Below are 71,809 nucleotides of genomic sequence, written 5' to 3'. Positions count from 1 at the left end.
TGGGTCACCACATATCTCCCTCTTTATTTTAGGACCAATTCTTCGGCCCTTGTTGATACCCTGCTCCCGTCTATCTACCCATTTCCCTTCTCACACATTTGGGAATCCAGTTTCAAGGAAAAGGGGGCAAAGACCACTCCGGCTTCTTCAGGCTGAACAGAGGCGCCATGGGGCTCTGGGTTCCCTTTGCCTACTCTGTCACGGAGCATTTATGGAGGGAGATGAGAGTCCATGGAATGATAAGGTGACTTGTTTCAGCATTGTCTAGGTGTTGGTCAGGGAATATTCTTGTAGGACCACTTGGAAACTTGTGGTATTTTAGAAAAAACAAACTGTACAAGAAAGTTAAAGGTACATGGGCCAAAGATGAAGAGAAGTACAAAAGCTGCTCAGGGGCTAGCCAGGAAAACCAGGACTGGACATTGGTTCGTGACGTTAGTGTTTCTCTAGGTACGAGAAGAAGCCAGAATTGGGGCTGATAAAATCTTTACCTGAAAACATCTCACTCTTGGAAGGCCAGTTCTGGGTTTTTCCCAGAGCAGAGTGGCTTATTTCTGATCTCTACTCTGAACTCCTTTTGCAGGGTGTTGAAAATCAGGAGCTTACAGTAATCATGAAGTCATCTTTGTAGAGACAGCTGGCAGAGTCCAGTCAGCAGGGTCCCTTCATGGCCACATATTTGACCATGTTCTGGGGGCATTTCTTGGCCATTGTGTCCTGCGGCACTGGGAAGGCTGATTCCCAGGTCTAGGGAAGGATCCTTTGATAGGCCACTCAATGTGCTGTTTCTAGAGCAGGCCTTGTGAGTAGCAAAATCTCTGGACCATACCTCTCTAACAAGCCTCTTGAACTAGGAAAATATTCCCTTTTCTCCCTTCTTCCCATATCTAGAGTTACATTATTACAATCATTGATAGCATGTGGAGCTGCATATCAGCATTTTATCACAGGCTCAGCCACACATCGAGTAACATAAGAATCAATGCTCTGAAACAAGCGTCATAGAAAATGATATAGCTAGAGCTAGCAGTTATTAGTCAGAACTAAGTAAGAAGGAAAGGTCAAGAACTTTCATTAGGTAGAGCCCAGTATACTCCAGGTCATCTGACTTGCCTTGTTAAATGACTAGCCAGATGGTAATCTCCTGCTTGTATATCACGGAGCATCTATTCTTTATCTGAAGATTGCTTACTGAGATTAGCTTTAGAAACAAACTTAGAGTATCCTTTTTTATTTTTAATTTTTTTGTTGTTGTCAAATGATCCTTTTTTTTTTTTTCCTTTGCAGTCCTTAACTAGCGGGGCGCTCCACTGCGCCACTGTTGATATCATCTATGATGTCATGAGGGTGGCGGCCATCAACAGTGCAGCCCACAGACTGGGCGGTCCCCAGGATCTCTTTAATGGTTCTAGAAAGTTCTCTAGCTAGAGACCGATTCCGCATCTGCCAGGCAATGTTGACAATCTCATCAAAAGTAATGTTTCCACTGTGCTTAATGTTTTTCTGCTTCTTTCTGTCCCTTGGTGGTTCCTTGAGGGCTTTGATGATCAGGGCAGAAGCAGAAGGTACCACCTCAATCTGGGCTTGTCTGTTCTGGTCAGTTTCATTGTAATCCTCAGACCCTTCCAATCACCAGTTGCCTTGGCGATATCATCACCAACCTTTTTTGTAGACAGACCCAGAGGGCCAATCTTGGGGGCCAGGGCAGATGTGGCACCGACTTCCCCACCGGTGCACCTCGGGTACACGACTGTTATCTCGCTGGGGTCGAACTTAGGCGGCATGGTGGAGGCGGCTGGTGTCAGACGAACCCGGATTCGGGACGACCAAAGCAAGTTGCACCTTTGCCTCCTCCCAGCCCAAAGCCGAAAAAGCTAGCGTATCCTTTTTAATAACACAATTAAATCTTTTAGAAATACAAGATAAGAAGGAACTACCTCAGAAGTGAATCTTAGTGAACACTAGACTTTAATTAACAAAACTAGAAACTTGCTTTAGCAATGAAAAAAAGTTAATATTCAGTGAAACATAATTTTTCCATTATGAGGGCATTAACCCTGTAGCCAGGGAAGGCTTTAACCCATCAAATAAAAATGAGGTTTGTCAGGGAGCCCAGAAAAGCCAGGCAGCCATGTTGGATTTCCCATAGCCCTGACTCTTTGATTTATAGCTATTATTCACCCATTTTTAATTCCCGATTAACAAGCAGACCATGGCCATGTTTTAAGGACATCAGGATGGCAAAAGTCTAAGCATGAGGGGTTATTTTTGTAGAAGAAAAATGAGCTTTGTCTACATGTACCATAATCTTAAGGAATGCTTATTTACTTTACCAAAGTAACAAAAGATTTTAAAAATGAATATAAATCACTTAAAGGGAAAGAAATTCATAATCTCTTATTGAAAGCTGCATTCTAAGAAAACTTTGTTCTATTAACATAGAGATTCGACTAAATTCCAGTCTGAATTGTTTATTGGTTAACCTTAGAAAAATCTTTTCCATAAATCATGAAGTCACAGTATTCTTACAAAGGCATCGGAGTGAAACCATAGAAGGCATGTTTAAATCTGATTAAACTGCAGTTGACAGTGTACCTGGTCATTGCTGTGACTCGTAACACGTTCACAGGATAAGTAGAATTATAGTTGACCACATTTAATTAGGGCATATCAGATCTATGGTGACTTCCCTGGTGGCCCAGCAGCTAAGACTCTGAACTCCCAAGGAAGGGGACCCAGGTTCGAACCCTGGTTGGGCAACAATACCCTGTGTGCTGCAACTAAGATCTGGCGCGGCCAAACAAACAAATATCTGGGCTTCCCTGGTGGCTCAGACGGTAAAGCGTCTGCCTGCAATGCGGGATACCTGAGTTCGATTCCTGGGTCGGAAGGCCGCCTGGGGAAGGAAATGGCAATGCATTCTAGCAGTCTTGCCTGGAAACTCCCATGCACGGAGGAGCCTGATAGGCTACACCCCATGGGGTCGCAAAGAGTCGGACACGACTGAGTGACTTCACTTCACTTCACAGATCTATATGAACTCACATAATTTTAAGATATCTATATTAGTAACATCCACCATACAGCATAATATGAGGAGATCTGTCACCCCTTCAACAGTACTTCCCATGTAATGTAACATGTCCAGTGAACCCAGGTAGTTTAATAGCTCCCTGGGATGTCTCAGGGGCCCTCTGAAGCATTCCAAAGTCAGCTAGAAATCAAGTTATTTAGGAAGTTTTGTGGACAAATTTCAAAAGGGGTTATAACACTCAGTCAGATACAATCATATAGATCACTGGGAGACTATATTCACTTAGCCAAAGTAACGAAGATTTCAAAGGTAAACAGAACTGATCCCTTCAGAGGTAAAGACACTTAAAATCCAGTATCAAAGGCAGCTCAACATCTCAAGAAAACTTGTATTTCTGCACAAAACTCTTCCCTTGGGGTCCACTTTCCATAAAATATTCTTACCACTTTCTGTACACATGACTTTGTTCTCCCATCCTGAAACTGCCACCTGTAAGTCAGATCTATTTCCTTTTCCCTTCATAAAATGTAATTTCATCCCTCATACCTTCTTTAGTGAAAATACACATCCTACTTTCTTAAAGCAATCAAGAACTTAAGCATTCTATAGATTGGTGAACATAAGTACCGGTGATAATTTTTATAAAAAAATTTCTAGAGAACATCTCAGGATCGCATCAAGCATTATTCATGAATAGTCCAAAATCTCTACTATCTCTGTAAAAGGAAGTTAGTCCTCAGTAATGAATGATTCAGGATCTTATTTTATTTGGAAATGACCTAGCTAGTCAATAAACTTCCGTCAGTTAGTGTAGCACAGCCCCAGAAATTCAGGTTACCAAAATTTAGAAAATGTTTTAGAGGGACATTTCTAAAATATAATTATTCTTAAAAGAGTTTCTCTGAAAGCTCCTATCTCTTTAACATTTCCCTTGAGGTTTTTTTTTTTTTTCTTTCCTAGAGGTACTTTGCTGCTAAGTCACTTCAGTCGTGTCCGACTCTGTGCGACCCCATAGACGGCAGCCCACCAGGCTCCCCCGTCCCTGGGATTCTCCAGGCAAGAACACTGGAGTGGGTTGCCATTTCCTTCTCCAATGCAGGAAAGTGAAAAGTGAAAGTGAAGTCACTCAGTTGTGTCCAACTCTTAGCGACCCCATGGACTGCAGCCTACCCCATGGAGGAACTCCCAGGTTCCTCCATCCATGGGATTTTCCAGGCAACTATATTGGAGTGGGGTGCCATTGCCTTCTCCGAGAGGTACTTTGCTGGTTGACAAAGTTGTAACAGATATAAAAATATAAAAATATTTAACTTACAATAAACCTAGGCACAATGAAAATACTCTGACTAATGACTCTTAGACATATCTACATCAGAGTAGCAAACAAACATTAATACTGAATATTTAATATTGAATATTTCCCAGTTCACGAGAATATGATATTCATTTAGTTTAATTTCTCTTGTAGTTAGAATTGTCTGATTTGTAAGTGTTTCCTTTCCTTTAGGCCAATTAAATTAGAACACATTTATCACTTCAGCATTAAAAAGAAAAAAAAGAGCACACACTGAGATATACATAAATCCAGAAAATAGACAGAGATTTCATTGTTTCCTGCCTGAGATTTAAAACGTCTTTGACCTTCTTTTTTGTTTGTTTGGCTTGAAGTTCCGATTTGCCCAAGGCTGAGTCAGGTCTAAGGCAAAGTGGACAGTGTATTTCAAGGACATGGAAAGGCCTGACTTCAAGCTTTGCCCTAGGCAGGCCTTTTAACAAGCTAGTTGTTTTTAAATACATATGCAAAAAGAACTGGTTTTGCAGTTTCCAAGGGAAAGAAAATTTTATTTTAACCAGTTTTCTCCAGAGTCTAAAGAATATCAGGGCCACCTTGTGTCAAAAAGTCATTTCACAATCAGTCATTTCGCAGTCAGAATGGCTGTGATCCAAAAGTCTACAAATAATAAATGCTGGAGAGGGTGTGGAGAAAAGGGAACCCTCTTACACTGTTGGTGGGAATGCAAACTAGTACAGCCACTATGGAGAACAGTATGGAGATTCCTTAAAAAACTGGAAATAGAACTGCCCTATGATCCAGCAATCCCACTGCTGGGCATACACACTGAGGAAACCAGAAGGGAAAGAGACACGTGTACCCCAATGTTCATCGCAGCACTGTTTATAATAGCCAGGACATGGAAGCAACCTAGATGTCCATCAGCAGATGAATGGATAAGAAAGCTGTGGTACATATACACAATGGAGTATTACTCAGCCATTAAAAAGAATACATTGGAATCAGTTCTAATGAGGTGGATGAAACTGGAGCCTATTATACAGAGTGAAGTAAGCCAGAAGGAAAACCACCAATACAGTATACTAACGCATATATGTGGAATTTAGAAAGAGGGTAACAATAACCTTGTGTACAAGACAGCAAAAGAGACACTGATGTATAGAACAGTCTTATGGACTCTGTGGGAGAGGGAGAGGGTGGGAAGATCTGGGAGAATGGCATTGAAACATGTAAAATATCATGTATGAAATGAGATGCCAGTCCAGGATACTGGATGCTTGGGGCTAGTGCACTGGGACGACCCAGAGGGATGGTATAGGGAGGGAGGAGGGTTCAGGATGGGGAACACATGTATACCTGTGGTGGATTCATTTTGATATTTGGCAAAACTAATACAATTATGTAAAGTTTAAAAATAAAATAAAATTAAAAAACAAAAAACAAACAAAAAAACAAAAAACAAAAAGTCATCTTTCTTTTCTGTAGTCTTAGGTTTATGGCTAAAATATAGACCAACTAATGCTCAAATTGACTCTGATCTTTCAGCTGATAAAAATTTTGGACTGCCCCTCTGGTGGAAAATGATGTCTTTGGCCCATCAGAAGAATCTGAAGGGTTAAGGGGATTTGCAGGGGTGGGAGAAGCTTGGTCCTTCCCAGGCCTGAGAAACAGGAGTAGTCAGAAGGGAATTTTTTAGGATGTTCAGGACTGGGGGAAGCTTGGTTCCGTCTCCACCTGAGAGATCAGCTTCCTTAGAAGGGGATTCTTCAGAATGTTAGGACAGTCTTTGATCCTTCAGGCTTTGGAATATAGAAGAAAGAGCTAGACCAAAGGGAACCTCAGAATCCTTTCCTAGAGATCCTGTGGATATGAAAGGCCAAGTAAGGGTCATCTAGGAAATCTGATGGAGAGACACAGAGAGGGACAGGAGACAGGGAGGCAACAGAACAGAAGGAAATTTGGAGTCCTTTCCCGTCTTTTGGCAAAACCTAGTGTGCCACTCAGAGGCCATTTCTGGGGCTCCCCCATTTGTATTGGAGCCAGGCCTTTTGGAGGGTCAAACTTTTCCAGTTTCTGACAATGTAGCCAAGGGTTGAGAATGAGAGAGCCTCCTGGGATATAACAGAAACCACTCTTAGCCTACCTATCATAGAATGGGAGTACTGAGAGTCACTGGCTGACAGAAAGGCGTCCCTTTTTCCCCAGTGGTCTCTCCAAGCGACTGATGGCACAAAATGGCCGAGTGACCCAACAGTCGTGTGCCACAGTGAGAGGTGACCGCTGAGAACCCTGCAGCTAAGTCATCAGGTGACACGGGCAGAGAAAGACAGAGATTCCCTGCAGCAACCTGGTGACTCACCATTTGGTGATTCCCTGAAACCTGGAAGGCACTCTTGGGATGGCTCAGAGGCAACACCCAGGCTCCTGTAAATCAGCCCGGGAAAAAGGGAAAGAAGTGAAAGCGACAGGGAAGAAGGCTGAGGAATCCGCTGTACAATATATCGGGGAGGCGGTGGCCAGGTGACAGTGGTCTCTGTTTGGCCTCAACCACTATGTTCCTGACACGGTGGACGGAAGTTGTCGTGCTGGGGGTGGATGCCCTTGAAATAACGCAAAATCAGTAATGGTGTTCTTATACCCTTTGGCATATATTTTATCAAACAGCCATTAAATAGCAGAGCTTAAACTTTAATTCAGTTTAGGTACTTTAGATTTTAGCTAATGAAATTTTAACTAATGACAGATTCACAGAGACAGCTCTAAGAAAAGGTGAGAGAAGTTTTTGTAACTGTAAAGAATACTAAAGACAAGAAAAGTTTCATTCACTCAGTCATATCCAATTCTTGTGACCCCATAGATTCTAACTTGCCAGGTTCCTTTGTCCAAGAAATTCCCAAACAGGAATACTGGACTGGGTAGTCATTGCCTTCCACAGAGTTCTTCAAAAAACCTAACCAAAAAAAAAAAGAAGAAGAAAAGAAAATTGATCAAGTCATACTAATATTTTCATACATACAGTCCAGTTCAGTTCAGTCGCTCAATCGTGTCCACCTCTTTGGGATCCCATGGATCCCGGGGCTTCCTGTCAGTCACCAACTCCCGGAGCCTAGTCAAACTCATCTCCACTGAGTACAGATATACACTCAAATAGGGCTATATACTCATTAGGAGGAAGAGAGAAAAAGTTTCCTGTCACTAAACTCAGGTAATTATGAATGGATTACAAATGTGCTGTATTTTTAATACATTTTAAAATAAAGCAATGAGCTGTATTTTAAATTTTAATACAGTTGAGCACAGATTAGGACTAATAAGATTCTTGTGAACATTTTGGAAAATACAAAGCTGTGATGAGACTCTGTGATGTGAGCATGGAGTGTAGTGGAAAAGATCAGGCCTGGGCTTGGGATGAAAACCGCCACTCCTCAAACCCAGTATCTCTGCTAAACACAGATGAGTTTCATTTTCCAAAGCAGAAAGAAAGAAAGAAGGCATGAAGTTACTCCATTAATTGGGATAGTTTAGGTACATCCCTCACTTATTCTTTCCAAGACACTTGTTTAAGTCAAATGGAGGAAAACAAATTCATAGCATAGGAAACTCACAGAAACACCTAAACCATTGAACATGTCATGGAGTAAGAAGTACATGGAAGAATGCATTATCATTGCATGGGTATTTTGGCACTATTATGGAAACTATGATCTCAATCTATCATTAAAAAATATTAGTTTGGGCACTTCGTGATGATCCAGTGACTAAGACTCTGAGATTCCAATGCACAGCGCTCTGCTTCTTCCCTGATCAGGAAACAGGAACCCACATGTTGTAGCTAAGAGTTTAAATGTCACAATCAAAGAAGCTGAAAATTACGAGGATGACTGAAGATCCTAACTCCCACAACGAAGACCCAGTGCAGCCGAATAAATAAAGATTTTTAAAATGTGTCATAAGCAAATTTCACTTCATATATGCCTTTCCCGATCTGTGGTCTAATTTTGGAAAGACTGATGCTAAAGCTGAAACTCCAATAATTTGGCCACCGCATGTGAAGAGTTGACTCATTGGAAAAGACTCTGATGCTAGGAGGGATTGAAGGCAAGAGAAGGGGACGACAGAGGATGAGATGGCTGGATGGCATCACCTGCTCCATGGACATGAGTTTGGGTGAATTCCAGGAGTTGGTGATGGACGGGGAGGCCTGGCGTGCTGCGATTCATGGGGTCGCAAAGAGTCGGACACGACTGAGCGACTGAACTGCACTCAAGTGAACTGCACTACTTTTAAGTAGCTAGTTTCCCTTATCGATAGAGCGCAGTCTCTGCAACGTTTTTATTTCTGAAACTTTTCTGAAGAACTGTGGACCACTGAGTTCACTCTATAAGGACAATCTGTAACTCCGGTTCTAACGAGCTGAAGCTGCATCCGTATGTAAATTCATACAGCATTTCCCCTACTTCACGATGATCCTAACACCAGACCACATCCCAGTGGGGATCTCTGGTACCAGTGCCTCCCCGTGCTGATCTCGCACAAAGGGCATATAGTGAACAACTCAACGTCACTAATTCATTTCGAGAATTCATCATGCTCTAGAGAAAGCCGGGATACAGACAATGGATGGAGGCTCTGGGATTTAACGGAGAAGTTAATCTAAAGAGCAGTTCTTCACTATTATAAGAAAAAAAGGGGGAAATAAGAAGAAGGCAACACCAAATCCCCCAGGGAGAAAACTTAGACTCAGAGAACTAAAGGTTTGCAGGTTCTCAGTCCAGGCATTTCAGGAGGAAAAGCAGACACATTCCCAGACCCGGGACAGGACACTTACCTGAGAAGCTGCCATTTCCTCCTCTTCTTCCTGCTGCCGTGAGTCTTTCCTGGGGATGTTATTTCAAAAACTCACATCCACAGCTTGAGAAAATACCTTCAAAGGCATCCACACAGCTCTTTCACCTGCAACTGATGAAGTGAAACTGAAGAAAAAAGCTTCCTGTTTCCCCCGCCGTTTTCTGAGCCTTTTTTTCGCTTCCTCTGTTCCAGATCGGTAGGCGGCAATCAAGACTAATCTGATATGCTAATCACATTTGGTGTTTGGTGCTTACCTTTGGTGCACTCTCTTTGCAGACCACCCCTGAGAGCTCTCCTTTCTTTTTGCATTACTGAGAGCAGGTCACAGTACAATTCACGGGAGACTATGGACCCGACCACTGGGCTAGCTGACACACATTATGAGGGTTTTGAAACATGGCGGGTAAAGACCCCATTTAGGAGCCCTGCGCTGCGGCCTCACACTCCGCACTCCTGAGACCTCTCTGGAGCTGAGGATTAGGGCGGGAACTTCGAGAAAGAAAGGTTGCTGGGCTGCTTGCCTGGGGAGGGGCTCTTTCTCGGATGGGTGTGGCCCTCCACCGCCTCTGCCTGAGCCCTTGGGGGAGGGGTGGTGGGGAATTCGTGCTTGGAGGGAATCACCTGGGGGCCTTGGGTTCCTGCAAAGCTTTGTTCTCAGAACTCTTCCCAAAGGTGCCTTGCCTTTAGCGTGCTAAGTCTGACTCTTTGCCACCCCATGAACTGTAGACCGCCTGGCTCTTTTGCCAATGGGGAATCTCCAGGGAAGAATACAGGAATGGGTTCCATGCCGTCCTCCGGGGGAATCTTCCTGACCCAGGAATGGAACTCACCTCTCTGGTGTATCCTGCATTGCCAAGCGGTTCTTGACCGCTAATGCCACTTTGGAAGGCACAGGACACCCTGAGTACTGAGGGTTTTTTCACTGCCCTCTGCAGCCTGAGGAAACATGTTTTCACAAAATGATTTGCACTGTCACCACCTGTCTGCAGGCAAGGGACCTCCAACTTCAGAGACGATGAGGCTGTAAGTGTTTCCATTGTTGCAGAAACCAAGCACAGCACTGGGAGAGTTGGAGAACTCGGGTTTATTATGCTGGCGGGCCCTAAGAACATAACACTACGAGCTCCGAGCCCCAAACAAAGGGGTTACATAGTTTTTATACTTGGGCAGGCATGATTAAGAGAGTTTGCAGATTTGCAGGGGCTAGGGCAATTGCAAAGAACAGAACAAGGGGGAGTGAGATAAATTCCAGTTTCTAGTATTTTGAGTCCCCAGTTTGAGACCTACGTGATTAAGATTTTGCAAAGAGCAAGCTGAGTTACAGAGGCAGAAGGTGTAGGAAGTTATGTAAAAATTTGACATTTTCCTCTTCATTGCCCCCTCTTGATGCTTCTATCACTCATTGCAGAAAGCATCATCTCATGTTCGATAGGATATTCAGAGCTCCAGGTCAGTTAGGAGACTATACTGAGCTATTAACATTTGCAACTTTCTGGATTCGAGAGGTTATGAACTGGGTAATATCTTTGAGAACACAAGGGGCAAACAAAAGCACCTCTAAGAACATGAACAGAGGACCGGTTAAAGGGAGAAGCCACGATGCCCAGCTCCAGATATTGTTCCAATTACTTCAGGAATTTTCTAGTTCCTCGCTGCTTTTCATGATTCATTCCCTTAGCTGTTAGGCCATGTCTCTTACTATTCCTAATTGGTTTATATAAAAGCAGCATTTTTCATTCAAGAAGAGGCAGAGGCCTGCCTTTTCAGCTGTCAATAGGTCTAGCCCTCTCCTATTCTGTAAAGCCACCTCAGCCAAAGAATCCAGCTGGTTCTGTAAGGCCACTAAAGATGTTGCTACTCTCTCAATGTCGTCTCTGTGTTGTAGCCACGTGTTCTGGGAAACGAACTCACTCAGAAAGACAATGCAGATAGTGTAGTGCAGTTTATTACACAGGCGGTCTCAAGGCAGAGTCTCCTCTTAGCCAAGCACCCCGACCGGTTTTTGTGAAAGCCTTACATACCCTACGTGTATAAGGTTCCCTGAAACTAGTCTGAACAAAAGGAAAAAGAAAGATACAATCAAAATTAACCCGCAATCATATGTCTTAAGCCTAGGTAGTTAACAGTAGACAATTATCAATAGGCCTGTGGTCATACCCCAGTAAGCATAATAGAACGCATGGTTCTATTCAATTACACAGATAATTAGGACATTTTTTTAGGCCACAGAGAGCCCTGGGCCTCTTCCTTCCAGAGGGCCTGGTTTTCTAGTGGATATTTCATTTCCATAGATACTGGGCATATAGCTCAAGGTCCACAGTCCAGCCCAAGATGGAGTCCTGCTTTCAAGATAGAGCCTGTTCTGTTTCCTCCTTCATGTGAAGTCCTTGGATAGTATATGGTAGTAGGTGATTGATGAAGCAATCCTCCTGTTCCAATACTTATCCCAGCCAAAATTTTGGAGCCAAAGTAGGGGATAAACTGGATGGGTCTTTTTGACCGCAAGTGTGCTGTCAGAGGCACCGTGAGAGTCTGGTTGTTAGGGCCAGTATTCATCTGGGGAGTGAGGAAAGCTAAGGTGCAGATACCCATCCACTGATTGGGAGACATAAGTAAGCATCTGTCCCACAAACCAAGAAAAGGCCTTGATGGAGGGGCACCATATTATGTCTGTGTGAAGAAGAGTGGGCAACTCACCTTTTATAGTTTGATTATATTTGTCCCAGGCTAAATTGACTACAGCTTCAGTTCTTCCATCATTTTTAAATCATCTGGAGCCTTTTGAGTTAACTCAATTGCCCTTAAGACTTGCCCTTGTAAGGGTGGATCTTTACGAGTTCCCAAGGCTGCTGCAATATTTCATGTTACTGGTGAAGCTAAATACCGTGGAGTTCCTAAGGATGAGCAAAGCCAGCAATCCCTGGCCAGCTGGGGGATGGTGTCCTTTAGAACGTGAAGAGTTGCGCTGAGAACCTGGTACAGATGAAGGTCTAAGGGGGAGTTAACTCTGTAACCTCAGTCATACTGCCAACAGGCAGAGGCTGATTTTTAAGGGCAAAGTTGGTCCGTGATTTCATTTGTCTGCATTATTGTCCCTGTCCAGTAGGTTTTTCCATTTATTTGGCAGACAGACAGCTGTCCTGTATTGTAACATCTACGTGGCATTTGGGGGTAGACGGAGGCCCAGGAGCATGATGGCAATGCCATGGTGTCGGGATGCCCCTGGGGTTTGGCTCCTCTGGTGGGGAAAAGGTAGCAGCAGTGGGGGACATAACTGGGAAACATTTTTGGCACCAGGACCCTGGATATACATCACCTGATCTAAAAGACAGTAAGTGATCCGCCTATAGGATAGGCTATCTATACATTGTTCTAGCTGATGGTTGAATAGGCGATTTTCCAAGGGTTGACTGTAATGTTGACAGGTGCGTGATGGAGAAGGAACGGCTCCATCTGCTACGGCAAGGGACAGCAAAAGGCTCCAAAGCAGCCTGCACATAACAGGTAACTGAGCACTAGCAAAAGGTTTTCTCCCCATCTTTGGGTGGTCACCACTGTAGCAACTGAGCCTATCGTGAAGGGGGTCAGCTATACTGTGAGCAATTTAGATAGTAGGGAGAATCGATCATAAGAAACATCTAATTAGAATGAAGCTTGCCACTACAGTGAGATAACAGACGGCTAACCGCAGCTTCTGACCCAAATCCTACACTTGCGCTGTGACTGACGCTAGTCCTGTAGTGAACAGCACAGCAGTAATACCAATCAGGGATAGAGGCCAGGGTTGACAATAGAAATCCATTAATATCTGGATAGCCAGATCCTCAAGCTTCTGCTGAGCGTTGACCAGAGAGCTGCCGCAGTGTGGCTGGAGCAAGGCTAAGGAATCCTCAAGCGTCTGCCGTGCGTGGACTAGTCAGCTTCTGGAGCGACTAGAGCAGGGCTCAGCGTCTCTGGTGAGTGAGGGCTCTTGTTTTTGGAACCAGACCTTGACGGGAAATCTGGGGTCCTGAACTGTTTTCTAGCTGTCCTCATCACAGGAAGTTGCTGCCTTCTTGACTCTGCTGTGGTGGATCCAAGAGATGATGCCTGTAACTTTAACAGCAATATGGTTGCCCAGACAACCATGTGAGGGCCTGTCCCAACTAGCTGACTTGGTCATTTTCTTCCAATACTCAACCCTTACCTCATCTCCTGGCTGGTAAGCATGAACCGAATTGCCCAAAGGAATGGGTGCCCTTTCTAGGGTTCTCAGGCGATATGGTGGAAGATTTGTCCCAGGATCGGAAGGTGTTGGGACACCTCCAGGTGAGCTAGTTGTTGGGGGCTTCCCTTGAGTTTTCCTGTCACTGGGGGTTTCTCCCATATAAGATCTCAAAGGGAGAATAGCCTAAGGACTTAGGGTGCATCGGGCTTGGAGTAAAGCTTTGGGGTAACATGTCAACCCAAGAAAACTGGTCTCCTGACAGACTTTAGCTAATGTAGGGCTGAGGGTACAATTCATGCCTTCAACTTTTCCTGAGCTCTGAGGCCTGTAAGACGTGTCAAGCTTCCATTTGAGTCCCAGTGTGCAGGATAAAGTTTGGATTACCTGAGACACAAAAGCTGGCCCATTGTCAGACCCTATGGAGAGAGGCAGCCCATAACTCAGGATCATGTCTCTTTACAGGGCCTTTGCCAGTTCTCGTACCTGTTCAGTGCACGTGGGGTAGGCTTCAGCCCATCCCTAGTAGGTGTACACTACCACCAGGAAATCCTTAGAGCCCCTATAGGGCTTGACATCAGTAAAGTCCACTTCTAGATCTTCAGAGGGCAGTGTCCCAATTGTCCCAATGGTCAGCACCCCTGGGTTGGGTCTTCATCCTTGGCTGGCATTGTTCTGGGCACAAGTCACACAGTTAGGATTGATCTGAACCCACAGGGCTGGGAACTTAGAAACGAAATAGTAGCGGTCCAGTAAGCTCCCCAGCGCACTTTTTTCTAAACAAGTTTTCTTATTATGTTGTTTTACCAGCTAGATTTCTGTATTGCTGGAGACAAAGAGTCTTTGGTCTGGGAGTCTCCAGCAGCCCTCCTTTTCTTTTATTCTTCCTTCATTTACAGCCCATTGATCTTCTTCCTTGGTATATCTCGGGGATGGAGGCAATTCTGGTGCCATGAGGACTGTAAACATGCACTCGGGGCCCACTGTGGGGCTCCGTTGGGTTGCCACCTCCTTGGCAGCCTGGTCAGCCAACTAATTCCCTTTGGTGATTGGATCAGTTCCTTGCTGATGGCCTTTACTATGGATGACTGCCACTTGGGAAGGCTTCCTGAGTGCTTCTAACAGCTGAAGGATTTCTTTTTTGTTTTTTAATCTCCTTTCCTCCCGCTGTCAATAGTCCCTTTTCTTGATAAAGGGCTCCATGTACATGTAAGTAGCAAAGGCATACCTTGCCTGGGTGTAGATATTGACTTCTTTCCCTTCGTTTGCTCAGTGCCAAGGAGAGTGCACAGAGTTCCGCCCGCTGTGCTGCCCACCCTTGTGGCCCAGCCTCTGCCTTCCTATCTCGTCAGTTGCTGTTACGCCAGAGCCTGCTTTGTGCTGCCCGTCTTGGATGAAACTGCTTCTGTCAGTGAACAGGTCCAGTTCTGGGTTCTAGAAGGGAATGCCCATCAGGTGCAGCCTGCTCGAGTAAATCTCACCTATGTGCTCCTCACAGTTACGATCGGGGTTCCTATTCCGTAGGGAAAAAGTGGTGGGGTTCAGTGTCGGCACAGTCTCGAGTTGGACCCGTGGGTTCTTGCAAAGCAGTTCTTGATAGTGAATCCTCCTGGAGTTGGCCAGCCACTTGTGTGCCCTTTCATCAGGGCAGTAACAGGATGGGGAACCTTTGCATTTACATTTGGTCCTAGTGTAAGCTTACCTGCTTCTCTGGCCAGAATCACAGTGGCAGCTAATGCCCGGAGGCATTGCGGCCGTCCCGTGACCACTGGATCCAGTGCTTTGCACAGGCATGAGACTGGGCGCAGCATGGCCCAACTGCATGTGTGAGGATCCCCAGTACAGTGTGATTTTTTTCATGTACAAAGAGGGTCAAGTCCCATGTCTCATCTGGCAGCCCTAATGATGGAACGCTCCTCAGTTCAGTTCAGTTCAGTTCAGTTGCTCAGTCATGTCCAACTCTTTGCGACTCCATGAATCGCAGCACGCCCGGCCTCCTTGTCCATCACCAACTCCCAGAGTTCACTCAGACTCACGTCCATTGAGTCGGTGATGCCATCCAGCATTCTCATCCTCTGTCGTCCCCTTTTCCTCTTGCCCCCAATCCCTCCCAGCATCAGAATCTTTTCCAGTGAGTCAACTCTTCGCATGAGGTGCCCAAAGTACTGGCGTTTCAGCTTAAGCATCATTCCTTCCAAAGAAAACCCAGAGCTGATCTCCTTGCAGTCCAAGGGACTCTCAAGAGTCTTCTCCAACACCACAGTTCAAAAGTATCAATTCTTTGGTGCTCAGCCTTCTTCACAGTCCAACTCTCACATCCATACATGACCACTGGAAAAACCAGAGCCTTGACTGGACGGACCTTTGTTGGCAAAGTAATGTTTCTGCTTTTGAATATGTTATCTGCTGCTGCTGCTAAGTCGCTTCAGTCCTGTCCGACTCTGTGCGATCCAATAGATGGCATCCCACCAGGATCTGCTGTCCCTGGGATTCTCCAGGCAAGAACACTGGAGTGCCTTGCCATTTCTTTCTCCAATGCATGAAAGTGAAAAGTGAAAAGTGAAAGTGAAGTCGCTTAGTTGTGTCCCACTCTTAGCGACCCAGTGGACTAGAGCCTACCAGGCTCCTCCATCCATGGAATTTTCCAGGCAAGAGTACTGGAGTGAGGTGCCATTGCCTTCTTCGGAATATGTTATCTAGGTTGGTCATAACTTTTCTTCCAAGGAGTAAGCGTCTTTTAATTTCATAGCTGTAATCACCATCTGCAGTGATTTTGGGGCCCCAAAAATAAAGTCTGACACTGTTCCCACTGTTTCCCCATCTATTTCCCTTGAAGTGATGGGACCAGATGCCATGATCTTCGTTTTCTGAATGTTGAGCTTTAAGCCAACTTTTTCACTCTCCTCTTTCACCTTCATCAAGAGGCTTTTGAGCTCCTCTTCACTTTCTGCCATAAGGATGGTGTCATCTGGATATCTGAAGTTATTGATATTTTTCACAGTGATCTTGATTCAAGCTTGTGCTTGGGTTTTTATTGAGACCAAGGCAACCCTTCCTGGGGTGGTGGTGGGGGTCGGTTCCCTGACTTTCAGTTTGTTCAGTGGGAGTTCCGGGTATGGGGCCAAAGGAGGAGGACAGGAGGGAGCTGAAGGTTTCCCAGTCAAGTCTATACTCTTAGGACATTAGTCCGGCATACCTCGCAGAGAGAAAAAGGCCAACACATATGCTACTTCTACCCATGTCCCCTGTTTTCTACAGAACCGGTCTAATTGTGAAACAGTAGTATAATTCAGAGACCCTCCAACCGGTCACCGTTTGCCATCCTCCCACGGATACCGTGGCCATGCAGTATCACATAGGAAGATCAGGCGTGTCTTCTTTAAGCTCTGGGGATCAAATCTATCCCAATTTTTCAGGATACAATTCAAAGGAGTGAGGCTTGAATTGTTAGCTCCCATCTGTAGGAGAGAAAAAAGGAACAAGCACCATACCAGAGGCATCCCTCCTTGCTCTAGAGAGGGGTGTAGACAGACGTTACACCAAAGCTTTCCTTTCCTGGTGGGACTTAGTCTGTCCCTAACGACGCAGGGGCCGTACTTGTCCCTCCTGGTTCTACCACCAAGATGGGCTGGAGATGCACCAGGGGTAGACCTGATGGCATCTCAGACTTATGCCCAGTTACTCACCATTAAAACCTTGCTTGCCTCTGATGCCACCTGGGGTGCAATCAGAGTAACCTTCAGGAATGCCTCCCAAGCTAAGACCGCTTTGGGAAACATTCGTCACCTGAGTGCGTGTGCACAACCCTGAGTATATTCCTGACCACAGTAAGACCAAACGATACGAACATAAAGCTGAGATGTCCCTTCCGAGCATCACCACACCAGTATGAGCGATAGCAAAAGAGATGGGCAACGGCTCGCCAGTGAGGAAAAACTGATTTTTGTTCTCATTAGGGCCAGTCTTTCCAGTTCATTCTCACAGATTCCACAGAAAGAATAAGGAGTCGGGACAAAAGCTACTGGAAAGCCGCCTCTGGTCCACTAACAGCTAGTGTTGCCAAAGGAAGAAACCCATTGCACCTCCAATCTGAGTAACCTTTAACTTCAGATACTCATGGAGCTAGAGCTCCATCTAGCTTCCTGACTTTCCATACCTAGCGAGGCTAGGCGCTTCCTGACTACCAATCCAAGCTGGAGAGCTAAGTAACACTACACAGTAATGGCATAGATCACAAGCCCCTTGAAAGTCTAGGATCTGGCAGATTGGTTAAGAGTTCTAGTTCCCAAGAAATCATGAAATGATCAGAGACTGGAAAGTTTGACCAAGAATTGAGAGTTTGATCCACACGCTTTGCCCATTTCTAGTCATTGCCCGAAGGAGACACTGGGTGCCTCTTGGCATGGCATGTTGGTACAGGTTTCTGCCATAGCCATATGAGGTCACCGAGGAACTGCAGAGCAGGGCTCCTCAGTTGATTCACGCAAGGTATCTCATTCATTCACACAAGCACACTGTAGAGGTAGTGAAGTATAGCAAAAGACATGTTCCCTAGCAGTACAAAGAACTACAGCTCCACGCATCCTCACCTTGTCCTGAAGAGTCCCGGAAGAGCCCCCAAGATGAAAGGTTGTTGCTGAACCACAAAAGACGCCTGGATTCTTGGCCTCCTGAGGAGAAGAATTCTATTCGGAGCCAGAGACGAGGCTTAATAGTTTAGAGTTTTTGCATAATAGTTTTATTAAAGTATAAAAAAGAGAAAGTTTTTGACATAGACATCAGAAGGTGGCAGAAAGAATGCCCCCTCGCCAGTGTTAGCAATGGGGTTATATACTTTTAATTAGTTATTACAGTGAATCAAAACAATATCCAAAGGTTGTAAAAACCTCACTAGATCCACTGCAATATTTTACATTGTAAGATAGCACGATTGGCCAGAATATTTTTTTCCCAGAGACTGTCCTCAAGCAGGATATACGATTGTTATATAATCCTCAGAAATGTAGAGGGGAAAAAAACAAAACAAAGCTTTTTTCCTTTTTTCCTCCTTGAGAATTCCAGATCCTTCTCTCCTGGCGGACCCCCGGACTTAAAAAACCTACCTAGAAATTGACTCTCTCGGTGGGATTGAAGGGGGTCTGTGAATAGACCCTGGGGTTCAGCAAGACTGCTGGTCTCAAGTAAGGTGGTCATCTCATGCAGGTGCTCATAGGACTGCTGGTCTGAGTTCAGGGAAGTGCAGGCTGCCTGCTCCCAGACAGATGCTGAGGCAGCAACAGCATGGAGCAGTTTAGGGAAACTGTCAACAATACTCTGTATCATCCTTCTTATTAGAATCGTCAGTGTCCAAGTAGTTACAAAATGGGAGAGGAGATACAACAAAGAAGTGAGGGAATGTATATGAAGTTATGAGAAGTTTAAAGCCAGTGAGTCAAGTAATTCCACATATGACATCTCTCTGTGCTACCAAACAGTTCGTTGTGGTCCCTTCACTACAACCTTAAATAAGGTGGGAGAGGTTACTGTTGGTGGTGGGTTAACATTTCCATCATTACAATCAACCGAAACACGAAAAGCCATTCACTTTTATTAATTACCATGTATTAATTGCACACATAGTTGAAATAAAACCTTTTACAATCCACGGCATGATCCATGATTAAGTACAGATCAAAAGTACAGAGAAAGATATTCATTTCTCTGTTATAATGATGTGAGACTTGTGATTTTTATGGCTTACCAAACAAAGGCTAGGAAGCACTTAGCAAGCATGGTATACACTAATTCCATGCCTTTTCCAGGAAGAGTTTCCAATACATTTCGAGGTTATCACAAAAGCTGTGTTTATTTCAACAGTGTCAAGTAATAATCATGACCTGTGTTGATATTATAAAGATACATCAATATTGCAGTGAACTGTCATTGTGTTCTTCTTAAAATCAAGGATATTACTACTGAAACCTTACAACCGACTTCTGCTTACTTTACAACATGGAAAGATTCAATGACCACTACATCATGGCAACATCCAGATATTTCACATCAATGCCAAACACCTCCATTTAGATGGTCATTGTCTATTTTACAGTACGGTATCCTTCATTTTCTAATGGAGGATAGATAGAAATGGTTGCAACACAATATAAAAGACTAATCTTTAATAAACCATCAAAAATCTATGTCTGCAAACACACTAGAAACAAAGCATAGTATGGATGATTTGAGGCTTAATAACATTCACTTCAAATAATCTCAAATCACGTCATTATTAACAAGCATACATACATTACTAAGAATTGTAACTTTCTCACCATCAACCTTCTTCTCACGATTTATGCTAATATATCCACTTTCTATGTGTTTTAACTATGGAGTACTCCCTACAGTCATTCTCCTTCAGAGAAACTTCAGAAAAGAGGACTGATGAAATGCCTTCTATTAGGCAATCTCTAATATTTACTTCGATTTAACTTTTGATTAAATGCCTCTCTACATATTCGCTACATCATCTCCATAGACTTCTCGTATAAACTTGTGTTTTCTGATGCACATTTAGGGAAAATCTCTTCCATCACTTGTGCCATTACTAGCGTTTCTGTCTAGTGTGTGTTCTCAGATGTTTAGAGAGATGATCACTCCGACTAAAAGCTTTGCCACATGCTGTGCATTTATAAGGTCTCTCTCCAGTATGAATTCGCTGGTGTGTAGAAAGCGTTGAGTAGCGACCAAAGGCTTTGCCACATTCAGTACATTTATAAGGTCTCTCTCCAGTGTGCACTCGCTGATGTTGAGTCAGCAATGAGCGACGATGAAAGGCTTTGTTACAGTCTTTACATTTATGAGGTCTCTCTCCAGTATGAATTCGCCAATGTTCAGTAAGTGTTGAGTTGCAAGTAAAGGCTTTGCCACATTCAACACATGAATATGGTTTCTCCCCAGTATGTATTCGCTGATGTTTAGTAAGCCTAGAACGCGTAATAAAAGCCTTGCCACATTCTGTACATTGATAACGTCTATCCGCCCTATGAATTCGCTGATGATGACAAAGGTCCGAACTCGTAAAAAAGGCTTTGCCACATTCTTTATATTTGTATGGTTTCTCCCTAGTATGGATTCGATGATGTACAATTAACTTTGAATGACATATAAAGGTTTGGCCACACTGTGTACAATGATAAGTTTTCTCTCCAGTATGAATTTGCTGATGTTGGGTAAGATGTGAGCTAAGGATAAAAGTTTTGATACGTTCTTTACATTTATAAGGCCTCTCTCCAGTATGAATTCGCTGATGATAGGTTAGATCTGAGTTTTGAATAAAGGCTTTGTTACAGTCTTTACATTTATAAGGTCTCTCTCCAGTATGAATGCCCTGATGTTGGGTAAGATGTGAGCGATGGATAAAGGTTTTCTTACATTCTTTACATTTATAAGGCCTCTCTCCAGTATGAATTCGCTGATGATAGGCTAGATTTGAGTACTGACTAAAGGATTTGTTACACTCTTTACATTTATAAGGTCTCTCTCCAGTATGAATTCGCTGATGTTTAGTAAGATGTGAGCGCCGAATAAAGGCTTTATTACACTCTTTACATTTATAAGGTCTCTCCCCAGAATGAACTCGTTGATGTTGAGTAAGAAGTGAGCGACTAAGAAAGGCTTTGTTACATTCTTTACATTTATAAGGCTTCTCTCCAGTATGAATTCGCTGATGATAGGTTAGATGTGAGGAACAGACAAAGGCTACACTACATTCTGTACATTTATAAGGTCTCTCTCCAGTGTGAATTCGCTGATGTTCAGTAAGACTTGAACTGTAAGGAAAGGCTTTGCCACACTCTGTACATTTATAAGGTTTCTCTCCAGTGTGAATTCGCTGATGTTGAGTAAGATGTGAACGACGGTTAAACGCTTTGCTACAATCTGTACATTTGAAAGGTTTCCTTCCTGTATGGATTTTCCTATGTTTACTTAGATTGGATGCTTTACTGAAGACATTCCCACATATATTACCCTTGTTTTCTTTCTGTGGATTCTGAACAGTCTGCTGTCGAATAAGTTCTGAAGACTGATTAGAAACCTTACCATATTCACGACAAGTCCTCTCTTCACTACAAGTACTCTTATCTAGAGAAAAACCTGCCATTTGATCAAAGGTATTTCTAAGTGTCTTACTTTTAGAATCCTTGTTTGAAGACTCAGGTCCCCGATGTTTCATAAGGTTTGAGTCTCCTTCAACCGTAGACCCAGTTTCACTGCCTGAATACCTTCTCACTCCACCATAAATACTCCGGTAATTATTGGAGCTGGAGCTCTTCCTTAAGGCCTGACTCATTTTATTATACATGGAAAGCTCCTGTGTATTAACCATATCATGGTATGTACTGAACAATGATGGCTGGATGGCGTCTCTTCCATTATCATCAACATTATACATCTTGGAATGGAGAGAAAATATCTTTTGTGGGAAGAAAAAAGACCCCCTGCTCACGGATCCCTCAAATTGATTAAATTGTGAGTTTGACCTCTCATTGTTAAATTGTAGGTATTCAGACATGCTTGAATGCATGTTTAGTCGAAGCCTACCTTCAGAATTCTCTGAATGAGTATTTGCAGTAGAGACTAGATTACCTTTCAGATTTTCCATGTTCCCTTTTAGAGAACATGTATCTTTTAAAAAAGGATGGACATCTTTTCTTAAACACTTATACTTCTCAGCAGACGTTGAGGACTGAACTTGGTGTTTTTCCCAATTTGACGCACGTTGCTCATTTCTTCTTGCAGTAACATTAGCATTATGTATACCTGTCTCCATTTCTTTATGTCCATATAAACATCCTCTCTGTCTTTCATTTACCCTTGTATATTGCCTGTCTTTTATTAAATTTAAGTTTCCGAGGCGAAATGTTTGACATATTCTTAGGTTGGCTTTGGGGAATACATCTTCTAATGCTGGATTCTTCGGCATCAAATCCTGGGTATCTTGTGGAGACACAGCTGAAAGATACCAAATAACAAGTAATTGTCCCTGCTATTCTCAGTGAATCTCTTTAAAGATTTAGAGAAAATTGATGACCATCGCTAGTTTAAAAGTAAAATAGAGACCCAAGGATCAAGATGCCTGAGGCTTAGGCAGATGTGGACTCATCTCTCTCTCCACAAATGAATGAGAAATGGAACAATTCTCACAGAGCCCAGCTGAACACTAGCAGAGGCCCTTGGAAATCTGAAAAGACAAGAAAGATTCCTCCTGAGCTACGCAGGACAAAAGGAAGAGGAGAGCAGGAAGGAAAAGGAAGAGGAGAGGAAGTGCATTGGGGCCTGCAACCCTGTGGGGAGATGAAAGTGAGGAGAGGTCTCCATATCCCGGGAAGCCCCTCACTGGGGGAGCTCAGTCTGGACAGAAGGAGAGCCTCATTCTCTGTGGGAAGAGAATACAGCCATCAGCGTGTGGCAGCAGGACAGAGTGAGACCTGCACACAGGGTACTGACCTCAGCCTTGCCCATCCAGCCCTAGAGGCTTTTCCACCAATGCAGACAAGTGCTGGGTGCTGAAAGGTGGGGTTTGGAGAGCAGATTGAGGCAGATGACTGCTGTTGGCTGTGAGGAAACAGCCTGAAGTGATGGGGGTGAGGGAGGAGCTCTGCAAACGGGATGCTTGTGGTCGGAGCCTGAACCACCAGAGAGCAGAGCGCCATTGGTGAGTGACACCCAAACAGGAAGCCCATTGCATCCCTTGTCCCTTAGACCGGCCCCTGCTCAGCAGGGACTACGAAGAACTCCACCCATGTAGGTCATTTGATCCCCCAGCCATGGCCTCCCCCATTGACCTCCTCCACAATCAACAGACCCCTGTGCTCTGGGGCAGCCTCAGGAGCAGAACCTCTGAGTTGGTCACACACACGGATGGAGCTGAAAGTACAGCTGAACCTCAGGGATTAAGAAGAAAAGATGAAACCTCTCCTCCCAGCAACACAATCCATAGTCTTACACTCACAACCGGCTTTGTAACCTTAGCCTCTACGGAGCATCTGAATCAAATACCAGGGCTCTCTCATTCATGGCAGGTGTAGCTTTGGCAGCTGTACACTTTGTGGGCTCCCACACAAAGGGGCTGGGCCAGGACAGAGCCTGAGCTGCCCCATAACACCACAGTGGCTCCAGCTCCACGTTGAATGCAATCCCAGGACCTGACTTCACTGAATCTACGCTGGTGACCTTGTGAAAACAACATCTGAGAGACCACAGTGCCACGGGCCATCATGCCCTCGGTTAGGGTGGGGCCAAGAGCAGTGCCAGCACTACATAACATGAGAGCTTGCAGAATGCAGGAGAGGGCACAACAGGGCACACCCTGAGGTGAACATCCCCACAAGAGTAATACTTAGTGACTTCTCTCCCAGTGCGTGTGCTCCAGTCCCAGCAGTGTGGTACCACAGATCAGAATCACAGCTAAGAATCAGATCTGGGGGCTCTGTCGCACCACGCAGGGAGCAGGCATCACGAGAAAGAGGGCATTAACACCCACAGAACAAGGGGACAACAGCCCTGAATATTCCCGGCGGGCTCCAGTCACAGTTACCAGCATCAAAGCACAGATCAAGAGAGGATAAGGGCACAAACCTCTGGACCAACCTCACCCACCAAGGGACAGATACCAGAAGGAAGACTAACTAGGTTCCTGAACCCGTCAAAACAGAGACCACAAACAGAACGCTAGACAAAATGAGATGGCAAAGAATTAGGTTATAGGGGAAGAAACAAGATAAAAACCTCCAAGGACCACTGAATTAAGCGGTGATAGGCAACCTAATGATTAATTCTTGCTTTTAGTCATCTTAAGTGGAGACACCAAACACTCACTTTCAGAAATTCTAGGTGCCAGTGATTTTTAATTCCACTTCTTGCCACACATGTTTCTGAGAATGGTCTATTAGATATTTCAATCTAAAAATCATAAATTATAGGGACAGAGAACTAATCAGAAACTGAAGACACATAGGAAAATGTCCGAGGAAGCTGAAAACAAATAAGATAAACTTAATACAGTACTAGTTTTAAGAAATTAAATAAGAAGAGAGACTTTAAAACTATGATTGAAACAGGGAAGTCTACTTATTACTCTATGGAGACCTAAATGAGAAGGAGATCAATAGAACAGTAAAGACTAGAGATCTCTTTAAGAAAAATAAAGGTACTGGGAATATTTCATGCAAAGATGGGAATAATAAAGGACAGAAACGGGATGGACCTAAAAGAAGCAAAAGATATTAAGAGAAGGTGGCAACAATACATGGAAAAACTATACAAAAAAAAAAAGATTTTAATGACCAAGATAACCACGATGGTATAATCACTCACCTAGTAACGGACATCCTGGCGTCCACAGTCAAGTCGGCCTTAGAAGGCATGATGACCAACAAAGCTAGTGTGGGTGATGGAACTCCAGCTGAGCTATTTCAAGTCCTAAAAGATGATAACGCTAACGTTCTGCACTCGATAAGCCAGCAAATTTGGAAAACTCACCAGTGGCCTCAGGACGGGAAAAGGTCAGTTTTCGTTCCAATCACAAAGAAAGGCAGTGCCAAAGAACGCTCAAACTACTACACAATTTCCCTCGTTTCAAACAATAGCAAAGGCTCAAAATTCTCCAAGCCAGGCTTTAACAATACATGAACCAAGAGCTTCCAGCACTTGAAGCTGGATTTAGAAATGGCAGAGGAACCAGAGATCAAATTGCCAGCATCCCTTGGATCATATAAAAAGCAAGAGAGTTCTAGAAAAACAACTACATCTGCTGTATTGACTACACCACAGCCTTTGATTGTGTGGATCACAAGAAACTGTGGAAAATTCTTAAAGAGATGGGAACACCAGACTACGTTACCTGCCTCCTAAGAAACCTGTATGCATGTCAAGAAGCAACAGTGAGAACTGGACATGTGACAACGGACTGATTGCAAATGGGGAAAGGTGTATGTCAAGGCTGTATATTGTCAGCCTGCTTATTTAATTTATATGCACCGTACGTCATGTGACATACCGGGTTGGATGAAGCACAAATTGGAATCAAGATTTCAGGGAGAAATATCCATAATCTCAGATATACAGATGACACCACCCTTATAGCAGAAAGCGAAGAGGAATTGAGGAGTCTCTTTATGAAACTGAAAGAGGGTGAAAAAGGTGGCTTCAAACTCAACCTTCAAAAAACGAAGATCACGGCACAGGTCAGATCGTTTCATCGCAATCGGCAGGAGAAACAGTGGAAACAATGAGAGATCTTATTTTTGGGGGTTCCTAAATCATTGTAGATGGTGACTACAGCCATGAAAGTAAAAGACCCTTCCTCCTTGGAAGAAAAGCTATGACCAACCTAGGTAGCATATTAAAAAGCAGAAACATTACTTTGCTGACAAAGGTCCATCTAGTCAAAGCTATGGTTTTTCCAATTCTTATGTATGGATGTGAGAGCTGGACCATGAAGAAAGCCGAACGCCGAAGAATTGATGCTTTTGAACTGTGGTGTTGGAGAAGACTCTTGAGAGTCCCTTGGACTGAAAGAAGACCACACCTCTCCATCAGTCCTGAATATTCATTGGAAGGACATGGTGAAGCTGAAGCTCCGATACTCTGGCCACCTGACGTGAAGAACTGACCCACTGAGAAAGACCCTGATGCTAGCAAAGATTGAAGATGACAGGAGAAGGGAACGACAGACGATGAGATGGTTGGATGTATCTTGGACTTGATGGACATGAGTTTGAGCAGGCTCTGGGAGTTGGTGATGGACAGGGAAGCCTGGCCTGCTGCAGATCATGATCGCAGACTCAGAATCGACTAAGCCACGGAACTGAACTGGTATGTATAATTGATTCTCTTTGCTGTATAAGAGTACAAAATTGGAAAACAGCTATATTCCAGTTAGAACTTTAAAAAAGGACTTTTTATATAATTTAAAAATTGCCATAGTTTGAATCAACCATTAACAATATAGTGGAAAATGTGCTAAGATTTTATGCCAATTTATTTTAAAATTCTATGACGTAACAGAATAACATTATTTTAGCATGTTAGAATTGGGGCAAATCCACTAAAGATATTTAATATGAGATCATATAAGGAAAAGAGAAACTTTGAAGTCAACTTGAGATGTGCATTCTTTCATTGTCACGAGGTTTGGCTTTCTGCAGTGAAAAATTACTTGAATTTGAAATGTATTTAGAAGTTCCTATGTGTCGCTCCAAAATTTATTTTTCTGGGCTCCAACATCACTGCTGATGGTGACTGCAGCCATGAAATTAAAAGATGCTTACTCCTTGGAAGGAAAGTTATGACCAACCTAGATAGCATATTCAAAAGCAGAGACATTACTTTGCCAACAAAGGTTCGTCTAGTTAAGGCTATGGTTTCTCCTGTGGTTATGTATGGATATGAGAGTTGGACTGTGAAAAAGGCTGAGCGCCAAAGAATTGACGCTTTTGAACTGTGGTGTTGGAGAAGACTGTTGAGAGTCCCTTGGAGTGTAACGAGATCCAACCAGTCCATTCTGAGGAGATCAGCCCTGGGATTTCTTTGGAAGGAATGATGCTAAAGCTGAAACTCCACTACTTTGGCCACCTCATTGGAAGAGTTGACTCATTGGAAAAGACTCTGATGCTGGGAGGGATTGGGGGCAGGAGGGGAAGGGGACGACAGAGGATGAGATGGCTGGATGGAATTACTGATGCGATGGACGTGAGTCTGAGTGACCTCCAGGAATTGGTGATGGACAGGGAGGCCTGGCATGCTGCAATTCATGGAGTTGCAAAGGGTTGGACACGACTGAGTGACTGATCTGATCTGATCTGATCTGATGTGTCGCTCCCAGTGGATAGGAAATTATAAACCAGAGAACAAAAACCCATCCCCAGTATCGCTAGAAGTTTGGCAGTTTGTCTACCAATCCACACACATTTCTGTCTAGAGGTAGAAGGAAACTTTAAAAGGACTGTCATGCAGTTACTCAGAAATGGGCAGAGTTTTTCTAGGGCCCCCAAGAAATCGAAGAACAATGAATGAATGCAGTTTGTCACAAGCCAAGAGGAGACTTTTAGTTCACACTGTGGTGGAGAAAAGTAATCACTGAAGATAAATTCATGAATGATTTAAGAGACAGAATGGGGCAGGTGATACATTTCTATGATAGTAGCAGACACAAACTCAGGTTTCTGAAAACCATTTCCATTGAAGCAAATCTTCCGAAACCATGTGATGAAGGATGAGTTCCTCCCTGCTATTTGGACCTCTCATCTGAGTCATCATCTCCAACCATTCATACCTACCTGGGTAAATGGCTGTTGTCCCCATTCTCCTTATATTCCTGGGATCCTCTAATTGCTCCAGAAAGGTGACCAGGTCCAGCTTAGAGACAAGCCCTATTTATCAGAGAAAGAAATATTTGTGTTGTTAGAGATTCATCAGTATCGAATCCAATATGTATTCAGGTGAGATGAGAATGCATTTTGTTCTAGAAAACGATTTCCTTAAATACTTTATTCAAAGCAGCTATATAATACTAACACACACCTAACATCAGATCCTGAGATTCTGGTCAAGTAGTACTAAGGCAAAAGTTAAGTAGTGTCAATGTGAAATTAAGAGAGGGTGCAACTATTTAATACCACAGAACTTTCACAATTACCACTAAACTAGAAGGAAGGAGGCAGAGTACATCAAGGAAGAAAAACGTCACCAGCATAACGATTCATCATGAATCATCCCCTTTCTTTCTAAACTCAAATACCCATTTTTGCCCTAGAAAGCAGAGATCTGAAACTACTGTAGGAAGCAGAACATTTCAGAAGACATTCTTGACATGACGCAACTAAAACCCAGTGGGTAGATAAGGGATTCTGGAAGGCAGTTATCCTCACCCAAGGAGGCCAGGTTCCCGTAGTTCTCTAACATCACGTCCCTGTACAATTCCCGCTGACCGAGGTCCAGGCACTCCCACTCCTCTTGAGTGAAGTCTATGGCCACATCCTGGAATGTCAGCCATCCCTGAAATACAAAGAACAGATACCAATAGGCCGTGGGAAGTCTTCCAAATGTGATCCAAGATGAAAACGGCAAGTTCAGAGTCCTGGTCGAGATTTAGTGCCTTGGCTTGTATTACAAAACATATGTTTTACTCAGTACTCCTTTCTACCAATTTCCAATGTGAACAAAAGAGGATAAGTTATGATCCACAAGCATTAGAGAAACTATTCTCATCTGAAAGAGCAATTATAAAATAATCAGGGCAGCATCAGCATATTTATTCTTCAGTGTTCTACTTGTGTGACACAGTATAAATTGTTTATCAAAGAAACAGGAATTTTTTTTTTTTTTAATGTATTCTGAACCAAGAGTTCTGAATTGGGGCCAAAGTACCACATTTTTAGCAAGGTTATTTGAGTTAGTAATGTTGAAAATTCTGCTCAATGAATGATGATTTTGAACCCCAATGTAACAGAATACTAAGGTAAGAATTCATACTTAAGTTGGAACTTTGTTTTACAGACTTCAACAGGTCTAATAGGATAGTAACCTTTCTTGTGGTCTGGGGTCGTGTTGGAAAAGAATTTCCAGACTTGAGACAAAATGAGAGGGAAGTACAGTTTATTAGAATGGGGGATGCTGTTAGAAGAGCAGGCCAGCACAAATGAGAACGGATGTTGAACAGGGGTCCTTAGTCCACTCATAGCCAGGGTACAAGGAGTGGGATAGGGGTCCTGCGGATTATTTGCTGAATGGATAAGGCACCTATACTGGGTGGGAGAAGAGAAAGAAAAATACTTTCTCCTTATGGGGAAGGAGGGGAGACCATTTATACTGCTCAGGAGGACCAGAAATCCATCAACAGTTACAACATGGGGGAGAGAAAGATGCTAAGGGTCTTGTTTTTTCATTCCTGCATTCCAAGACCCTCCTTGGTTTTATGTGCTCTTTAGTCCCTGGGTCACCACATATCTCCCTCTTTATTTTTAGGGCCAATTCTTTGGCCCTTGTTGATACCCTGCTCATGTCTAACTACCTACCCATTTCCCTTCTCACACATTTGGGAATCCAGTTTCAAGGAAAAGGGGGCGAAGACCACTCCGGCTTCTTCAGGCTTAATAGAGGCGCAATGGGGCTCTGGGTTCCCTTTGCCTACTCTGTCACAGAGTATTATGGAGGGAGATGAGAGTCCATGGAATCATAAGGTGACTTGTTTCAGCATTGTCTAGGTGTTGGTCAGGGAATATTCTTGCAGGACCACTTGGAAACTTGTGGTATTTTAGAAGAAACAAACTGTACAAGAAAGTTAAAGGTACATGGCCCAAAGATGAAGAGAAGTAGAAAAGGTGCTCAGGGGCTAGCCAGGAAAACCAGGACTGGACATTGGTTCGTGACGTTAGTGTTTCTCTAGGTACGAGAAGAAGCCAGAATTGGGGCTCAAAAAATCTTTACCTGAAAACACCTCACTCTTGGAAGGCCAGTTCTGGGATTTTCCCAGAGCACAGTGCCTTATTTCTGATCTCTACTCTGAACTCCTTTTGCAGGGTGTTGAAAGTCAGGAGCTCACAGTTATCATGATGTCATCTTTGTAGAGACAGCTGGCAGAGTCCAGTCAGCAGGGTCCCTTCATAGCCACATATTTGACCATGCTCTGGGGGCATTTCTTGGCCATTGTGTCCTGCAGCACTGGGAAGGCTGATTCCCAGGTCTAGGGAAGGATCCATTGATAGACCACTCAATGTGCTGTTTCTAGAGCGGGCCTTGTGAGTAGCAAAATCTCTGGCCCATACCTGTCTTACTAGCCACTTGGTCCAGGAAAATATTCCCTTTTCTTCCTTCTTCCCATATCTAGAGTTACATTACTACAATCATTGATAGCATGTGGAGCTGCATATCAGCATTTTATCACAGGCTCAGCCACACATTGAGTAACATAAGAATCAATCCTCTGAAACAAGCTGCATAGAAAATAATATAGTTATAGCTAGCAGTTATTAGTCAGGACTAGGTAAGAAAGTTATGATCAACCTAGACAGCATATTCAAAAGCAGAGACATTACATTGCCCACAAAGGTCCGTCTAGTCAAGGCTATGGTTTTTCCTGTGGTCATGTATGGATGTGAGAGTTGGATTGTGAAGAAGGCTGAGCGCCAAAGAATTGATGGTTTTGAACTGTGGTGTTGGAGAAGACTCTTGAGAGTCCCTTGGACTGCAAGGATATCCAACCAGTCCATTCTGAAGGAGATCAGCCCTGGGATTTTTTTGGAAGGAATGATGCTAAAGCTGAAAATCCAGTACTTTGGGCACCTCATGCGAAGAGTTGAGTCACTGGAAAAGACTCTGATCCTGGGAGGGATTGGGGGCAGGAGCAGAAGTGAAGACAGAGGATGAGATGGCTGGATGGCATCACTGACTCGATGGATATGAGTCTGAGTGAACTACGGGATTTGGTGATGGACAGGGAGGCCTGGCGTGCTGCGATTCATGGGGTCACAAAGAGTCAGACACGACTGAGAGACTGATCTGATTTGATCTGAAGTAAGAGTGAAAAGTCAAGAACTTTCATTAGGTAGAGCCCAGTATACTCCAGGTCATCTGACTTGCCTTGTTAAATGACTAGCCAGATGGTAATCTCCTGCTTGTATATCACGGAGCATCTATTCTTTATCCGAAGATTGCTTACTGAGATTAGCTTTAGAAACAAACTTAGAGTATCCTTTTTAATAACTGAATTAAATCTTTTAGAAATATAACATAAGGAACTATCTTAGAAGTGAGTCTTAGTGAACACTGACTTTAATTAACAAAACTAGAAACTTACTTTAGCAGTGAAAAAAAGTTAATATTCAGTGAAACATAATTTTTGCATTATGAGGGCATTAACCCTGTAGCCAGGGAAGGCTTTAACCCATCAAATAAAAATGAGGTTTGTCAGGGAGCCCAGAAAAGCCAGGCAGCCATGTTGCATTTCCCATAGCCCTGACTCTTTGATTTACAGCTATTGTTCACCCATTTTTAATTCCCTGATTGACAAGCAGACCATGGCCATGTTTTAAGGACATCAGGATGGCAAAAGTCTAAGCGTGAGGGGTTATTTTTGTAGAAGAAGGATGAGCTTTGTCTACATGTACCATAATCTTAAGGAATGCCTATTCACTTTACCGAAGTAACAAAAGATTTTAAAAATGAATATAAATCACTTAAAGGGAAAGAAATTCATAATGTCTTATTGAAAGCTACATTCTAAGAAAACTTTGTTCCATTAACATAGAGATTCGACTAAATTCCAGTCTGGTACAAGCTTACCAGATAGCAAACAAGACTTGTTTATTGGTTAACCTTAGAAAACACTTTTCCATAAATCATGAAGTCGCAGTATTCTTACAAAGGCATCAGAGTGAAACCATAGAAGGCATGTTTAAATCTGATTAAACTGCAGTTGACAGTGTAGCCTGGTCATTGCTGTGACTTGTACCACGTTCACAGGATAAGTAGAATTATAGTTGACCCCATTTTATTAGGGCATATCAGATCTATGGTGACTTCCCTGGTGGCCCAGCAGCTAAGACTCTGAACTCCCAAGGCAGGGGACCCAGGTTCGAACCCTGGTGGGGCAACTAGATCCTGCATGTTGCAACTAAGATCTGGCGCGGCCAAATAAATAAATATTTGGGCTTCCCTGGTGGCTCAGACGGTAAAGCGTCTGCCCGCAATGCGGGAGACCTGGGTTCGATTCCTGGGTCGGGAAGGTCGCCTGGGGAAGGAAATGGCAATCCACTCTAGCACTCTTGCCTGGAAAATCCCATGGACCGAGGAGCCTATAGGCTACACCCCATGGGGTCACAAAGAGTCGGACACGACTGAGTGACTTCACTTCACAGATCTATATGAACTCACATAATTTTAAGATATCTATATTTGTAACATCCACCATACAGCATAATCTGAGATTTATCAACCCTTCAACCATACTTCCCATGTAACTTTACATGTCCAATGAACCCAGGTAGTTTAGTAGTTCCCTGGGATGTCTCAGGGGCCCTCTGAAGCATTCCAAAGTCAGCTAGAAGTCAAGTCATTTAGGAAGTTTTGTGGACAAATTTCAAAAGGGGTTATAACACTCAGTCAGATACAATCATATAGATCACGGGGAAACTATTCACTTAGCCGAAGTAATGAAGATTTCAAAGGTAAACAGAACAGATCCCTTCAGAGGTAAAGAAACTTAAAATCCAGTATCAAAGGCAGCTCAACATCTCAAGAAAACTTGTATTTCTGCACAAAACTCTTCCCTTGGGGTCCACTTTCCATAAAATATTCTTACCACTTTCTGTACACATGACTTTGTTCTCCCATCCTGAAACTGCCACCTGTCAGACCTACCTCCTTTTCCCTTCATAAAATGTAATTTCATCCCTCATACCTTCTTTAGTGAAAATACACATCCTACTTTCCTTAAGCAACCAGGAACTTAAGCATTCTATAGATTGGAGAATATAAATACCAGTGATAATTTTTATAAAAAAATTTCTAGAGACCATCTCAGGATGGCATCAAGCATTATTCATGAATAGTCCAAAATCTCTACTTTCTCTGTAAGAGGAAGTTAGTCCTCATTAGTGAATGTTTCAGAATCTTATTTTATTTGGAAATGACCTAGCTAGTCAATAAACTTCCATCAGTTAGTGTAGCACAGCCCCAGAAATTCAGGTTACCAAAATCTAGAGAATGTTTTAGACAGACATTTCTAAAATATAATTATTCTTAAAAGAGTTTCTCTGAAAGCTCCTACCTCTTTTACATTTTCTTTGAGGTTTTTTTTTTTTTCTTTCCTAGAGGTACTTTGCTGCTAAGTCACTTCAGTCGTGTCTGACTCTGTGCGACCCCACAGACGGCAGCCCACCAGGCTCCCCCGTCCCTGGGATTCTCCAGGCAAGAACACTGGAGTGGGTTGCCATTTCCTTCTCCAATGCAGGAAAGTGAAAAGTGAAAGTGAAGTCACTCAGTCGTGTCCGACTCTTAGCGACCCCATGGACTGCAGCCTACCAGGTTCCTCCATCCACGGGATTTTCCAGGCAAGTATACTGGAGTGGGGTGCCATTGCCTTCTCCGAGAGGTACTTTGCTCGTTGACAAACTTGTAACAGATACAAAAATATAAAAATATTTAACTTATAATAAACCTAGGCACAATGAAAATACTCTGCCTAATGACTCTTAGACATATCTACATTAGATTAGCAAACAAACATTAATACTGGATATTTAATATTGAATATTTCCCAGTTCACGTGAATCTGAAATTCATTTAATTTAATTTCTCTTGTAGTTAGAATTGTCTGATTTGCAAGTGTTTATTTTCCTTTAAATTAGAACTCATTTATCACTTCAGCATTAAAAAAAAAAAGAAAAAAAAGAGTGCACACTGAGACGTACATAAATCCAGACAATAGACAGAGATTTCCTAGTCTCCTGCCTGAGATTTAAAACATCTTTGACCCGCTTTTTTTGTTTGTTTCTTTGTTTGGCTTGAAGTTCTGATTTGTCCAAGGCTGAGTCAGGTCTAAGGCAAAGTGGGCAGTGTATGTCAAGGACACGGAAAGGCCTAACTTCAAACTTTGCCCTAGGCAGGCCTTTTAACAAGCTAGTTGTTTTTAAATGCATATACAAAAAGAACCAGTTTTGCAGTTTCCAAGGGAAAGAAAATTTCATTTTAACCAGTTTTCTCCAGAGTCTAAAGAATATCACGGCCATCCTGTGTCAAAAAGTCATCTTTCCTTTCTGTAGTCCTAGTTTTATAGCTAAAATATAGACCAACTAATGCTCAAATTGACTCTGATCTTTCAGCTGATAAAAATTTTGGACTGCCCCTCTGGTGGGAAGTGATGTCTTTGGAACATCAGAAGAATCTGAAGGGTTAAGGGAATTTGCAAGAGTGGGAGAAGCTTGGTCCTTCCCAGGCTTGAGAAACAGGAGTAGTCAGAACGGAATTTTTTAGGATGTTCACGAGTGGGGAAGCTTGGTTCCCTCTCCACCTGAGAGATCAGCTTCCTTAGAAGGGGATTCTTCAGAATATTAGGACAGTTTTTGATCCTTCAGGCTTTTGAATATAGAAGAAAGAGCTGGACCAAAGGGAACCTCAGAATCCTTTCCTAGAGATCCTGTGGATATGAAAGGCCGAGTAGGGGTCATCTAGGAAATCTGCTGGAGAGACACAGAGAGGGATAGGAGACGGAGGCAACAGAACGGAAGGAAATTCGGAGTCTTTCCCTAGTGTGCCACTCAGAGGCCATTTTTGGGGGTCCCCCATTTGTATTGGAGCCAGGCCTTTTGGAGGGTCAAAATTTTCCAGTTTCTGACAATGTAGCCAAGGGTTGAGTATGAGAGAGCCTTCTGGGATATAACAGAAACCACTCTTAGCCTACCTACCATAGAATGGGAGTACTGAGAGTCACTGGCTGACCAAAAGGCGTCCCTTTTTCCCCAGTGGTCTCTCCGAGCGACTGATGGCACAGAATGGCCGAGTGACCCAACAGTCGTGTCCCACAGTGAGAGGTGACTGCTGAGAACCCTGAAGCTAAGTCATCACGTGACACCGGCAGAGATAGACAGAGATTCCCTGCAGCAACCAGGTGACTCACCATTTGGTGATTCCCTGAAACCTGGAAGGCACTCTTGGGATGGCTCAGAGGCAACACCCAGGCTCCTGTAAATCAGTCCAGATCAAAAGGGAAAGAAGTGAAAGTGACAGGGAAAAAAGCTGAGGAATCTGCGTTACAATATATACGGGAGGCGGTAGTCCAGGGACAATGGTCTCTGTTTTGCTTCAACCACTATGTGCCTGACATGGTGGACGGAAGTTGTCTTGTCCCAATAAAAACTCAGGACTTCAAAGCTTGACTGAGCTTCTTTGGCTGGCAATACTGTTTCCTGTCACACTGATATGCCAGGAGGGCAATGGGTCCCTTGGGATGATCATTATGGGTAAGTTCAAACAAACCCGTTCAGAAGTTAAGAAGCTTATCAAGTCTTAGAAGCTTATCAAGTCCAAAGAAGCAGCATTTCAGAAAAGAGAGACAGAACAAACACGGACTGTGCCTCTTACCTTGGAAAGAGTCATTTCTGACTCCTTGCTTTCCTCTTCCTCTGGGATTCCTTCTCAGGTAACATCAGTCTTGGGAACCCCTGAATGTTGAAAATAGGCTGTTCAATACTTAGAAAAACGCACCGAGCTCCCTGTAACACAGCCCCACACAGAGGGAGGATCTCAACAGGCACAAAACACAATCCTCTACGGCCACGGACACAGCAGGGATTCTGGAACACAGAATCAAACGAGGTGTTTTTAGTTTTATTCTTTTCTTCAGAACTCGCGGCCCTTCCTGTGAAAACCACACGTTCTAGGCTGACCCTCCCCTTCAAACCTTAAGCGAGACCCTGACCAAACTCCATACAGAGTTGGAGTGGATCAGGGACCTAGGGGTTGGGCAATGCACGACTTTAAGCAGCGGTCTCTACAAGTTAGAAGGCAGAACTGCCAGAGAAGGACATGGACTCTGCTGCTAAGTCACTTCACTCATGTCCGACTCTGTGTGACCCCATAGACGGCAGCCCACCAGGCTCTCCCGTCCCTGGGATTCTCCAGGCAAGAACACTGGAGTGGGTTGCCATTTCCTTCTCCAATGCAGGAAAGTGAAAAGTAAAAGTAAAGTCGCTCAGTCATGTCTGACTCTTAGGGACCCCATGGACTGCAGCCCACCACGCTCCTCCATCCATGGGATTTTCCAGGCAAGAGTACTGGAGTGGGGTGCCATTGCCTTCACCGACATGGACTCTAGAACGGTATTAACAGGAAGCGGACGTGAGCCCCAGGGACCCGGCAGCTAAGCTAACGGATTTCAGAACTTCTCACGGCTATGCGAGGACACACTGGAGATGGGAAAATGGGGACGGTAGTTTGAACGTCCACAGAAACCCCGGAAACCCACGTGTGAAGGACAGCAGGCTGTGGGACTAGGAAATCCGGATTTTAAACAAACAAACAAACAAACTCACCAGAACTCTCGGTCGCTCATTTAAACTCAATTCCGGGTCTGCAGGATACTGCGCACGCGCGGGCGGAACATCCAGTACAGAGTACGGTGAGTGCGCTACGCCGCGGCCAACGAGAGGCGACGTTGGGACGAGGCCGGAAGCGCAGGTACGTAGGGGCGGGGCCAGTGGGGACGGAGCCCTGCCTCCCCTCACCCCCGCCCCTGTGAGTTTTGGGTCTGTTGGTCGATCCGTTCGGCTGTGCTTCCTTTCTCTGCCTTTTGATGCCTTTAAATCTCTTCGATTTTCTCTGGAGCAGAGCTGCTTCCTGCCTGTTCTAAGTTAGTGTTTCACACAACTTAAGGCAAAAGAGAAGAATTTTGAGAGCTGCCTCTATGGGAAGCCGAGATGTTTTCAGCAAGTTGAAAAACGAGGAAAATTCAAAAGCCCTTTGTGTAAGTGTGTGAAGATGGGTGTCTCCTCAGTGACGAAAAGTAGAATGTAATCACTCAGATGATCCATTGGGAGGAAGCATCAGTAATTGTAACCAGAGACCTGCTTACAACAGGGCAGCTGGCTTTTCTCTTCGGAACTGATTCGGGAAAGGAAGAGGAAGACCGGAATCCAACATTGTCGTTTATAACGTAACCACAGAAATGACATACCGTTACTCCTAACAGAATCTGTTGATACACAGATTGTCTCTGTTAATTGTTGTTGCTGCTGCTGCTGAAGCAACCAATTGCCCTGCTTCTTCCAGGACTGAACAGGTTTCCAAAAAGCAGGACTTTTTGTGCTAAAAGTGGGCACGAAACTAGGCAAATGGGACGCGTGGATCACATCGACTGCTCTGCACTTAGCTTCCCAAACACCCTCCCCCACTATTGGCTTTCTTTCCTAACCTCCTCCTCTTCGCCCAGTCCTTGAAAGGATAATCTGGAGAAGAACTAACACAAGACAGGAAAAACAGTGAGAGGCCCACAGACAATTGTATCCCAAGAGAGTACAGGTTTGTCTTTAAATGTGGTATTAGCAACTTCCCTGGTTGTCCAGTGGTTAAGACGCTGTGCTTCCACTGTAGGTTATGTGGGTTCAATCCCTGGTGGGGGAGCTATGATCTCAGAGTTGACAATTTAATCATTTCGTACACAGAAAGCATTAATCGTTACAATATAAAGGAAAATATATTTCGAGTTAATAAGTTACTTATTAAAGAAAATGTGTTTAGGAGCTTCCCTGGCATTCCAATGGTTAAGACCCCACCTTCCGATGCAGAATTGCGGTTCCTTCCCTAGCCGTGGAACTAAGGTCCCACATGCTTTGGGGTGTGAACAAAAATGAAAAGAAAATATGTTTCTTAAGTATCTGTGAGTGGGGACAAAGTCTAAGTAGAGGATATACTGATTTTCATGATAAAAGTATTAGTAGGTCAAATGTCACAGTTCTCTGCTGGAACCTCTGGTTCTGAATATGACTTTGGTCATGAAGAACTAGGAGAATATTCTCTAGGGAGTTGGCACTAAGGTGTACCTGCTATTGCAGACTACAGTGGAAATTATGCGGGAATTTCTATCTATCATTGAACCCTAACTATAAACAGGTTATTTGCCTCAAGATACTTTTTGAGAAGTCCTAAGACATTTCAGACAATGAGGTATGAAAATTTCACCTTTGTAAAATGACAGATGGAGAAATTCTTGAAAATCCCTCGCAGGTGCTTTGGCTCCATTTCTCTACTCATGAAAATAACTCATTTTTGGTAGAAACACGTCTCATGGATACAAACTATACAAGCCGACACATGAATTCCCTTCCTTTGTCAGACCTCAGTATTTACTACTGCTTCCATGTGAGTCCCTGTCTGTCTCTAGGGACCAAAGGGACTAGAACCTTCCTCAAGCATTTCAAGAGTCCCTTTGGAGATGATCGGTACAAACTTTTAATTGTTGTTTTTTCATTAGCAACTGAGCAATAAAGGTTTTCACAAACAATCTCAGTTCCCCAAGCCTGTCTCACATCGCAGCTACAGGTGTAAAGATAATTGCAGTTCTGAGGGGACGTGAGGTACACAATCACAAACCCATATCTAGGGGTCTGGCTGCCTCCCTCCTTGTCACAGGAGCAGCTTGCCATGACCAGCACCCTGAATCTAGTGTCTGGGCAATGCGAGGACATCAAGTGAGTGTTTTCTGTTCCAGCCTGAGAGCGAGAATCTGCAAAAAACAGGTGCTTCAGGGAGTCTGGGTTGATGACCATACAGGAAAAAGGAAGTCTTTTGGGTCAAAATAATCTAGTGCCAAAGCAGCACTGGAAGGAGGAATAATTCAAAAATTAAATGGAGCTATTAAAGAGAGATTAGGTGCTACCAGATGTCAGCTGCCAATGCTTCCTAGTGTATCTTAGTGTAATTCTTTTTGAAAAATATTTATTTGGCTGTACTGGATCTTACTTGTGGCATATGGGATCTAGTTCCCTGATCAGGGATCAAACCTAGGCACCTCCCCCCAATCCCAACAACGCCCCCCCGCCCCCCCCCGCCTCCCCGCACCCTCGCCCTCTCTGCAGCTAGCATTGAGAGTGAGCTGCCTTAGTCGCTGGACCACCAAGGAAATCACAGTATAATTTTTGTGACAGTGGTTGTTATTGTAGAATCCAAGCGATATGAAACCTGGTGTTTAATGTAACTAATGACAGGAGTTGCAGAGATATATGTGAAATCATAGAGTACCTTACAGAAATCATACATTTCTAGGGTTACTATATGTGTGCCAAGAGCACCTCCATGATTAATAAAAATAAATCTATAGGAATGATCTTTTATAGAAACAGTGTATACAGTTGACAATTGTGTGCTTAGTCCATCAGTCGTGTCTGACTCTTTGCAGTGCCATGGACTGTAGCCAGCCAGGCTCATCTATCCATGAAAGTCTCCAGGCAAGAATAGTAGAGTGGGTAGCCATTTCCTTCTCCAGAGGATCTTTCCGACCAAGGGATCAAACCCTGGTCTCCTGTATTGTAGGCAGGTTCTCTACCATCTGAGCTACCAGGAAGTGGTAGAAATACCTTCTCTAACTGTGGAATTTATAAAGTGCTTAACAGAGACATTGTTTCCTATTGAAAACATCTGATTTGGGTCAGACCATTTTCCAAAAGAAACTTCAGAAATGGGTTTCAGATGGAGGCTATCAGGCATAAAAGCATAGTGTGTCCTATTCTCTGATTTGAAAATATTCTCAAAAAATTTATAGTTGTATAACTATATTTTACAAAGTAAAAATCACTTTTTCGATATGTCATTTTCTTTAAATGTGATATATTAATGTTTCAGAAACCTTGACTTCCACTTAATACTTTTAATGTCACATTAATTAACAGATCAGTTTATGATTGGGAATTAGTCATGTTTATTTTTTATGTCACATCAGTTTACCACACATTGTTATTTCTAAGTATCATAGTTTAGGTTATAATCTTCCATGACTGGTAGATGTTTATGCAATTCCTGTCAAAAAACCAATTAGTATTTCTGTCACCAAGCAAGTAAAAAGCTTAGAATGCATTTGAAAAACAAAATTTGTCAAAAAATTTTTTTAATATTTTAAATTTTTATTTTTTAATTGAAGGGTAATTGATTTACAGAATTTTATTCTGTCAAACCTCAACATGAATCAGCCATAGGTATACATATATCCCCTCCCTCTTGAACATTCCTCCCATCTCCCTCCCCCACTGCATCCCTGTAAGTTGGTACAGAGCCCCTATTTGAGTTTCCTGAGACATTCAGCAAATTCTCACTGGCTACCTATTTTACATGTGGTAATGTAAGTTTCCATGTTACTCTCTCTATACATCTCACCCTCTCCTCCCCTTTCCCCATGTCCATAAGTGTATTCTCTATGTCTGTTTCTCCATTGCTGCCCTGCAAATAAATTCTTTCATACCATCTTCCTAGATTCATGAAGTGGGGAGGTGTCAGGTATACTGTGAGCGATTTACATAGTAGGGAGAATTGATCATAAGAAACATCTAATTAGAATGAGGCTTCCCAGTACAGTGAGATACCAGACAGCTAACCGCAGCTTCTGACCCAAATCCCAGTCCTGGGGTGCGACTGATGCTAGCCTTGTAGTGAAGAGCACAGCAATAATACCAATCAGGGATAGAGGCCAGGGTTGACAATAAAAATCCATTGATATCTTGATAGCCAGATCATCAAGCTTCCACCGTGCTTTGACCAGCCAGCTGCCAGAGTGTGGCTGGAGCAAGGCTGAAGAATCCTCAAGTTTCTGGAGTGACTAGAGCAGAGCTCAGCGTCTTTTGTGGGTGAGGGCCATTGTTTATGGAACCAGACCTTGATGGGATTTCCGGGGTCGCTAACTGTTTTTCAGGTGTCCTCATTACAGGAAGCCACTGCCTTCTTGACTCTAGTGTGGTGAATCCAAGGGATGACGCCTGTAACTTTAAGAGCAGTAGGGGTTGCCAGGACAACCGTGTGAGGGCCTGTCCCAACTGGCTAACATGGTTCCTTTTCCCAATCTTTAACCCATACCTCATCTGCTGGCTGATTGGGATGAACCCAATTACCCAAAGGAATGGATGTCCTTTCTAAGGTTTCTCAGCTGATATGATGGAAGACTTTTCCCTGGATCTGGAGGTGTCGGGACATCTCCAGTTCAGCTAATTGTTGGGGGTTTCCCTTGAGTTTTCCTATCACTGGGGGTTTTCTCCCATATAAGATCTAAAAGGGAGAATAGCCTGAGGACTCAGGGTGCATCGGGCTTGGAGTAAGCCTTGGGGGTAACATGTCGACCCAAGATAACTGGTCTCCTGACAGAGTTTAGCTAATGTAGTCCTAAGGGTACAATTCATACATTCAACTTTCCCTGAGCTCTGAGGCCTGTAAGCAGTGTGAAGCTTCCATTTTAGTCCCAGTGTCCAGGATAAAGTTTGGATTATTTGAGACACAAAGCTGACCCATTGTCAGACCTTATGCAGAGAGGCAGCCCATATCTCTGGATAATGTCTCTTCACAGGGCCTTGGCCAGTTCTCGTACCTGTTCAGTGCACATGGGGTAGGCTTCAGCCCATCCCGAGTAGGTGTACACTACCACAAGGAAATACTTATAGCCCCTGTAGGGCTTGATTTCAGTAAAGTCCACTTCTAGATCTTCAAAGGGCAGTGTCCCAACTGTCAGTACCTCTGGGTTGGGTCTTGGTCCTTGGCTGGCGTTGTTCTGAGCACAAGTCACACAGCTAGGACTGATCTGAACACACAGGGCTGGGAGCTTAGAAACGAAATAGTAGCAGCTCAGTAAGCTCTCCAGCAGTTTTTCCTAAACAAGTTTTCTCCTGATGTTGTTGTGCCAGCTGGATTTCTATATTGCTGGAGACAAAGAGTCGTTGGTCTGTGAGTTTCCACCAGCCCTCCTTTTCTCTTATTCCTCCCTCGTTGAGAGCCCTTTGATCTTCTTCCTTGGTATACCTAGTGGACAGAGGAGTAAGGCTTGCTGTCCAAGGGACTCTTGCTGTGCCAAGAGGACCTTAAAGATGGACTCAGGGCCCACTGTGGGGCTCGGTGCAGAAACAGTGACAGACTTAATTTTGGGGGGCTCCGAAATCACAGCAGATGGTGACTGCAGCCATGAAATTAAAAGAGGCTTGCTCCTTGGAAGAAAAGTTATGACCAACCTAGACAGCTTGTTAAAAAGCACAGACACTACTTTGCCAACAAAGGTCCATCTAGTCAAAGCTATGGTTTTCCAGTACTCATGTATGGATGTGAGAGTTGGACTATAAAGAAAGCTGAGTGCTGAAGAACTGATGCTTTTGAACTGTGGTGTTGGAGAAGACTCTTGAGAGTCCCTTGGACAGCAAGGAGATTCAACCGGTCCATCCTAAAGGAAATCAGTCCTGAATATACATTGGAAGTAATGATGCTGAAGCTGAAGCTTCAATATTTTGGCCATGTGATGCGAAGAACTAACTCATCAGAAAAGATCCTGATGCTGGGAAAGATTGAAGGCAGGAGAAGGGGACAACAGAGGATGAGATGGTTGGATGGCATCACCCACTCAATGGACATGAGCGTGAGTAAACTCTGGGAGTTGGTGATGGACAGGGAGGCCTGGTGTGCTGCAGTCCATGGGGTTGCAAAGAGTCAGACACGACTGAGCGACTGAACTGAACTCTGTTCTAAGGATTCGAATTGCATCCAAATGTTAAGTCATCACTGCATTTCCCAACTTCCCTAAAATCCCAACACAAAACTATATACCAATTAGGAGTTAGGATAGGAATGACTCCCCTTGTTGGCTGTCACAAACAGAGTATTTTCAACAGTTTAAAGTCACTAATTCATGTTAAGAATTCATCATGCTCCACAGAAAGTCAGGATACAGACAATGGAGCAAAGGCTCTGGGACACAAGAAGTAGTCTAAAGGGCAGGTCTTCACTATTATAAGAAGAAAAGGAAGAAAATAAGATGATAACAAACACCCCAGGCAGAAAAATTAGGAGCAGAGAACTAAAGGCTTGCAGATTCTCATTCGGGCATTTCAGGAGGAAAAGCAGACACAGCCCCAGACCCGGGACAGGATATTTACCTGAGAAGCTGCCATTTCCTCCTCTTCTTCCTCCTGCTCTGCATCATCTCTGGGGATGTTATGCTGCAAATGCACATCTGAGTTTTGAGAAAATACCGTTGAGAGCATCAACACAGCTCTTTAACCTGCAACCATTGCACCTACAGACAGAAGGACCTTGAAAAGCTGAGAAGACCGACCTCTCCTGTCCTCTGTCTCAGGAGAGATTCAGGAGCAATCACGTCCTACTTGGAGACCAGCCTGTGAACTTATTTCTTGATTGTTCTTTTATTAGAGAGCTCCTAAACCTCTGCTCACACAGATGACATGAGCTGACTGACTTCCCTGGTCCAAATCCAGCTAGATCAACCCTTCGGCCTCTCCTTGGACTGAAGCCAGGCCTCAGCTCTCACAAATTGACCAGAAGCCACACCCTGAACCCGGGCCTCCCCTTAGAATCCCCTGGAGCACTTCCTACAAAGCACACTGATGGCTCCACAGGACCAAGAGAGAACTCTGTGGGGAGGGCACTGGTGGCTTACCATTGGCCACATGATCCTGATGGACACCACTTGGCTAAAGATTCTTTCTGAACCATTTCAGTGAATAGAAATCCCTGGAGTTCAGGTCCCCACTCTAAGAGGATATGACTCTGCAGGTCTACAGTGGGGCCATGAAATGAGTCTTTAGCAAGTTCCCTGTTTTTTCTGATGTTTCTTCCCCCAAACCCACATTCAGGAGCCCTGAGGTCAAGTCCTCACACTCACCACACCTGAGACCTCTCTGTAGGGGAGGATTTAAGGGGGAATTTCTGAGAGAGGTCAAAGCTAGAATCAGGCAGAGAAAGTACTTGGGGTTCAGCCTTTATACATGACCCTGGGTGAAGTGCTCTGGGTTCCCCAGGCTGAGTGTGGATTTCTCCATTCAAACCAAGACAAGCAGGATTCTGGTGAGCTTTGTCAGGGTGTCATTGAAGGGGGCCTGTGAAGTAGAACCTGAGGTTCCACAAAACCGCTGATCTCAAGGAAGGGGTCATCTAGTGCAGGTGCTCACAGGACTGGCTGGTGTGAGTTCAAGGACCTGCAGGCTGCCTGCTCCCCAGTCAGATGCTGAGGCAGCAAAATCAAGGAGCAGCTCAGGGAAACTGTCAACAAAGCTCTGTATTGTATACAACAATACTCTGTATAATCCTTTTAGAATCATCACAGTGTCTGAGTAGCTACAAAATGGGAGAGGAGATACAACATAGAAATGATGGAAACGATATGAAGGTACGAAAGGTTTAAAGCCAGCAAGTAAACTAATTTCCACATATGCCATCTCTCTGTGCTACCAAATACTTTATGGTCTCTTCACTACAACCTTAAATAAGGTGGGAGAGGTTAATGGTGGTGGTAGATTAAACACTTCATTCATTACAATCAACTGAAACCCTAAAAACCATTCACTTTTATTAATAACCATGTATTAATTTCACACATAGTTGAAATAAAACCTTTTACAAATTACATACAGATGAGAAGTACAAAAAAGATATTCATTTTCCCATATAATGATATAAAGATTGTGATTTTTACTGCTTACAAAACGAAGCCTAGGAAACACTTAGTAAACATGATATACACTAGTTACATGCCTTTTCCAGGAAGGGTTTCTAATACATTTCTAGGTTATCACAGAAGCTGTCCTAACATTGTCAAGTAATATTCATGACTTGTGTTGATATTATAAACATATATCAATATTGCAGTGAACTGTCATTGTGTTCTGCTTACAAATCAAGTGATATAACTATTGAAAATTTAGAACCACCTTCTGTCTTACTTTAATACATGGAAAGATTCCATGATCACTTACATCATGGCAACTCCAGGGATATTTCACATCAGTGACAAACACCCCCATTTAGATGGTCATTGTCCATTTTACATTACAGTATCCTTCATCTTCTGATGGAGAATAGAGAGAAATGGTTTCAACACAATATAAAAAGGCTAATTTTTGAAGCATAAACCATCAAAAACCTATGTTTTCATTCACACTAGAAATGAAAAACATTATGCATTATTTGAGCATTGAATTACATTCATTTTGGTTTTCAAATAATCCAAATCATGTGATTATAAACAAGGATACATTGCTAATAATTGTAACTTTTGAATCATCAACCTTCATCTCATGATACACGCTAATATATCCATTTTCTATGTGTTTTAACTATGGATTGCTCTCTACAGTAATTCTTCTTCATAGAAACTTCAGAAAAGAGGATTGATGAGAAGCTTTCTAGTATGTAGTCTCTGATATTTATTTAATTTTGATTTTTTATTAAATACCTTTCTACATATTTGTGACATCATTTCCACAGGTTTCTTGTATAAACTCTTGTGTTTTCTGATGCATGTTTAGGGGGCATCACTTGTTCCATTACTAGGGTTTCTCTCCAGTGTGTGTTTTCAGATGTTTAGTGAGATGACCATTATGACTAAAGGCTTTGCCACATTGTGTACATTTATAAGGTTTCTCTCCAGTATGAACTTACAAATGTGTAGTAAGAATTGAGTTCTGATTAAAGGCTTTGCCACATTCTGTACATTTATATGGTCTCTCCCCAGGATGGATTTGCTGATGTTTAGTAAGACTAGAACTGTTAATAAAGGCCTTGTCACATTCTGTACATTTATAACGTTTGTCCCCCATATGAATTCGGTGATGTTTAGAAAGATCTGAATTCGTATAAAAGGCTTTGCCACATTCTGTACATTTGTATGGTTTCTCCCCAGTATGGATTCGATGATGTGCAGTTAAAGTTGAACTTCGAATAAAGGTTTGGCCACATTCTGTACAATGATAAGGTCTCTCCCCAGTATGAATTCGCTGATGTTGAGTAAGAATTGAGTTGTGATTAAAGGCTTTGCCACATTCTTTACATTTATAAGGTTTCTCTCCAGTATGCATTCGCTGATGTTGAGTAAGACTTGAGTTCTGATTAAAGGCTTTGCCACATTCTGTACATTTATAAGGTTTCTCTCCAGTATGAATTCGCTGATGTTGAGTAAGATTTGAGTTCCGATTAAAGGCTTTGCCACATTCTGTACATTTATACGGTCTCTCCCCAGTATGGATTTGCTGATGTTTAGTAAGATATGAACTTGTAATAAAGGTTTTGCCACATTCTTTACATTTGTATCGTTTCTCCCCAGCATGGATTCGATGATGTTCAGTTAAAGTTGAACTCCGAATAAAGGTTTGGCCACATTCTGTAAAATGATTAGGTCTCTCCCTAGTGTGAATTCGCTGATGTTCAGTAAGACGTGAGCAACGGATAAAGGCTTTGTCACAGTCTTTACATTTATAAGGTTTTTCTCCAGTATGAATTCGCTGATGTTCAGTAAGATATGAACATCGGATAAAAGCTTTGCCACAATCTTTACATTTATAAGGTTTTTCTCCAGTATGAATTCGCTGATGCTGAGAAAGTGTTGAGTTGCGATTAAAGGCTTTGCCACATTCCGTACATTTATAAGGTTTCTCTGCAGTATGCATTCGCTGATGCTGAGTAAGAAATGAGTGACGGATAAACGCTTTGCTACATTCTGTACATTTATAAGGTTTCTCTCCAGTATGAATTCGCTGATGTTGAATAAGACTTGAATTGTAAATAAAGGCTTTGCCACATTCTATACATTTATAAGGTTTCTCTCCAGTGTGAATTCGCTGATGTTGAGTAAGACGTGAACGACAGTTAAACGCTTTGCTACAATCTGTACATTTGAAAGGTTTCCTTCCTGTATGGATTTTCCAATGTTTACTTAGATTGGATGACTTACTAAAGACTTTCCCACATATCCTACACTTGTTTTCTTTCTGTGGATTCTGAATAGTCTGCTTTTGAATAAGTTCTGAAGACAGATTAGAATTTTTACCATATTCACTACAGTTATAAGTCTTCATTCCAGTATGAGTACTCTTACATAGAGGAAGACCTGATATCTGATAAAAGGTATTTCTACATTTATTACTTTTAGAATCCTTCTGTGAAGATTCAGTTCCCTGATATTTCATAAGGTTTGAGTCTCGTTCAACTTTACACCCAGTTTCATTGCCTGAATACCCTCTTACTCCATCATAAATACTCTGGTAATTATTGGGGCTGGAGCACTCACTTAAGGCCTGACTCATTTTATTACACATGGAAAGTTGTTCTGTATTAACCATATCATGATATGTATTGAACAGTGATGGTTGGGTTATATCTCTTTCATTATTATCAACATGATACATCTTGGAATGGAGAAAAAATATCTTTTGGGGGAAGAATAATGACCCCCTGCTCACGGATCCCTCAAATTGATTATATTGTGGGTTTCCCCCCTCATTGTTAAATTTCTGGTGTTCAGACACGCTTGAATGTTTGTTTAATCTAAGCCTATATTGAGAATTTTTTGAACAAGTATTTGCAGTGGAGACTAGATTATCTTCCAAATTTTCCACGTTTCCCTTCAGAGAATATGTATGTTTAAAAAAATGACGTAAATCTTTTCTTAAAATCTTATACTTCTTGGCAGATGTTGAAGACTGAAATTGGTGTTTTTCCCAGTTTGACTCATGTTGTTCATATGTTTTTGCAGTAATGTTCGAATTATGTGTAACTGTCTCAATTTCTTTATGTGCATATCCTCTCTGTCTTTCATATGCCCTCATATATTCCCAGTTTTTCATTAAATTTAAGTTTCTGAGGTGAAATCTTTCATATATTTGTAGGTTTGCTTTTGAGGATAAATCTTCTAACCCTGGATTTTTTGGCATCAAATTCTGGGTATCTTGTGGAGACATAGCTGAAAGATACCAAGTAATAAGTAATTTTACCTACTATTCTCAGTGAACATCCTTAAAGATTTAGAGAAAATTGGTGAACCCTTCACTTGTTTAGAAATTAAAAAAATAAAAAAATAAATAAGATAGAACACCACCAACAACATAGGATAGAATAAAAATAAAATAGAGATGGAAGGATCAAGGTGCCAGAAGACTAGGCAGACATGGCTCCACAATCAAATACATCAGAAATGGAACAAAATGCACAGATCGCAGCTGAACACTAGCAGAGGCCCTTGGAAATCTAAAAGAACAAGAATGGGAACAAGAACAATTTCTGCTTTGCCAGGTAGGACAAGAGAAAACAAGGGAAAGGAACAGGAAAGAAGTGGGATGGGACCTCCAACTCTCGGGGGATCAGGAGAGGAGAGGTCTCCACACCTGGGGAAGCTCCTCACTGAGGGGGAGAGCCCAGCTGGGACAGAAGGGAAGCCTCATTTTCTATGGGAAAAGAACACGGCAAGAGTCAGAGGTAGCAGGACAGAGTGAGACCTCTACACAGGGTACTGACCCCAGCCCTGCCCACAGTCTGAGAGGGTGTCCACTGCTGCAGACAAGGGCTGGGTGCTGGAATGTGGGGTTTGAAGAGCAGACCCAGGCAGAGGACTGCTGTGGGCTGTGTGGAGACATCCTGAGGAGATGGGAGGGAGGGAGTAGGTCTACACATGGGAATGCATGTGGAGGAAGCCTGAACCACCATAGCGCAGAGCGCCATTGGTGAGTGATGCCAAAGAAGAAGCCCATTGCAGTCTCTCTCCCTCTGTGCTGGCCCCTGCTCACCAGGCACTAGGAAGGGCTCCTACTGAGGTGGACTCTACTGAGCCTCCATCCACTATCTTCTACCATGTATTTCCTCCACATATCATAGACTCCTGTGCTCTGGGACAGCCTTAGGAACAGCCACGTGTGGGTGGGCCAATTGTACAGGTGGAGGGAAAGCACAGCTGAACCCGAATAAGGAAAAAAAGCTGAAATCTCTTGTATCAGCTACACAAACCATGCTTTTATACCCACAACTGGCTTTGTAACTTCACCCCTACAGAGCATCTGAATGGACAACCAGGGCTTCCCCAGTCATGGCAGGTGTAGCTTTAGCAGCTGTAGCCTTTGTACAGATATACAAGAGGGCAGGGCCAGGCCAGAGTCTGAGCTGCCTCTACTGCACCACAGCGGGTCCAGCTCCATGATGAATGCAATTCTGGGACCTGAGTTCAGGGGATCTATGCTGGTGACCTGGTGAAAACAACATCTGAGAGACACCAGGGCCATGTCCCATCATGCCCATGGTTAAGGTGGGGCCAAGGGCAGTGCCAACCAGGGTCACACGAGAGCTCGCACAAGGCATGAAGGTGACACACAGGGCACACCCCGAGGTGAACATCCCCAGAGGAGCAATCCTCAGTGGCTTCTCTCCCAGTGGGTGTGCTCCAATCCCACCTGCCTCGACCACAGATCACAATCACAGAAACAGATCTGGGGGCTCTGTTCCACAAACCAGGGAGCAGACCCCACCATAGACAGGGCAGTGACGGCCACAGAGCAAAGGGGAAGCTCCCCTCGATATCCAGCACAGGCTTGGGTCACAATAACATCAAACAAAATCCCCTTCAAGGGGATAAGGGCACAAGTCTCTGGACCAACCTCACCCCCAGGGGTCACACACCAGAGCAAGAGCAACTAAGATCCTTCAGCCTGCAGAACGGAAACCACAAGCACAGAAAATGTGACAAAATGAGAGGACAAAGAAGTATGGTTTAGAGGAAGGAGCAAGATTAAAAGCTACAAGAACCACTAAATGAAGAGGAGACAGGCAAGCTAATGATTAGTTTTGCTTTAAGTTGTATTAAATGGAAACACCGAACATTTTCAGACATACTAGAATCCTTTAATTCTTTAGGCCACTTCTTACCACATGTGTTTTTATTTGAGCATGTTTTATTAGATGTTTCAATCTAAAAATAAATGATATTGATGCAGATTTAATCAGAAAGTGATGACATGAAGGAAATGGCAACCTATCCCAGTATTCTTGCCTGGAGAATCCCAAGGACAGAGGAGACTCTTGACCTACAGTCCATGGGGTTGCAAAGACTTGCACATGACTGAGGTCCAAGGAGCGGTGGCTGCATGGGTGCAGAAGGGCGGAGAGGAGCTACTCCACGTTCAAGGTCAAGAGGGGCGGCGGTGAGGAGATACCCCTCATCCAAGGTAAGGAGCAGTGGCTGCGCTTTGCTGGAGCAGCCGTGAAGAGATAGCCCACGTCCAAGGTAAGAGAAACCCAAGTAAGAAGGTAGGTGTTGCAAGAGGGCATCAGAGGGCAGACACACTGAAACCATACTCACAGAAAACTAGTCAATCTAATCACACTAGGACCACATCCTTGTCTAACTCAATGAAACTAAGCTATGCTAGGTGAGGCCACCCAAGACGGGCGGGTCATGGTGGAGAGGTCTGAACAGAAAGTAGTCCACTGGAGAAAGGAATGGCAAACCACTTCAGTATTCTTGCCTTGAGAACCCCATGAACAGTATGAAAAGGCAAAATGATAGGATACTGAAAGAGGAACTCCCCAGGTCAGTAGGCACCCAATATGCTACTGGAGATCAGTGGAGAAATAACTCCAGAAATAACTCCAGAAAGGATGGAGCCAAAGCAAAAACAATACCCAGCTGTGGATGTGACTGGTGATAGAAGCAAGGTCCGATGCTGTAAAGAGCAATATTGCTAGGAACCTGGAATGTCAGGTCCACGAATCAAGGCAAACTGAAAGTGGTCAAACAAGAGATGGCAAGAGTGAATGTCAACATTCTAGGAATCAGCGAACTGAAATGGACTGGAATGGGTGAATTTAACTCAGATGACCATTTTATCTACTATGGTGGGCAGGAATCCCTCAGAAGAAATGGAGAAGCCATGATGGTCAACAAAAGAGTCCAAAATGCAGTACTTGGATGTAATCTCAAAAACGACAGAATGATCTGTTTGTTTCGAAGGCAAGCCATTCAATATCACAGTAATCCAAGTCTATGCCCCAACCAGTAGCACTGAAGAAGCTGAAGTTAAATGGTTCTATGAAGACCTACAAGACTTTTTAGAACTAACACCCAAAAAAGATGTTCTTTTCATTATAGGGGACTAGAATGCAAAAGTGGGAAGTCAAAAAACACCTGGAGTAACAGGCAAATTTGGCCTTGGAATATGGAATGAAGCAGGGCAAAGGCTTCACAGCAAACACCCTCTTCCAACAACACAAGAGAAGACTCTACACATGGACATCACCAGATGGTCAACATCGAAATCAGATTGATTATATTCTTTACAGCCAAAGATGGAGAAGCTCTATACAGTCAGCAAAAACAAGACCAGGAGCTGACTGTGGGTCAGATCATGAACTCCTTATTGCCAAATTCAGACTTAAATTGAAGAAAGTAGGGAAAACCACTACACCATTCAGGTATGACCTAAATCAAATCCCTTATGATTATACAGTGGAAGTGAGAAATAGATTTAAGGGACTAGACCTGATAGATAGAGTGCCTGATGAAGTATGGACGGAGGTTCGTGACATTGTACAGGAGACAGAGATCAAGACCATCCCCATGGAAAAGAAATGCAAAAGAGCAAAACAGCTGTCTGAGGAGACCTTACAAATAGCTGTGAAAAGAAGAGAAGCGAAAAGCAAAGGAGAAAAGGAAAGATATAAGCATCTGAATGCAGAGTTCCAAAGAATAGCAAGGAGAGATAAGAAAGCCTTCCTCAGCAATCAATGCAAAGAAATAGAGGAAAACAACAGAATGGGAAAGACTAGAGATCTCTTCAAGAAAATTAGAGATACTAAGGGAACATTTCATGCAAAGATGGGCTCGATACAGGATAGAAATAGTATGGACCTAACAGAAGCAGAAGATATTAAGAAGAGGTGCCAAGAATACACAGAAGAACTGTACAAAAAAGATCTTCACGACCCAGATAATCACGATGGTGTGATCACTGACCTAGAGCCAGACATCCTGGAATGTGAAGTCAAGTGGGCCTTAGAAAGCATCACTACGAACAAAGCTAGTGGAAGTGATGGAATTCCAGTGGAGCTATTCCAAATCCTGAAAGATGATGCTGTGAAAGTGCTGCACTCAATATGCCAGCACATTTGGAAAACTCAGCAGTGGCCACAGGACTGGAAAAGGTCAGTTTTCATTCTAATCCCAAAGAAAGGCAATGCCAAAGAATGCTCAAACTACCACACAGTTGCACTCATCTCACACGCTAGTAAAGTAATCTCAAAATTCTCCAAGCCAGGCTTCAGCAATACGTGAACCGTGAACTTCCAGATGTTCAACCTGGTTTTAGGAAAGGCAGAGGAACCAGAGATTAAATTGCCAACATCTACTAGATCATCGAAAAAGCAAGAGAGCTCCATAAAAAAATCTATTTCTGCTTTATTGACTATGCCAAACACTTTGATTGTGTGGATCACAATGAACTGTGGAAAATTCTGAAAGAGATGGGAATACCAGAACACCTGATATGCCTCTTGAGAAACCTATATGCAGGTCAGGAAGCAATAGTTAGAACTGGACATGGAACAACAGAATGGTTCCAAATAGGAAAAGGAGTACTTCAAGGCTGTATACTGTCACCCTGCTTATTCAACTTCTATGCAGAGTACATCATGAGAAACGCTGGGCTGGAAGAAGCACAAGCTGGAATCAAGATTGCCGGGAGAAGTATCAATAACCTCAGATATGCAGATGACACCACACTTACGGCAGAAAGTGAAGAGGAACCAAAAAACCTCTTGATGAAAGTGAAAGAGGAGAGTGAAAAAGTTGGCTTAAAGTTCAACATTCCGAAAACGAAGATCACGGCATCTGGTCCCATCACTTCATGGAAAATAGATGGGGAAACAGTGGAAATAGTGTCAGACTTTATCTTTTGGGGCTCCAAAATCACTGCAGATGGTGACTGCAGCCATGAAATTAAAAGACGCTTACTCCTTGAAAGGAAAGTTATGACCAACATAGATAGCATATTCAAAAGCAGAGACATTACTTTGCCAACAAAGGTCCGTCTTTCCCAGTGGCCATGTATGGATGTGAGAGTTGGACTGTGAAGAAAGCTGAGCGCTGAAGAATTGATGCTTTTGAACTGTGGTGTTGGAGAAGACTCTTGAGAGTCCCTTGGACTGCAAGGAGATCCAACCAGTCCATTCTAAAGGAGATCAGCCCTGGGTGTTCTTTGGAAGGACTGATGCTAAAGCTGACACTCCAGTACTCTGGCCACCTCACGCGAAGAGTTGACTCATTGGAAAAGACTCTGATGGTGGGAGGGATTGGGGGCAGGAGGAGAAGGGGAGGACAGAGGATGAGATGGCTGGATGGCATTACCAACTCGATGTACGTGAGTCTGAGTGAACTCCGGGAGTTGGTGATGGACAGGGAGGCCTGGCGTGCTGCGATTCATGGGGTCACAAAGAGTTGGACGTGACTGAGTGACTGAACTGAATTGAGTGACTAACACTTTCACTTCTGGTTCTTTGTCCTGGGTTTCTGACATTCTGGACTAATTCTGTTCTCAGTTGTCACCAAATGTAATACATGTACAGTAAATAATCTCTTTGCTGCCTTAGTTGAAGAAAAAAAAAAAGTGAGGGCATATAAGACAAAGTTTGGAGACACTGATAAGAAACAGGGTAAACTTAATAGTAATTAAATAAGAAATGAATCTTTAAAAATATGGTTGGAACTCTATTCCGTGGTCTGTGGAGATCTAACTGGGAAGACATCTAAAAAAGAGTAGAGCGTCTTTGCTGTATAGCAGCACAACATTGTAGAACAGCTATACCCCAATAAGATCGTTTTACAAAATTTTCTTTATATAATCTACAAATCATAATTCTTTGCAACAACCATTAAAAATATGGTGGAAAATGTGTAAGTTCTTATGCCAATTTATTTGAAAATTCTTTCAATTAATTGAATATATTAAATTATTTTAGCATTGAGGAATTGTGGCAAATACACTTAACATATTTAACATGAGTTCATATAAAGAAAAGAGAGACTTTGAAGTAAGTCTGAGATTTGCATTCTTTCATTTTAGGGAGGTTTTCCTTCATGCAGTGAAATTATTTGAGTTTAAATTTTATACGGTCGTATTTGTAGCTTTCAGTGTTTTAGAAATTGTAAGTCAGAAACAAATGTGTCCCCACTATTCCTCGAATTTTGGCAGTGTGTCTACAACTCCACTCACACGCTTTTGTCTCAAAGAGTAGAAGCAAACTTTCAAAGGAGTGTCACAGAGTTATTTAGAAATGTGTTTTCCTCTGACCCCTAAGAAATCAAACAGCTGTCAATTCATGCAGGTTGTCACAGACCAAGAAGAGAAGTTCAGTTCTCACTGTGAATGAGGAAACTAATCACTGGAGGTGAATTCAGAAATGATTCAACAGACAGAATGGGGCAGGCAATATCTGTCTATCACAGCAACAGAAATAAATCCAGAATTCTCCAAATCATTTCGACTGAAGCAGATCTTCCCAAACCACATGACAAAGCATGATTTCCTCACTGATCCTTGGACCTCTCACCTGAGTCATCGGCCCCATGTATTCACATGTACCTGTGTATATGGCTGTTGTCTCAACTCTCCTTATATTCCTGGGATACTTCATTTGCTCCAGAAAGGTGACCAGGTCTGGCTTAGAGACCACAAAACCTGCTTATCAGAAAAAGAAATATTATTTTTTGCTAGAAGATTCTTCAGTTTCCAATATAATACATATTGGTGAGAAGAGAAAGTGTGCTTAATACAGCCTAGAGAATGATTTCCCCAAATACTTTACTGAAAGCAGCTTTATAATACTAACAAATACATAAAGAACAGATCCTGAGATTCTGGTCAAGTACCACTAAGGCAAAAGTAAGTAGTGGACATGTGATTTGAAGAGGAGGGTACCGCTATTTAATACTATGAAACTTATACAATTACCACTAAGCTAGACTGAAGGAGGCAGACTACATCAAGGAAGCAAAAGGTTACAATCATATTGAATCATAAAGCCTTTTTTCTAAACTCATAAATTCCCATTTTCCCCTAGAAAGCAGGGATCTGAAATTATTGTGGGAAGGAGAAGATTTCAGAAGACATTTTAGAAATGATGGAACCAAAACCCAGATAAGGGATTTTGGAAGGCAGTTATCCTCACCCAAGGAGGCCAGGTTCCTGTAGTTCTGTAACATCACGTCCCTGTACAATTTGCGCTGACCGAGGTCCAGGCATTCCCACTCCTCTTGGGTGAAGTCTATGGCCACATCCTGGAATGTCAGCCATCCCTGAAATACAAAGTACAGATGCCATGTGGCTGTGGGAAGACTTCCTAATGTGACCCAAGATGAAAAGAGCAAGTTTGGAGCACTGGTTTTGATCGAGGAGAGTGGCTGGTATAACACAATAATGTAATTTTTACACAGTAATATTTTCTACCGTATTGCCAACCCCAAGAAAGGAGAATGAGATATGATCTACAAAACATTCAGAACTATTCTGATCTGGAAGAGAAATCATAAAACAATTAGATCAACACTGGAAGATTTATTTTTGAGTGTTGTACTCACGTGACCCAGGATAAACTGTTTATCAAAGAAACAAGAAATATTTTTAAAAAGCAGATTCTGATCCAAGAATTCTGGAGGGGGGCCTGGGGGGCAATGTGCCAGATTTTAACAAGCTTATTTTCACCAGTTATGTTGAAAATTTTGCTCCACGAATGACCATTTTGAACAGCAATGAAGTAGAATAGTAAGGGAAGAATCCATATTTAACTTTGAACTTTAAGTGTTTTACAGATTTTACAGGTCTAATAGCCTGAGCAGCAACAATTTACTATATACCATATATCTTTCTAACATCTTTTATAGAGTCTTGAAGGTACAATAAAAGTCATTTAAAATCAATAATATTGCTGCTCCACCTTTCTGCAATATCTAACAGACATCTGTTAAATGGCAGAGCTTAAATCTACTTCAGTGTATGTACTCTAGACTTTAACTAATAAAACACAGACAAAAACACAAGGACAACTCTAATAAAAAATTTATAGAAGTTTCTCTAATTGTGAAGAATGTAAAAAACAGGAAAAATAATTGATCAAATCATGTTAACATGTTCATGCCTACAGACATACTCTAAAATGTGACTGTATACTTATTAAGAGCAAGAGAGAAAACTTTTCATTTCAATAAAATCAGGATAATTTTTAACTGGTTAACAATATACCTATCTATGGGGATGATATTCTTTTTATTTTTGTAAATACACGAGAGTACAGATATACACAATGATATAAAATAAAACAGAGCTCTGGTTCTGAATTTTTTAATTTACTGAAAATCTGTATCATTTGCACAGTTTTATTTTAAAATTTAACACAGTTGAACATAGATTAGCACTAATATGATTCTTGTAAACATTTTGGAAAGTACAAAAATGTGATGAGACCATGTTTGCGATGTGAATGTGGAGTGTACTGGAAATGATCAGACCTGGATTTGAGTGACAAAAACCCCCGTTCCCAAAACACTGCATCTCTGCTAAACACAAGAGTGCTCATTTTTCAAAGCCAAGAGAAACTCAGAGCATATGGATTTTCTCCATGGCACATTCCTCACTTCTTTGTTCTAAGGCCCTTGGTTAAAGCCTGGCAAGTACAAATTGGCACTTATCAAGAGCATTCACCAGCAACTGAACAACAACACGGAGAAGGCAATGGCACCCCACTCCAGTACTCTCGCCTGGAAAATCCCATGGACAGAGGAGGAGCCTGGGAGGCTACACTCCATAGGATCTCAAAGAGTTGACACAACTGAGCAACTTCACTTTTACTTTCTTTTTGTGCTACTGCAGCTGACAGTCCCGACACTCTGTGCTCCAGGAAACTAGTGCAAAAAGTCTTTAGAGAGTTAGATACTTTCAGGAACTGATCTCATGATGCCAATCCTTGCTTCTCCTCTTATCTAGAAAAACAGTAAAAAGATTAAATCCCTTCATGCAGACAGCAGCTCCTGGTGCCTAGCAGAAAATCTTATGTAAAATGGGTGCTTGATTGAACTGAACTCCTTCAGCACAATCTTCTATATTGACCTCCCCCCACTGCCTCTTTGGAGTGGTCTCTCAGAGCTATTTCTGAGCGATATCGGCATTCCTCATTTTGCCCCAAATAAAACTTAACTCGCAACTCTCACATTGTGTGTCTTTTTGGTGGACAAGACATTAAAAGATATGAACTTCATAGCATGGGAATCTCATAGCAGAACCTGAACCAGTGAACCTCTGAGGTCACGGGGTAAGAAGTACATGAAGAATGCATTATAATTGCCTGGTATTTTGACAAAATTATGGAAACCATGATCTGAATCTATTATGAAAAAATGTCAGTTTTAAGCAAATTTCACTTCATATATACCTCCCCTGATCTGTAGCCTAATAGTACATTTAATTAGTATGTCTTTCTTGTCAATATACAGGATGGTCTGTCCTACTGTTTTTATTTCTGAAAATTTTCTGAAAAATTCTGGCCCATCGAGTTCCAAGGGTGTTTTCTTACTCCTGTTCTAAAGAGCTGAATGGCATCCACAAGTAAACTCATCACAGCATTTTCCCTACTTCCCTAAGATCCCAACACCAAATCACATCCAGGTGGGAATCTCGGATACCAGTGCCTCCCTGAGTTGATCTCTCACAAAGGGAATATATATTCAACACTGAACATCACTAATTCATGTTGAGAATTCATCATGCTCTATAGAAAGCCAAAATACAAACAATGGAGAGCAAGCTCTGGTCCCTAAGGGAGCAGCAGCCTGAACAGCCCGTCTTCACTATTGTAAGAAAAGGAAAAAAGAAGAAGGTGATAACAAACTGCCCAAGCAGAAAAATTAGAAGCAGAGAATAAAGGTTTGCAGGTTCTCAGTCCAGGCATTGCTGGAGGAAAAGCAGACACAGCCCCAGACCCAGGAACGGGACATTTACCTGTGAAGCTGCCATTTCGTCTTCCTCCTCCTGCTCTGCCTCTTCTCTGGGGATGTTTTGGCCAAAATCTTGGCTCTCTGTGCACCAATGCCAAACAGAAATACAGAGACAGAGTTATGGAGGAGAAATATAGTGGCTGTGTTACTTTGCCAGGCAAAGGGGGAACACAGTAGGCTTGTGGTTTAAGAACTGAACCCCCCTCCCTGGTGAGTAGGAGAGTCATATAGTCAGGCAGGAGTAGGTGATGAGGATCAAGGCAGTAACAGTCTAGTATTCATTCTTGGCAAAATTTCAAAAGGGTGGGGTTGCTGACTAGATTAGGGTGTGTGAAGGGTCTTAGGAGATCTGGTCTTCAAATCTTGACAAGCCTCCGCTCCTTTGATCTTGCCTCAGGTGGTTTCATTACCTCCTCTGATTAGCAACTCTTTCAAACTGAGAGAAGGTCTTGGGGGCTGGAGTCTAGCCTATAAGAAACTGGAAACAAAAATGCCTCCAGGCCCAGGAGTCTTACAGGGCCCCATTAGGCATCAGTTTTATGTTGCAAACTCCCCATCCATATGTTGAGAAAATAACTTCAAAGGCAGAAACTCAGTTCTGCAACCTGCAGCTGATGCAGTAAAAAAAAAAAAAAAAAAGAAAAGTTTCCTTGTTTCTCTCACCCTTTTCTGGGCTCTTTTTTACTTTTTCTGTTCCTGACCTGTAGTTGATAATCCAGACTAACCGGATATGCTAATCACATCCTGTATTTGATGCTCTCCTTTCAGGCATTCTCTTTGTAGAACACTCCTGCTAGTTCTTTCTTTTTGCATTACAGAGAGGGGTTTTTGTTGTTGTTCAGACTCTCAGTCATATCTCTTTGCAACTCCATGGACTGCAACATTCCAGGCTTCCCTGTCCTTCACTGTCTCCAGGATTTTGCTCAAACTCACGTCCATGATGTGATGCCATCCAACCTTGTCATCCTCTGTCGTCCCTTCTCCTCCCGCCTTCAGTCTTCCAGCATCAGGATCTTTTCCAAAGAGTCAGCTCTTCCAATAAATATTCAGGGTTGATTTCCTTTAGGATTGACTGGTTTGATCTCCTTGCAGTCCAAGTGACTCTCAAGAGTCTTCTCCAGCACCACAGTTTGAAAGCATCAATTCTTCAGTGCTCAGGCTTCTTTACACTTCAACTCTCAACATGAATACTGGAAAAATCATAGCTTTGACTAGATGGACCTTTGTCAGGAAAGTGATGTCTGCCCACTTAACTGTGAAAAAGATTTTTGCTGGTGACATTAAAGAAGACACTGAGGACATCACCTAAGAGATGATTTTGAACAGTATGGGAAAGCTGAAGTGATTGAAATCATGACTGACTGAGGCAGTGGCAAAATAAGAGGCTTTGCTTTCATAGCCTTTGATGACCATGACTCCATAGACAAGATAAGACTCCGTAGACAAGGTTCAGAAATACCACATTGTGAATGGCCACAACTGTGTGGTAAGGAGAGCCCTACTTAAGCAAGAGTGGGCTAGTATGTCATCCAGCCAAAGAGGTTGAAGTGGTTCTGGGAACTTCGGTGGTGGCCATGGAGGTGGCTTTGGTGGGAATGACAACTTTGGTTGTGGAGAAACTTCGGCGGTCGAGGAGGCTTTGGTGGCAGCTGTGGTGGTGGTGGGTGCGGTGGCGGTGGAGGTGGCTCTGATGATGGATTTGGTAATGATGGGAGCAATTCTGGAGGCGGCGGAAGCTACAGTGATTTTGGTAATGACAACAATCGATCTTCAAATTTCAGACCCATGGACAGAGGAAATCTTGGAGGCCCTTACGGTGGTGGAGGCCAATACTTTGCCAAACCACGAAGCCAAGGTAGTTATGGGAGTTCCAGCAGCTGCAGTAGATATAGCAGTGGCAGGAGGTTTTAATTACTGTCAGGAGACAACGCTTAGCAGGAAAGGAGATTCAGAGCAGTGACAGGGAAGCTACAGATTACAACAGGTTTGTGAATTCAGCCAAACACAATGGTGGCAGAGCCCGCAAAGAAGACATGCTTTAGAGTATGCCCATGAGCATGGGCAAAAACTCGAGGACCGTGTTTGTGATTCGTTGTATAACTGATTGTTTTAGCTTCTGTTCTGTGGAAGGTGTAAGGCAATTCCAATAAAGGACTGTAAACTCTGATATTTTCTCATCTGTTCAGTGAGGTATGGTGCACAGGTGAGCTTAGACCTGACGCAGCCTCAGGAATGGCAGAGATTTGAGAGTAGAAATTAGGCCCTAACCTTTTCTTTTCCTTTGTTTACACTATCATTTAGAAAAAGATTTCTATTTTTAGAAATATTTTTGAGTCTTAGTTGCAGCACATGAGACCTTTAGCTGTAGCATGTAGGCCCTAGTTGCCTGACCAGGGATTGAACTCGGGTACCCTGCATTCTGAGTGCGGACTCAGCCACTGCACCAGCACAGAGGTCCCTGGGGGTCTTATTTCCTTGCCTCTGAAATACCTCCACATTGGCTTCCATAAGCCTGCCCAGAAAAACTTAACTGGCGGGGTTTTATGATTCTGTTCTATGGAAACAATACCCCTTCTTCGGAGCATAAACTAAAAAGACAGCAAATGTCAATTTTTAAAGTTTTCGGGGCCAATTACATTAGAAATTACTTTTAACAAGTTCAAAGACATTCAGATCATCTTCATCATTGAAGACCCCCTCGTGGAGGGCAAGGCCAGAGGCGGGCAGAGAGAGTGGTGGTACTTGGGGCACACGCCTTTATTAGCAAACACAGGTGAAGTGCTGCGGGTGATCTGGACAAAATGTGAATTGTTCAATTCGAACAAAAATGAGTGAGATCTGGGTGAACTCCATGAGGTCTAGTTGAAAGGGTGCTTGAGAATAACAACCTGGGGTGCAGAAGGACAGCTGACCACAAGTACTGCAGGGGAAGAGCGTCAGGAATTTCTATTTTCTTGCTATTTTGCAAGCTGTTATCAAGTGTATGTGCGTACAGGAACAGTTGGTATCGTTCAAAATACCTGGAGGCTGCCTGGCTCCACAAAGCTGATGCCAGTGTGGCAATAACATGGAATAGTTTAAATAAACTCTCAACTATACTATATATAATCCTTATTAGGACCACCACAATGTCCCAGTGGTTACAAAAAGGAGAAAATGACACAATATACAAATGATGGTGAACATGATCTCAAATTATTTGAGATTTAAAGCTAGTTAGAAAAAGGATTACTAGAGATGTCATCTCCGCGTGTCCCCAAATGCTTTAAGGTGGCTGTCTTTTACCTACGACTTTAAATAAGGTGGGACAGGTTAATATTGGTTGCACGGTAACGCTTGACTAATTACACAAGCTGAAGACATTAAAAACTGCTCAGTTTTATTAATTAACATATATTAAGAACACACATACTCTAAATCAAGCCTTTCAAAATCCACAGTATGATTCTATATCAAAAGATTATGAACTTTCAAAAACACTCTTGTTCTTCTGATATAAGGAGCTGAGAATTGGGATCTCCATAGTTTACAAAATTCATGTAATCATTTAGTAAACAAGAATGTAAATTAATTTTATAAGCTTTAGTGAAAAGTTGCCTGTACTTTTCTTGGATATCCATGAAGATGTCTTAATTTCAGTCATATTGAGTAATATTCATGACTTCTGGCTATTGCTATTATTAAATACTTGACATTTTTAATGAACTACAATCTTTTTATCATTTTAAAAGACTAGCACAGCTGTTTAAAATTTAGAATGGCCCCCTGCCTTACTTTAAGAACAAGACTGTCCCTGAACACTTACCTATGGTGACACAGAAGAATGTTTTACTTTAATGACAAACAGCATCTCCATTTAGATTTTCATTGTACATTTTACATTTCAGGGTTCTTAGTCTTCAATGGAAAAGTAGATATAAATGATTCCCATCTAATATGAGGGCTTCTCTTATTTTTGAGGCAGCAATAATCAAAACCATGAGTTCACACTAGAAACTGTCATAGCATGTAATAAATCCAGAGTCAAATTATATTAAATTTAATTTTCATATAATAATAAGGAAAAATGATACTAATTATACTGCCAAACATCTATCACCTTAATCCTGTGATCCATATTAACAAATAGTTTTTCTAAGTGTTTTAACTTTGGATTGCTGCTGCTGCTGCTAAGTCGCTTCAGTCGTGTCCGCCTCTGTGTGACCCCATAGACGGCAGCCCGCCAGGCTCCCCTGTCCCTGGGATTCTCCAGGCAAGACTGTCCCTGGGATTCTCCAGGCAAGAACACTGGAGTGGATTGCCATTTCCTTCTCCAATGCATGAAAGTGAAAAGTGAAAGTCAAGTTGCTCAGTCGTGTCCGACTCTTTGGGACCCCATGGACTGCAGCCTACCAGGCTCCTCGGCCCATGGGATTTTCCAGGCAAGAATACTGGAGTGGGGTGCCATTGCCTTCTCCGAACTTTGGATTAGTCTCTATAATATCCTGATTTAAAGTAATACCAGAAAAAGGTTTTTTAATTAATTTTTTTATTGAAGAATAACTCATTTACAGAATTTTGTTGTTTTCTGTCAGACTTCAACATGAGTTAGCCATAGGTATACATACATCCCCTCCCTTTTGAAACTCCCTCCCATCTCCCTCCCCATGCCACCCCTCTAGGTTGATACAGAGTCCCTGCTGGAGTTTTCTGAGCCATACAGCAAATTCCCGTTTATCTATTTTACATACGGTAATGTAAATTTCCACATTACTCTTTCCATACACCTCACCCTCTCCTCCCCTCTCCCCATGTCCATAAATCTATTCTTTATGTCTGTTTCTCCATTGCTGCCCTTTAAATAGATTCTTCAGTACCATTTTTCTAGATTCCATATATATGTGTGTTAGAATATAATATTTATCTTTCTCTTTCTGACTTTCACTCTGTATAATAAGTTCTAGGTTCATCCACCTCATTAGAAATGACTCAAAGGTGTTCTTTTATAATGCTGAGAAATATTCCATTGTGTATACGTACAACTTCTTTATCCATTCATCTGTAGATGGAGATCTAAGGTTACTTCCATGTTCTAGCTATTGTAAATTGTGCTGCAGTGAACAATGGGATACATGTGTAATTTCCAATTTTGGTTTCCTCAGGGTATATGCCTAGGAGTGGGATTGCTGGGTGATATGGTGGTTTTCCTTCCAAGGAGTAAGCGTCTTTTAATTTTATGGCTGCAGTCACCATCTGCAGTGATTTTGGAGCCCAAAAAGATAAAGTCTGACACTATTTCCACTGTTTCCCCATCTATTTCCCATGAAGTGATGGGACCAGATGCCATGATCTTCGTTTTCTGAATGTTCAGTTTTAAGCCAACTTTTTCACTCTCCTCTTTCATTTTCATCAAGAGGCTTTTTAGTTTCTCTTCACTTTCTGCCATAAGGGTGGTGTCATCTGCATATCTGAGGTTATTGATATTTCTCCCGGCAATCTTGATTCCAGCTTGTGCTTCTTCCAGCCCAGCGTTTCTCATGATGTACTCTGCATAGAAGTTAAATAAGCAGGGTGATAGTATATAGCCTTGAGGTACTCCTTTTCCTATTTGGAACCAGTCTGTTGTTCCATGTCCAGGTATGGATGTGAGAGTTGGACTGTGAAGAAAGCTGAGCGCTGAAGAATTGATGCTTTTGAACTGCGGTGTTGGAGAAGACTCTTGAGAGTCCCTTGGACTGTAACGAGATCCAACCAGTCCATTCTGAAGGAGATCAGCCCTCGGTGTTCTTTGGAAGGAATGATGCTAAAGTTGAAACTCCAGTACTTTGGCCACCTCATGCCAAGAGTTGACTCACTGGAAAAGACTCTGATGCTGGGAGGGATTGGGGGCAGGAGGAAAAGGGAACGACGGAGGATGAGATGGCTGGATGGCATCACCGACTCGATGGACGTGAGTTTGAGTGAACTCGGGGAGTTGGTGATGGACAGGGAAGCCTGCATGCTGCGATTCATGGGGTCACAAAGAGTGGGACACAACTGAGTGACTGAACTGAACTGATGGTGGTTTTAGTCCTAGTTTTTTAAATAATCTCCATACCATCTTCCACAGTGGCTGTATCAATTTACATTCCCACCAACAGTGCAAGAGCCTTCTCCACACCCTGTCCAGCATTTATTGATTTTTAGACTTTTTGATGATAGCCATTCTGACTGGTGTGAGGTGATATTTCATTGTAGTTTTGATTTGCATTTCTCTAAGTGGATGGCATCATCGACTCGATGGACATGAGTTTGAGTGAACTCCGGGAGTTGGTGATGGACAGGGAGACCTGGTGTGCTGCGATTCATAGGGTCGCAAAGAGTCGGACACGACTGAGCGACTGAACTGAACTGAACTGAATAATGAGCAATGTTGAGCATCTTTGCATGTGTTTGTTAGCCATCTGTATGTCTTCTTTGGGGAAATGTGTGTTTAGGTCTTTTTCCCACTTTTTGATTGGGTTGTTAGTTTTTCTGGTATTGAGTTTTATGAGTTGCTTGCATTTTTTGGAAATTAATCCTTTTTCAGTTGTTTCATTTACTATTATATTCTTCCATTCTGAGGGTTGTCTTTTCACCTTGCTTATAGTTTACTTTGCTGTGTAAAAGTTTTTAAGTTTAATCGGGTCCCACTTGTTTACTTTGGTTTTTATTTCCATTACTCTAGGAGGTGGGTCATAGAGGATCTTGCTTTGATTTATGTCATTGAGTGTTCTACCTATATTCTCCTCTTAGAGTTTTATAGTTTCTGGTCTTACATTTTGGTCTTTAGTCAATTTTGAGTTTATCTTTGTGTACGGTATTAGAAAGTGTTCTAATTTCATTTTTTTCATGCAGCTGTCCAGTATTCCCAGCACCATTTAGTGAAGAGATTGTCTTTGCCCCATTGTATATTCTTGCCCTTTTTGTCAAAAATAAGGTACCCATAGGTGCATGGGTTTATTTCTGGGCTTTCTATCTTGTTCCATGGGTCTGTATTTCTGTTTTTGTGCCAGTACCATACTGTCTTGATGACTGTACCCTTGTAGTATAAACTGAAGTCAGGAAGGTTGATTCCTTCAGCTCCATTCTTCTTTCTCAAGACTGCTTTGGCTATTCAGGGTCTTTTGTGTTTCCATATGAATTATAATTTTTTTTGTTCTAGTTGTGTGAAAAATACCATTGCTAATTTGATAGGGATCACATTGAATTTGTAGATTGCGTTTGATAGTATAGTCATTTTCACAATATTGATTCTTCCTACCCAGGAACATGTAATATTTCTCCATCTGTTTACATCATCTTTGATTTCTTTCATTAGTGTCTTATGGTTTTCTATGTACAGTTCTTTTGTCTCCTTAGGTAAGTTTATTCCTAGATATTTGTTTTTGTTGCAATGGTGAATGGGATTGATTTCTTAATTTCTCTTTCTGATTTTTCATTGTTAGTATATAGAAATGCAAGTGATTTCTGTGTATTGATTTTGTATCCTGCAACTTTGCCAAATTCACTGATTAGCTCTAGTAATTTTCTGTCTTTAAGGTTTTCCATGTACAGTATCTTGTCATCTGCAAACAGTGAGAGCTTTAATTCTTTTCCAATCTGGATTCATTTCTTTTTCTTCTCTGATTGCTGTAGCTAGGACTTCCAGAACTATGTTGAATAATAGTGGTGAACATAGACACCCTTGCCTTGTTCCTGATCTTAGGGGGAATGCATTCAATTTTCCACCACGGAGAATAATGTTTGCTGTAGGTTTATCATATATGTTGATGTAGATTTCTTCTATGCCCATTTTTTTTATTTTTTTTATTTTTAAACTTTACAATATTGTATTAGTTTTGCCAAATATCAAAATGAATCCGCCACAGGTATACCCGCGTTCCCCATCCTGAACCCACCTCCCTCCTCCCTCCCCTACCCTCCCTCTGGGTCATCCCAGTGCACCAGCCCCAAGCATCCAGTACCGTGCATCGAACCTGGACTGGCGACTCGTTTCATAAATGGATGCTGAATTTTGTCAAAGACCTTTTCTGCATCTATTGAGATCATCATATGGTTTTTATCTTTCAACTTGTTAATATGGTGTATCACATTGATTGATTTGCATATATTGAAGAATCCTTGCATCCCTGGAATAAACCCAACTTGATTGGGTGTATGAGCTTTTTGATGTGTTGCTGAATTCTGTTTGCTAAAATTTTGTTGAGGATTTTTGTGTCTATGTTCATCAGTGATATTGGCCTGTAGTATTCTTTTTTTGTGTGTTGTCCTTTTCTGGTTTTGGTATCAGGGTGATGGTGTCCTTGTAGAATGAGTTTGGAAGTGTTCCTTCCTCTGCAATTTTTGAAAGAGTTTTAGAAGAATAGGCATTAGCTCGTCTTTAAATGTTTGATAGAATTCTCCTGGGAAGTCATCTGGTCCTGGGCTTGTTTTTTGGGAGATTTTTGATCACAGTTTCAATATCAGTGCTTGTAATTGGGTTGTTCATAATTTCTATATTTTCCTGGTTCAGTCTTGGAAGATTGAACTTTTCTAATAATCTGTCCATTTCTTCAAGGTTATCCATTTTATTGCCATATAGTTGTTCATAATAGTCTCTTATAATTCTTTGTATTTCTGTATTGTCCGATGTAATCTCTCCTTTTTCATTTCTAATTTTGTTGATTTGACCCTTCTTTTTTTTTGATGAGTCTGGCCAAAGGTTTGTCAATTTTGTTTATCTTCTCAAGGAACAAGCTTTTAGTTTTATTAATCTTTACTATTGTTTCTTTCATTTCTTTTTCATTTATTTCTGCTCTGATCTTTATGATTTCTTTTCTTCTACTGTTTTTCTGTTCTTTTTCCAGTTGCTTTAGGTTGTTTAAAGTTAGGTTGTCTATTCGATGTTTTTCTTGTTTCTTGAGGTAGGATTGTATTGCTATAAATTTCCCTCTTAGAACTGCTTTTGCTGCATCCCATAGGTTTTGAGTTGTCATGTTCTCATTGTCGTTTGTTTCTAGAAATTTTTTGATTTCCTTTTTGATTTCTTCAGTAACCTGTTGGTTATTTAGAAACATATTGTTTAATCTCCATGTGTTTGTGTTTCTTACAGCTTTTTCTTGTAATTGATATCTATCCTCATAGTGTTGTAGTCAGAGTAGATGCTTGATACAGTTTCAATTTTCTTAAATTTACTGAGGTTTGACTTGTGACCCAAGATGTGGTCTATCCTGGAGAATATTCTATGTGCACTTGAGAAGAAGGTGTATTCTTCTGCATTTGGATGGAATGTCCTGAAGATAGCAATGAGATTCATCTAATGTATCATTTAAGACTTGTGTTTCCTTATTAATTTTCTGCTTTGATGATCTGTCCGTTGGTGTGAGTGGGGTGTTAAAGTCTCCTATTATTGTGTTACTGTCAATTTCTCCTTTTATGTCTGTTAGTGTTTGTCTTATGTATTGAGGTGCTCCTCTGTTGGGTGCACAGATATTTACAATTGTTGTCTTCCTCTTGGACTGATCCCTTGATCATTATGTAGTGTCCTTCCTTATCTCTTGTAATATTCTGTATTTTAAGGTCTATTTTGTCTGATATGAGGATTGCTACTCCAGCTTTCTTTAGTGCTGGGGTCCAGCCCCGGCTGATCCAGGGTATTCGAAGTGGGGACAGCGCCGGCGAGGATCAGGATACAATAACTTCAATTAGATATTAATTAAAGATGTAGAGTAATAGAATGAGGATAGCTCAGTAGGAAAATTCAGTGGAGAAAAGAGGCTGAGTAGCTTGGTTTACGCGGGAGACCAATAAAACTTCAAGACAAGAAGTTTATGCCACTTATGTAGGCCACAGGCGTCCTTCCATTCTCCCGAAGGAGAGGAGACACTGAGGCCTCTCCGGTCGGATCTTAGAAGCCCAGGCATAATTAGTAAGTATGGTGGGTTCTGCGCTCCAGATGGAGACTCAGCCAGAGTGAGAGAGAGAGAGACATGGGGAGACCAGTATTTCGAGAAACTGATCCCAATTCTTTATTTTCCAGAGTCTGTTTTTATACACTGAGATGTTATACAAAAGTCACGTGGGGACAGCAGTCCTGAGTTTTATTAAAGTCAGGTGCTTCACACAAATGTATACAGAGGTCTTAGGGGTGTTACATCATCTTCTGGCCAGGGGGGGGCCTGCTGACAATTTACGACCCTCTCCTTGTGACAGCGGTCAGTCAACCAGGACACTTATTTCTCCAGGGGTGATTATTCTTAAAACAGACGCCACCCAAATAAAGTTACATTCCTATAGGGTGAGGGTGTAGTGGGTTTTAGTTAAGGAAAGAATTTACTTAGCCTAACATCTAACATGATTAATATCAAAGGTTAATACTTATTTCTTCTATATATTCATTAATGTGTGTAAGGGCAGGGGAGACTTAGCAACAAACATTGGCTCAACAAATGAAAAACCCTTCACCAATACAATTTCTAATCAGCCCATTATACTTATACTAATAGTTTTCTAACTTTTCTAAGGAACCTGTTTTTAGAAGTTTTAAAGCATCTCGTGCCTCTCACGGTTGGGAGGCTGTGAGCAATCACATGTGGCTGGACAAGGCCATCAGGCAGGCTAGAGAACCTTCAGAGGAGTTTGTAGGTTAAACACTCTTGTCACGCCCAGGAGTTTTTATTAACTCTAAGTTAATTTTTTATTAGCTCTAAGTTAACTCCTTCTCCGAAAAGAGGTGGTGGGGGACAGACCCCCGTAAAGTCAGAGGTGTAGGTGAGAGCACAAAGTAGTAAAGTAGGCAGGCTCTGGTTATGGGGGTAGATGCTCGAGGATTTCCAGGGGGACTCCTGAGGCTCCATCCCGCCTTTGCGTATGTCGAGCCTCCTTCCTCATGACCTTTGCCATGGGCGGAGTACCTCACTCTGGCCCCCAACACTTCAGCTTCCCATTAGCATGGAATATATTTTCCATCCTCTCACTTTCATTCTAAATGTGTCTTCAGGTCTGAAGTGGGTTTCTTGTAGACAGCATATATATGTGTCTTATTTTTTAATCCATTCAACCAGCCTATGTCTTTTGGTTGGAGCATTTAATCCATTTACATTTAAAGTAATTATTGATTATATGTTCCTATACTGATATATATGTTCCTATTTGTTTCTTATAGAAGAAAAAAGATCTACAAAATCAACCCCAAACAATTAAGAAAATGGCAATAGGAACACATATATCAATACCAGAAAAGGATTATTGACTGAATGCTATCTACTATGATTTTTCTGATATTTATTTAGACCTTATTTTCTTAAATACTTTTCTATATTTTTTAGATCATTAATTGTTCTTCCCCGTATGAACTACCTAGCATTTCCTGATGTGTATGTTTAGGACAAAACTCTTTCATCACTCATTACATTCGTAGGGTCTCTCCCTAGCATACACTGATGCCGAGTGAGGTGATGGCTCACTTCAAGGCTTCGTCACATTATTTACATTTGTATGAATCCACTTAAGGTTTGAGTGGCAATTAAAGGCCTTCTACATTCTGTACATTAGTAAGGCTTCTTTCCAGTGTGAATTCATTGATGAACAAGATACGAATGCCTGTTAAAGGCTTTGCCACATTTTGTACATTTGTAAGGTTTCTCTCTAGTATGAATTCTCTGATGGTTAGTAATATTTGAGTAACAGTTGAAGGCTTTGTCACATTCTTTACATTTGTAAGGCTTCTCTCCAGTATGAATTCACTGTTGCTGAGCAAGAGAGGAATGCCAGTTAAAGGCTTTGCCACATTCTGCACATTTGTAAGGTTTCCCTTCAGTATGAATTTTCCAATGTCTCTGTAGACTTGATGATTTGTTAAAGACTTTCCCACATGTATTACACTTGTAGTGTTCTTTCCTAGTATGACTTTCCTGATGCTATTTTGAAGACAGGTTGAGGACTCCACCACATTCACTGAATGTGCAGTTCTTCTCCCCCATGTGTATGCTCTCCTGTGTAATAAGCTTTGAACTTTGATAAAGTATATTATTACTTTAATTCCTTTTACCATGGTTCTCTGAACATTTTCTCTGATACTTCATGAGACCAGAGTCTTGGTCAAAGTGATTCCCAGATTCAAGGCTTGGGTAGATTCTGGTTCCATCGTAAATACTGTTGTAATGATTGAAGATGGAGCTGTTGCTTAAGGCCTCACTCGTTGGATTACACATGGAAGGTTGTTCCATGTTATAATATCCATTGAATGATGGTGGCTGGATAAAGACTTTCTCATTATTATCAACATTATAGATATTGGAATAGGGAGAAAATATTTGTTGGTGGGAAAATAATGAGCCCTCACTAAAGGATCTCTCAAATTGATCATAGCGAGATTTTCTTCCTTCATTTTCAAATCTCTGGCTTCCAGACATGTATGACTGACTGTTTAATTCAAACCTATATTCATACTGGTTTGAGTAATTATTTGTAGCATAGGCTAGATGATTTTCCATGTTTTCCAAAATTCATTCAGAGAATATACATATAATTTTTAATCATGTGGGTCTTACAAAAACTTATTTTTCTACCAAAATTATTGACTTCCAATGAAATTTTTCCCAATTTGATGTATATCCTCAATTTCTTTTGGCAATCATGTTTTCATTATGAGTAATTGTCCCAATTGGTTACATCCAAAATAACATCCTTTTGGCCCTTCACAGGCCCCCTTACATTCCCACTCTTTCATTAAGTGTAAATTTCCAAGCCAAGAGCTCTCAGAATTTCCCAGCACATTACACATGAATTTCCTATGCATGGCTTCTTTGGGAACAAACATTGGATGTCATGCGAAGATATCTCTGAAAGATAACAAATAACCAAGATCCCATTTAGTACTTTGAGTGAATATCCTTTACAATTGTATGCAATATTGACAAACCCTTAGCCAGATTAAGAAGCCATGAGATGCAACTAAAATGAGAAATAAAAGGAGAGACATAATAATTGATACCATAGAGCTAAAAGTAATTATATCATGCTACTCTGAACAATACTACAACAAAAAATTGAAGACCTCAAAAAAAAAAAAAAAAAAAAGATAGAATTTCTGGAAATAGAACCCCTTAGGTACTAGCATGAATGAATTAAAAATTACAAAATACCTACAACTATTAAATAGACTAAAAGAGTAACCAAAAAAACAAAAAAACCTGGAGTAGATGAATTAACTGGATTACTCCAGCAACACTAAGAAAAATTAGCATCAATTCTCCATAAAGGATCAATATGTGCACATGGCTATTTTTAAATGGATGACCAACAAGGACCTACTGTATAGCACAGGGAACTCTGCTCAACACTGTGTGACAGCCTGGATGGGATGGAAGTTCAGGGGAGAATTCATACCTACATATGTTGGCTGAGTCCCTTTGTTGTTCAGCTTAAACTATCTCATTTTTGTTAGTTGGCTACATTCCAATATAAAATAAAAAGTTAAAGAGAAGTTTAAAAAAATGAATTCTATGAGTCAATAGATATATTAAATGGTTTTACAATTGGGGTATATACACTTAAAATGTCTAATGTTCATTAGTATTATTTTTTTCAATTCCATACATATGCATTAATATACAATATTTGTTTGTCTTTTTCTGAGTTACTTTACTCCATGACAATCTCAAGGAGTGGAATGGGCATGGGAGGGAGGCTCAAGTGGAGTGAAGATATATATATGTGTATATATATATATAACACTATGATTGATTTGTGTTGATGTATGGCAGAGATCATCACAACATTGTAAAGCAATTTCCTCCAATCTAAAACAAAGAAGGGAAACGGAATTTTAAAAAATGTCTACTGTTCATTCATATGAAGTAAAACAAAATTGGGAGGTAGAAATTGAGGATAACACTTTATGACTTTAGGGAGGTGCTT

At 42.2% G+C, this 71,809-nt stretch overlaps 3 protein-coding genes and 2 pseudogenes across 6 annotated transcripts; all 5 read right to left on the bottom strand.

Moving 5' to 3' along the window:
- Window positions 1–711, bottom strand: part of LOC113875828 — a 9,981-nt pseudogene extending 9,270 nt beyond the window's left edge.
- A 539-nt stretch (window positions 712–1,250) lies between these two features.
- On the bottom strand, window positions 1,251–1,811 carry LOC113876064 (annotated as a pseudogene). The gene has a single exon (XR_003506409.1). The product of XR_003506409.1 is annotated as a 60S ribosomal protein L12 pseudogene (transcript).
- A 16,284-nt stretch (window positions 1,812–18,095) lies between these two features.
- Window positions 18,096–36,557, bottom strand: ZNF845 (zinc finger protein 845). Of its 3 annotated transcripts, XM_027514874.1 has the most exons (6): window positions 36,453–36,529; window positions 35,503–35,714; window positions 35,039–35,103; window positions 28,293–28,419; window positions 27,702–27,794; window positions 18,096–22,374 (listed from the first exon to the last, which is right to left on the bottom strand). In XM_027514874.1, the coding sequence occupies exons 3-6, from the start codon at window positions 35,039–35,041 to the stop codon at window positions 19,967–19,969; spliced, it is 2,631 nt and encodes an 876-aa protein (XP_027370675.1). In that variant the 5' UTR covers window positions 35,042–35,103; window positions 35,503–35,714; window positions 36,453–36,529; the 3' UTR covers window positions 18,096–19,966. The 3 variants fall into 3 exon arrangements, with proteins under 3 accessions (XP_027370675.1, XP_027370673.1, XP_027370674.1); XM_027514872.1 differs by lacking the exon at window positions 35,039–35,103 and having other exon boundaries at window positions 35,503–35,582; window positions 36,453–36,557; XM_027514873.1 differs by lacking the exon at window positions 35,039–35,103 and having other exon boundaries at window positions 36,453–36,528.
- A 6,000-nt stretch (window positions 36,558–42,557) lies between these two features.
- On the bottom strand, window positions 42,558–47,742 carry LOC113876056 (zinc finger protein 883-like). Its single transcript, XM_027514878.1, has one exon. It carries the CDS (start codon window positions 47,730–47,732, stop codon window positions 45,549–45,551), a length of 2,184 nt encoding a protein of 727 aa, XP_027370679.1. The 5' UTR covers window positions 47,733–47,742; the 3' UTR covers window positions 42,558–45,548.
- A 6,784-nt stretch (window positions 47,743–54,526) lies between these two features.
- Window positions 54,527–57,929, bottom strand: LOC113875827 (zinc finger protein 320-like). Its single transcript, XM_027514496.1, has 3 exons — window positions 57,915–57,929; window positions 55,093–55,219; window positions 54,527–54,585 (listed from the first exon to the last, which is right to left on the bottom strand). Exons 1-3 carry the CDS (start codon window positions 57,927–57,929, stop codon window positions 54,527–54,529), a joined length of 201 nt encoding a protein of 66 aa, XP_027370297.1.
- Between the last annotated feature and the right edge of the window lie 13,880 nt (window positions 57,930–71,809).

Source organism: Bos indicus x Bos taurus, chromosome 18 (assembly GCF_003369695.1).
Source record: "Bos indicus x Bos taurus breed Angus x Brahman F1 hybrid chromosome 18, Bos_hybrid_MaternalHap_v2.0, whole genome shotgun sequence".
Lineage (NCBI taxonomy): Eukaryota > Metazoa > Chordata > Mammalia > Artiodactyla > Bovidae > Bos > Bos indicus x Bos taurus.
Note: the sequence above shows the minus strand (reverse complement) of the source record. Positions and strands in the feature narration are given on the sequence as shown.

Bases quoted from the DNA above. Each gene is read 5' to 3' on its own strand.
- ZNF845 (XM_027514872.1), bottom strand. The intron at 27,795-28,292 runs GTGAGGATAACT...TCTGATAAATAG, and splicing joins CGGGAACCTGGCCTCCTTGG to GGCTTGTCTCTAAGCTGGAC. The intron at 22,375-27,701 runs GTAGGTATGAAT...GGTATCTTTCAG, and splicing joins GACAACAGCCATTTACCCAG to CTGTGTCTCCACAAGATACC.
- LOC113876056 (XM_027514878.1), bottom strand. From the start codon at position 47,732: ATGAAAAACTGGGAATATATGAGGGCATATGAAAGACAGAGAGGATAT.
- LOC113875827 (XM_027514496.1), bottom strand. The intron at 54,586-55,092 runs GTGAGGATAACT...GTGGTCTCTAAG, and splicing joins CAGGAACCTGGCCTCCTTGG to CCAGACCTGGTCACCTTTCT.